Source organism: Tamandua tetradactyla, chromosome 10 (assembly GCF_023851605.1).
Source record: "Tamandua tetradactyla isolate mTamTet1 chromosome 10, mTamTet1.pri, whole genome shotgun sequence".
Lineage (NCBI taxonomy): Eukaryota > Metazoa > Chordata > Mammalia > Pilosa > Myrmecophagidae > Tamandua > Tamandua tetradactyla.
The window spans coordinates 52203499-52256528 of record NC_135336.1 but is presented as its reverse complement, the minus strand read 5'-3'; the positions used below and the strand labels follow the sequence as shown (position 1 = coordinate 52256528).

Here is a 53030-nt window from a genome sequence, read left to right as displayed (position 1 = left end):
TTATTTGATTTTGCATATTGTAGGGGAAAAAGAAACATTTTGTAATTATTCTGTCATAATTCAGAGCGTCTGAAAATTAAAATTTGTTTAATCCTGAAAGATGTCTATTACATGTTCAAGCTGTCAGTTTTTCTCAAAACACTATTTTGAAGGTGTTTGAGCCTCCATATGAATTAAAAAAAAAAACAGGTTCTACTCATTTAGTAAAACAGTTCTTTTGCTTTGCTGTCATATGAAAAAGATCAGTACATTCTCTTATTTAAACAATATGGTTGTTTTGTTCATTGTGCCCTTCCCTAACCTATAGGAAGGATCTGGTCCTTTAGGTTGTGCTTGGTGCTTAGAGAGGTGTTAACTCAATGTGTTGGCATTGAATGATGCAATTTTCTTTTGGATTTGATGTGAAATTAGACTGTGAATAATGGACTAAGATTTGCTCTCCACTTTTCCGCTGTTCTAGCATGGCCATAAAATATAAAGATGTATGTGTACATATAAATATGTATTTGATTAAACACTTTAGATATTTAAATGGCCATGTCAAATTTTAAATGGTAGATGACATATACAGTTGCAGTGTATTCAAGATAATAGTTACAAAAATATTTGTAGCACAAATCCTAAGCTTATTAATATGAAAGAGCACATTATATAAAAATACCTAGATAACGTGTGTCTAGGTTGAGACATTGAATCCCTCAGTTATATTTGACTAATGAAAAACTGCACTGCAGCTGAAAATATTTTTCCTTTCTATAAGTGTATGATAAAAAATGTACCTCTGTATAATTTGCCATGAAGCCGTTTATATTAATTATGGATTTTAGCACTGTACTCTTGCAAGAGGGGAAAAGATCTCAATTTGGGAGAATAAGGAAGTGCAGATCTATGTATTTTTTCTCTATGGCATTATATCACCATTTAGAACTTCAATATATGTCTTTCACTCAGGATCCTTACACAGCCTTTGTTCTCTTTTCTGGTTATAATCACAAAAAGGTAGAGAAACACAGTGTAAGAGTGTTCACCACTGAACTGCAATCTACCTATCACCTACTTTACTATAGCAGTGAAGTAGTCCAGATTTAGTTGAAGGTGGTATTATTCTCATCTTATAAAAATTTACAATAATATTATGATGTTCCATGTAAATTTTCATGTGCTGGCATGCTTACAAGTTAATAGTGTTATAGAATGCTCAGCTCTCAACATGAAGGATTGCTTATGGTGAATTGCATTACATATGTCATCTATTTGCAGAATATGGTGTTTAGCAAAACTACCTGCTGAGCAACATAATAAAATTTTTGTACAAAGTACAAATTACTAATTATTGTTATTTTATTTTTCTATGATTTCATAAGAAGCATTATCAGGGTCTTACAGCTGAAGTAAACATGTTTATTAAAATATCTATTAGCAAATAAAAGTTACAGTTCTGGTGGATGAATTTGTGATTTTTTTATAATGCTCTATTGATATGTATTTAATGTAATTTATTTTTTAGTCTATTAAATTGAGATGCTCTTTAGACACTAGTAATTCTGGATATAAACTCACAGTTGTTATTTTTCATAATAATGTCATTAAGGTCAAGAGTTTTGCATTTTATTCTTGGGCATACTATGGAATTTTAAATGCACTGCTTATGACACATCCACATTGTGACCAACAATCCATATAAATCACTATAAATAACTGATACAACATTTTTTTTAGGGATTTTATATTGGCAAAATATTTTATGATATTTAAGTGAATTAAATTGTTCACTGCAGAGGTTATAATACAGTACACAAAATGCAGATGATCAAAAAAAGATGAATAGCATCCAGATATTCAGACACAGCTTTAAACTATCAATGTCATTCAAAAATATTCCAATAAATTGTAAATCCTGGGTTTTCTATATTCTTATAAAAGTTAATGGATGACCATAAGAGACTACAGAAAAAAGCATCTTGGATTAATCAGAAGAGCACTATGTTCATTGTATCTCATTCATCTCTTTCATAATTCTTCCACCACAGCTCCAAAAGCCTGTATGAATTAAAACTCGTAATAAGGTACCTGAAACTCTCTTCTCTTCCTCGGGTATTTTAAGTAGCTTTTGTAAAACTTATTATTCTCCTAATAAAATGAACAGAACCTAACTAACTTCTTAAATCAGGTGGAACAATTTTTATGCAGAGCCTCTGAGTGTACTTTTGAGGGAAGTTTCAGTGGACAAAACACCAAACCAGAAGATTTGACCATATGAAATATTTAAGATTTTTAAGGTATGCTTTAAAAGCTGCCATTTTCTAGAAAACTAGAAATAAATTGCGTTTCATGACCACTATCTCATCTCTAATAATAATGTTAAAAGTCATCACACCAATTATATGTATCTAAGACTAAAATTTGTTCAGCTAATTTTTTTTAAACCCTATGTTATCGGCTTACGTTAACTGAAGAGTTGGATGCCTAATCTACCCCATCATAATATTTCCAGTTTTCACTAGTAAGCAAAACAATTCACCAATGGGCAAAAAATATCAACTCTCAAAAGAAATAAATTAACTCTGTCCCCAAAAGTTTTCTGGAACATAGGATATCTGCTTATGTTATAAGCAGGGGGAAAATGTCATATTCTGACTGTAAGCAAATTTGTTTACAACTCTTAACAAAATGAGTTTTAAGGCCCACAGACATTGTACAGAAAAATGATTAACACCTCCTGTAAATGTCTTTTGGGGTCAGAAGTCAAAGAAACACATTTAAGGATTAGGTCAAATTTAGAGGTTCCATGTAATAAAAATTTCAAGACAAAGGAAGATGAGAAATTATTTTATTGCACACCTACTATGTGTCAAAGATTTATACCCCTATGGTCCACTTAATCTTCAAAACAAGCAGATGAGATCTATATCATCTTTTTTGACGGTGAAGAAGCCAAACAAAAAGAAGGGTTAAATTGGCCCAAGGCCTCAGGAAGAATATATTTCCATACTCCATTTTTTACAAGAACATTTGTAAGCCAGTACTTTTGCAAATACAACTACAAATTCGTTTAGTTTTGACTTTTTAAATTTTTTGTGTTTGAACGATTTCTATCTTGCAACCACTTCTTTAATTGTAAAAATATCATAACCACATTTGAAAAATTTGAAAAAGTAACAAAAAGCACTTCACAATCATACATGTTCAACCTTCACCCACCTCATCATTATTTTGGTGCAATTCCTAATATCCTTTTCATCCTCCTAATCCAGTTAATAAGTCATATTCATAGGCCAAAGAGCAGATAGGTATTAAACAGCACTAGCTAATAAGAAGGGGAAAAATGACCGCATCCATGGCAAACAAGGGGAATAAGAGATGAAAATTCTTCTTAAGGGAAATTTAAGTCATGAAAGCCATTTACTAAAGATGAAGCTAGTGAGGCAGGGCAGATTGAACAACTGAAAAACAGAGATTTAAAAATCACTGTATCTGTGGTCTGTCTGCTGGAAAGTATATTTTTTAAAGCGTTTTTAAAAGTCTGACAATATTTTATATTTACTTTGAAGATCATTTATTATAAAATCCCAGTACAATTGAAGAAGGTGGCTAATTTTAAGCATTCAGATTAATTCCTTTCCTAACCACCTGCCGATTTAATTCTGGGGCCTGTAACCTAATTAAAGATTACACCTCGAGGAAATCTCTTTCGGAGACCAGAAAGTTACGAAACAGGGGTAAAGGCTTACTTCCACTGTACCAACAATGCCTTTGACCTTTTACACCAGTTTATCTCCTATCTGTACCTATATTCACAGCTTTACTTCTGAAGACTCCTGACTCGGAGGCCTGGCACAGTCAGGACTCCTCCATGCAACCCATCAAGTGGCAGCTGGAGGGTCTGTGCAACGTACAGGGCAATCCCAGCGCACATCTTGCCCAATGGACACAGCCGTGTTGTTCCCGGGAATGACGCACAGACTCCTCCGCGATCCCAGGGCACACCCCGCCCCTGCCCCACCTCCGAGCGCCCAGCTCTGGGGGCTGACATCGCCTAGAGGCTCCAGGACACCAGAACCGAGACACACAAGCGAAGCGGCGAACCAGAAGCCAGGCGTCAGCGGCAGGATCGCATCCCAGCAGGCTGTGCGCGCGCCTACGACTCCCATCATCCTCCCCCGGGGATTACACGCCCGCCCACTCAAGGGTCTGTGACAGTTCATCCAACCATCTGTGCTCAGACCTTCTTTAATAGAATTCATAGGCCTGCTTTTAGCCTCCTTCGGGAGCTCTTCAGTCCGAGAACCCAAAGCAAAGCGGAGATCGCCTAACACACCCGAGGAGGCGGAGCTTCGGGACCGGAAGAAGCCGCTGTTGCCAAGGGAACGCCCAGCGCGTAGGCGCCGGCCCTAGCCCTGATGCTCCAGTTGAGGCCGAGGCCGAGGTTGAGGCTGAGATTAAGACTACGGCTAGGAGTACCGTTTCACCCAGCTCCTAGAGGCGGCTTCGTTTTGGATCAGACGTCCTTTCTGTGGGGACTTAGAGAGGAAGGCTGAGAGAACCCTGGGCCGAATTCCCACCAGAGACCGATACAGGTGAGTGCGCCTACCCCTGTTCCTCACCTGCTCCTGGGCTCTCAGGCTTAACCTAAGAGACCCGGTATCTCTCCCCCTCCTCAGTTCTTCCCAACCTGCGCTGCCCCACCCCAGGCCGTTTTAGAATTGCCCTTTCCCACGGCAATGGGCTTATTAGTTGTTTCTTTTGTGTGAGAGGTGGAAAAGAAGTGGGCTTTTGAAGCGAATACTCGGGACCCTAGAAAATTTATTGGGCTGATTTGGGGAATTTTGTATGGTTGGTTTTAATACTGTCCAACTTGTGCTTTATTTTGGTGTGTGGAAGGTGTAATTAAAACGTTATTATAAAAAACTGAAAGCCGAATAAAGATGTGTATTCGGTGTAATAAGGATGCGCAATAATGCACTAAACAAATGTTTTAAAAGTGTCACTTTGTAAAGTTTTCTCTACGGGACCACTATCTCTCTGCATCTCTTACCTTCCATCCCATTAACTGTGGATAACATTCTAATTCTTCTGGACTTTTTTGGTACATACAATCTTAAGAAACAGTTCCTCACGGTACTACCAAGAGAATTTTACAGGCTAGTCTGTAGAGAGAGGGGAATGTAAGATATAAATTGGAAAAGTAGATTGGAGCCAGATTGTGAACAACCTTGAAAGCTGTGCATGGAAGTTGGGATTTTTTTTTTTTCCTGAAAACCAGTCCTTCTCAACAGTGACTGCACTTCAGATGCTTTTTAAAATTCAGATGCCATGGTCCAATACTTGGAGATTCTGATTCAGCAGATGGTTGCAATATGCACCTAGGGTTGAATATCATGGCTACAAGAGTAGGTAGCCACAGAAGACTCTGTTGTATCCTCTATTGTGCACTAAGACATTATAAATACGTGTTGAGTGGCTTGACTTATCTTTTATTTCCATTTTTCATGCATCAGAACTAAACTTATTCAAGGAAAATTATAACTACTAAAAAATAGAAACATTTATAGGGCTGTGTACTTGTGTATAAAGCAACTTCAATAAAGGTAATTTTATTTTAGAACACTTGATTTCTTTTTTAAATGGTTTGTCCAAAACGTTTCAATAGCAAGAATCAGGTGTTTGACAATCCATGGAGAGGGGAAAGAAAGGCACAATAAAAGATGCTATAAAAAACCTCAGGTTTTTGACAAAATATACTTTATAGTAGATGCAAGGGGGAAGGGAGAAATGTAAGAAATTGTAATATTTTAAAAATCTATTCAGAAGTTTGTGGAAAGTGGAAGACAGGATATAAGCATGCATATCAAAATGTCTTACAATAATGAAGTGAGCAATAACAAAGTTATTTTGAGTTAAGATAGTCTGAGTGAATTGTTTCATATCAGAAGTCTGTTTAAACAGATTCTACAAATGACAAAGCTTAAAATGAGAAATAAAGAAATGGATTAATTTTTTAATCCCCAGCATAAGGAGATAAATTTTTTTAAATGACAAAATTGGAAGTACTTGAGATCATACTCATCCCTTGGGTAAACCAACTGGAGCTGCTCTCCTAGGCCCCACACTTGAGTGGAGCACTGCTCTTTCTGTTTTCTGAGTGTGATTGAAATTAATTTTTGAAATTTTTATCCATAGTGATCTCCCAGTGGGCCTTAGCAAAATGTTGATTGTGCAGCCTCCTTTCAGATGCAGTTATCTTGCAAGTGTCTTACTGGTTAAGTTGCTGCAGTTTCACATCCTGCAAGAGTGCTTGCCTGGGATGGTGTAGAATAAAAATATTGCAGGAGTTGTAAGATGATGGGCGTACTGGACCTTAACTGAAGATAAAAATAAATCAACTGGTGGTATTAATTTTTAGTTAACTTTGAAAATGATCATTTGAAAAGTAACTAGAAATATTTGGAACACAGGTGTACTGCGATTATTCTGTAGCATTCCCTGAAATAGTTGAAATCTGGCAAAGAGATATCTCTCTTGTCGCACCAGATAGTGAGGTTTTTGGGTGATAGGCCCAACAAGAGCTCCTTTGAAATTTCTTTAGAAACCTGAAGTCTAGGTTAACAGTTCCTTAGAAGTATATGAACAAACACAAAGTTACTATAAAGAGCAAGCAGTATGTCAGCAACAGATTTATTTAACTTCAGAATACATCTGTCTTTGGGTTGCTGATGGAATTTTTTGAAGTATGCATTGTCAGGATTTTTTTTTTCTAAAGAATTGGTACACATACAAATGAATACTTCAGGGACAAGTTAACAAAGAAACTTCAAAGTACTTGAGAGATGTAATATGATAAGTAATCAAAGTTCTTTTAAAATAATACTTAATAGGGTGTTTCAGATAAATTATAGTTAAGAAAACATTTAGTAAACACTAATAAAATTATGTGTATATGTGTATTTATCCATAAATTGTTTTCCAAATGGATTTGTAGTGACTTACAAAGACTATATGTTAAAGGAAAATAAGGATAAATATGTCAGTTAGGTTTCTTTGTCTTTATTTATAGAAAACCCAACTCAAACTGGATATAAGTAAGCAAACAAAAAAAACGTAAATCTGTTACTTCATATTATTGCAAAATGTAACAGTAGGGCTAGATTTAGGGAAAGATTTAGTCAGTGGCTCAAATGATATAGCCAAAATCCAAGTTTCCCAGGTTTTCTGGTCTATCTTCTGCTCTCTAGGCGTCATCATGAAGCTCTCCTTGAACGCCATTGCCCATACATCACTGCAGATTTTCCAAAAAGGTTGCAGTCTAACTCATAGATATTTTTAGTGTCACAAGTTGCAGACTCCCCATGATATTGATCACAATTTCTTCTAAAATATTTAAAAAATTACAATGCGAAATGTACAGTTGTTCCACAAGGGCATTAACTGTATTTCGGAAAGTTAAAAGCTGCTAATCTTCATTTTAGTTAAGGCTCCTTTCCAGTAATCAGCTTATACTTTGTTTACTAAGTGCATATCTACATTAACATGGTTTTCCCCATCATTTTATGTGCCCTTAAATTATTAAATTTTTAATACTCATGCTCATTTTTTCCATACGTAAGGTACCTTTAGGTAATATCGTGGTGGTGGTTGTTGTTGTTTTTACAGCTGATTTGTGAATATTTAAATCACGTTATGGGATTACTAGACAAACTTTCAGGTTTGCTTGGCCTGAAGAAGAAGGAGGTTCATGTATTGTGCCTTGGACTGGATAATAGTGGCAAAACAACGATCATTAACAAACTTAAACCTACAAATGTAAGTATCTTTATTAGACGTTTTCTGTATCTTCTGCTGCTCGAGAAAGTTAATATGCAGAATTATTTTAATTACACTTATAACTTTATATAATCATGTTTACAATCCTGTTAACCTTGTAGTAACTTAAAGTAATAAGTATCAGTGAGCTGTAATATACAGTTTCATACAAAGCTATTGGTAAATCTTGATTATTTCAAATGCCTTTTCTCTCAGAAGAGCTTAACAATTTTGCCAAGTTTATTTTGAGATTGCAATGCCTTCTTTTTGATTCCCTCATCACAAAAGGAGCAGAACTAGAAGGAAAAGTCGGTCATCTTTGTAGATTCTATGGATAATATATCTCTTAGATAATTTTTCCTGAAAGTGTGGTGTTCTTGCAAGATGATTTTAAATGACATGTGCAAACATATTAGTTTCATACCTATTTTTTTAAATATTTATTAGAATAATATGTAAAGCTAGCACATTCAACACATATGAGGTTTCAGTGGATGCATACATTAGAATTAGGTTTTGGGTCATAGCAGTGGCCTAAATAAGATAGAGGCTTTTCTGCCATCTAAATTCAGAGCAAGCATTGCAGGTCTGATAGGATGCTGTATGGTCATGAGAAATCCAAACAACTTCCATTTTTCTGATTGTTCCTGGTCTGCAGCCTCAGGATCTCCACACTTTTCATCATATCCATAGTCCAAGTCACAGCAAGGAGAAAAGAGTAGGGCAAAAGAATAGGCCTTCCTGCTTAATATTGGGTAACATTAACACAGAGAACATGGCTAACATTCTGCCATGGTTGATAAATATATTTATTTAGGTACAAACCATTAGAAAATTAATGGAAAATGTTGAGTTAAAAAATAATAATATAGATGCTGTATAGATAGAGCAAAGATTGAGAAGACAGTATTCTCAATGACTGAATGGCTGAAGATTGGGAAAATTGCTCCTTAATGTGCTCCAAAAAACTTCAATGTCTCTAAACACTGGGAAGTATGAGAAAGCTTAGTGCTCCAGTTCATTTTATGGCAACTTCAGTTTTACTTCTTTTCAAGTGGAGAGTACTTTGGAATTACAAAAATGCCATTCTTTCTTTTCTTCCTGTAATCATTCCCGTCTTCTACACTGACAAAGGTTTACCATGCAAAAAATGCCTAACTGCTAGTGTATTTTCAGAGTGGAAGTTAATTTGAGACAGCCAGGATAAGATGCTGAAAATGCATTTGGAAGGAATTTGGATGTTTTAGGATACTCCTTAGGTCAGTTGGGAATCAGCTGGGATATGCAAACTGAAATCAGAAGGGTAAAAAAAAAAATTAACTTTATTGTTGAAAAAGCTAATATTGGAGGGTATGGTTTAGGTCTAGCCAGAGGACTTGCTAATACTCTCTTGAATTGAACTTAACCTCCCACACTTTCAAAGTGTCCTCCTCAGGGAAAGATCCACTCTCCTAAGCTTACTGCATTGCTAAGAGCAGGCAAGAAGACATGCTGTCAAAAGAAGAAGGGAGAGAAGGGCTGAGTCAAGTGTGCTCAGAAATCTCACAAACAGCAGTGAGGAAAGTCATTTTTTTCTCATGGAAAGGAATAAATTGCAGGAGAGGAGAGCAATAGAAAACTTGGGAGTGTCATTTTAATGGTTTTCCCTCTATGTGGGAATGGGAAAAGAGGTTCCTCCCCATTAAGTAAAAGAACAGATTAAAAAGCACACATCTATTTTCTGACCTACATGATTACAAAAAGATTTGTCTTATTCCTTAAGAGGAAAATGTTGCATCCTACCCAATAAGATAGGGTCCAGAATTGAATTTAGATAGCAGTTGGTGCATGGTGAAGGTATATGTAACTGTTCCTGGGTCCATAATCAGTATTCTGGATCAGCAATCAACAAATCAACCTGGGATGTTGCTTAAGACCTTAATAACTGCAGTTAGATATTTAGCAATGAGTGAGCAAGATTAGAGCTTACTCTATGGAAAGTATTTTCAGTTTATTCCACATTAAGAATTACTCTCAAGAGAATTTTTTGTACATGGTAAAAGTTGGCCCAAATACAAGCAAAATGATTAAAGATGGAGCCGTAATTAAAGGCCCTCAAATGGACCAGCCCCAAAATGCCTACTATCCTCCACATAGTAAACAGAAATGTTCAAAAAGTAAAATAGGAGTTATAATCTCTTCTTTTCTTACCTTATTCTCGACAAGGTAGGGATGCTCTGTCCAAAGACATAGTCATTATCATAGGAATAATTTTCTTTGATGTGGATAAGAATGGCTTTGTTCGCTATCCAATCTCCGACCCAACTTTGTTCTATTAAGGACAGCCACTCTTATTTTCTAACACAGTGGTGGATTTTTTTTTCTTAATCTCTTCTGTCATTTCTAGGAATTTGGGTTTGGGCATAAGAAGATACAGCATATACTCAGTCTGTTATCTTTGAAATAGTCGAATATTCTCATTTCAGACTTGTCTTTTGAAAGACCTGTTGACCCTGCCTACACATGACATTAGTCAGGAAAAAACCCAGGAAGACCTGGGTACACAGGCAATAAGTAGAACTTTTTAATTAATCTTCTCTCTTCCAACATTCCTGTCTTACTTTTACCTCTATAAGTTATGACACCAGCCTATACTAGCTCCAGGGCTATTTCAAGGGGATCACCTGATTTCTGATACCATCTCCTGACCTTTAATCTTTAGGGAACCATCCTGTCTTCTTAGGGAAATTGACATCCGGGTCCTAAGAGCAGATTAAGTTTCTTTGCCTTTTTTTTTAAGCTTGAGGATAATAATCAGAAGGCCACCTGTATTAAAGACTCAAAATTCTGAGATAACCCTCTATAATTTAAACAGTCCCTTGTGAGTGTGCATCTTCTATTAAAATGTTATTTCTAATAATGTAAGTGAATTAATTATAGAAATCTACAATAATCTGATTGTCAGTAAATGACAAAAGAAATTGCAGGTCTCATTTTATAGCAAAGTTACGTCTTAATTTTTTCTGTGGATAAAATCAATTTCTAGATAACTAGAGACTTCCTGTACCCAAACTAGTTTTTTATATTTCTATCCTAATATTTATTTATTGTTAATCTATTGAAGTTGCTGTTGTCTTCTAAACTGATGATTTTTTTTTATTTTCTACATATTTTTGATTTAAGAAAACAAACAATATGCTTAGAACCACCAACAATGGATATCTGTTAGCTTAACCATAGGCATATTTAAATAAAGTACCCATATGATCGTTGTAAAGCCTGTGTTTGCACAGTAAGTTTCATAAACCAATTTAAAATTAAGGCAGCAAGGAAAAAATCTACATATTCAGATATCAAAGTTCTTAAATTCTAAATATTAAAAACTAACTTAGGGTTGGCCACAGTGGCTCAGCAGGCAGAGTTCTCACCTGCCATGCCAGAGGCCCAGGTTCGTATCCTGGTGACTGCCCATGCTAAAAAAAAAAAACTAACTTAGATACCATTTGATCAGCTGTCCTAACCATGAATGTCCTCAGAATATCAAGTATAAAGTTCTTACAAATATTTGCATTGCTATAGTAATGACCTATGTTACTAAATATTTTTCCTTATTTCAGTAAAATACGAAGATACAAATATTTTTACAATTAACATATGGAAATCTTAACCACCTAAAATGGATATCTTTTGGCTTATCCATAGGCATAGTTAAAAAAAAAATCTAAACAATCATTATAAAGCCTGTTGTGCAATATGTTTCATAAACCAATTTAAAATTAATGCAAGGAAGGAAAAAAATCTATTAAATACAGGTATCAGAGTTACTTGAATTCTAAATATTAGGCAGTATCTTAAATACCATTTGATTAACTGTCAAAACTGTGCATTCTCAAAATATCAAGTACAAAGTACAAATATCAACTTTGCTATGTTACTAAATATTTTCAGAATTTTGAAATGAATGATTTTATAGTGTGATTGGTATATGAAAGCCCTTAAAATCAAAACAGTGAGGCTTTGGGAACAACAAAAGTTAGAAAACTCTTTATTCCATAGCTTGTAATGCAATGAAATGACCCCAGTGTATTGTGCAGGGATTTTAGTAGCAGGAAACAAATTCATTCTTTCAACAAAAACAAAAAGATTTTTTGAAAGACTGTTAACATAGCTCGTCCATTAAAAGGAAAAGTTTTAATTGAGGTGGTATAATCTAGGAACGCCTAGAGTGTACAATGATAGTGACTAAATGTACAAATTAAAAAATGTTTTTGTATGAGAAAAAAAAGGAAAAGCTTTAGAAAGACTGAACGAAGACAGCTCAGGTTGGGGAGATTTTCACTAGCACATTACTGTTAAGGTAACCAATCTCCAGTGGCTTTTCAGCTTATATCTTTCCATTTGAGTTTAAATTTTTTTAATTTAATCTTGTCATGCCCTTAGTGGAAGATTTTAGAAAGGACAATTTTTTTCTTAAACTTTTTATTTTGAAATTATTTCAAACTTTATAGTATAAATTAATAAAAATTAATTTGCAAAAATAATATAAACCCAGGCAGAGAACTCTGATATATGCCCCCCATATGAAGATCCACCAATTTTAACACTTTGCCACATTTGTTGTATCATTCTGTCTTATCTGTCCATCAATGTAACTATCAATCCCTGTATCAGTTTTCTAAACATTTGAGAGTAAGTTAAATACATCATGCTCCTTGAATACTTACTTCCATGTCCATTTCCTAAAAACAAGTATATTAATTTATGTAACCTCCTTAAGTACAGTTATCATGTCCAAGAACTTTAAAATTGATAGGAAGCTTCAGTCCAGATTCCAATTTTTTCATATATCCCAATGGTGTCCTTTTGGACCAGCATCGTGTATTGCCTTTGTCATTATCTCTTTAACTGCTTTTTTTTAATCGTGGAAACAAGTACATACCATAAACTTTCCCGTCTCAAACACTCCCAAACATACCATCAGTGAGGTTAATCACATTCCCAATATTGTGCTACCCTCACTACCATACATTACCAGAAATTTCCCATCACACTAAACAGAAATGCTGTACATTAACTCTCCATTTTCTGTCTCTTCTGCCCCTGGTAACCTGTACTCTTCTTTCTATCTCTATACATTTTTGTGTTCTAGCTATTTAGTGCAAGTGGAATCATACAATTCTGTCACTTTGTTTCTGACTTATTTCACTTAAACATGATGCCTTCAAGGCCCATGGTATAGTGGCACGTTTCACTACTTCATTCCTTTTTATGTCCATTGTATGTCTATGCCACATTTTGTTTATACATTCATCTGCTAGTGGGCATTTAGGTTGCTACTGTATTTTGGCTGTTGTGAATAATTCTGCTATTAATATTGGTGTACACATATCTGTCCAAATCCCTGCTTTCAGTTCTTTGGGGTATGTATCTTGAAATGGGACTGTCAGATCATGCGATAATTCTATACTTAACTTTCTTCAGAATCACCAAACTGTTTTTCATGGTGACTGCACCATTTTACTTTCCCACTAGAAATGTCTGAGGGTTCTTAGGAAATGAGAGATTTGGTTGCCTTTTTTTTTTTTTTTTAACCTGAGGAAAAATTCATCTTTAGTAATGTAAATTTCTAAACTTCATTTTTTCTTTTAAAGGCTCAATCTCAAGATATAGTTCCAACGATAGGATTCAGCATAGAAAAATTCAAATCATCCAGGTAATCCACTTTATTTATACTTATAATTAAGAGGCTACGCAGGGGGAGGTGAGTACGGGTGGTTCAGTGGTAGACTGCTGGCCTTCCATGTGGGAGTCCCTGGTTCAATTCCTGGACCATGCACCAAAAAAAAAAAAAGAAGAAGAAGCTATAGGGAAAAAATGCCTATAGTAGATACAACTGGTCATTCCTTCTATTAGAAAAAGTAATTCATTGTTTCAGAAGCATGTGGGCATTAACATATTTATACCGCCACCTCTGGATTATTTTCAGAATTTAGGGTTTATGCACACTCTGGAACCTCACTAGCCAAAAGAACATTTTAAGGATATCTTATGCATTGCAAAAATCATATTTATATTCAATAAATTAATTTTTATGGGACTTTTACTTCAAAGTTGGCAGAAGTTGAAATACTGTATATCAAGAGTAATTTCTTTGATTGGAAACTATTGAAGATGTTAAGTCAGAGTTATACTTAAAATTAATAGCTTATAATTTATTTATGCTTGTTTTTTGCTCTTGGTAGTTTGTCATTTACAGTGTTTGACATGTCAGGTCAAGGAAGATACAGAAATCTCTGGGAGCACTATTATAAGTAAGTATATTTGTGAATGTCAGATGGTTGCATTTTGACAGTAATGATTAGAAATGCAAATTATTTCATGGTTGATTACATAGGCTAGATTGTGATGTTGATGTTTCATGTAATTTAAGTACATTTCTTCGTTGAAAAAAATGAAAGCACAATCATGGTTCACATCATTTCTCAAATACTTCAGGTAGGTCCTTTATGATTTGGAGCCTTCGCATGTACTGTTCTCTCTGTTTTTAATGTCCTCTTCTACCTTCTTTCTCTCTAATTTAAGATTGATATAATCAGCCTTTAAGAACAAACTCAAAAGTCAAGTCCCCTGTTAAGTTTCACTGCTTCACCCAGTTATTCTGTCCCTAGTGTCACACAGTGCTTTGCCCAGTCACATACTTAACCGTCTTAAAGGCAGTATACCACAGCTGCCTCCCTAATGCAATTGTGACCTACTAAAAGCAGAGATTATTTCTTATTCAAATTATTTCTTAAAAGCTTAGTATGATGCTTGGTATATAGCTCAATAAATATTTATTGAAAAAATTTAGTTAAAATAACAGTACTAGCTGTCCAAAAGTTGATCCATTTGTTCTCTGAACAATTCTAAACAAGATTTTTCTAGCATATGTAAAATCAAATGCCCACTTATCACTGCAGATTCTAGGAAAGAGATTAACCACTGACAAGTTAATAGGATCCAAATATGTTATTCCCTCTCGATTTGCATATGATGTTAAATTGGAGTCAGTAACTTTTAATATTGCTAGGACTCCTTAATTTAAGAGCACTGTAACTTGTTTTTGGAGTCTGAAACTTTAAAACGGTATTTCTTTGCTAAACTTCCTTCTGTCATTATGAACTTCTGCCTTGAAATGGCACATCACTTCCAGAATAGATTTAAACTTAGATTGATTCTTTCCTGCTAATAGATGTGGTAACAAACATTGTATTCCTCTGAAATGATCATAGGAGATTTATTACAAATATTCTTCTCAATAAGAACTTTAATTAAGGCCTATTTAAATTATATATATCCAAAAACCCTCAGATGTCAGAGGAAAAAGGGAGTGCTACAGATTTGAGAGTCAGATCAGAAAAGTAAAGGTGTCATGTTTATGATATTCTGTACTAAAATCCCTTATGAAATGTGGAATTTTAAAGTAAATGTGAGATTTTAAATACAGGATTTTTTATTCCTCCTTCAATTAATTGGTATGCAATTACTTGTTTAAAAGAATGTATTTACCTTAGCTACTTTTTTAAAAATGCATTTGTTTTAATTACGTTACAGAGGAAAAAAAAGTGCATAGAAAAAAGAAACTTTTTTCTGATTTCAGCTCTTTTTTCTTCATATTTTTTTGGAAGAAATTAATGAGTTCAGGAATATTATAGTTAAATTGTGAATATGGTTGCCATTGAGAAATTTACAGTAATATTAAATTTCCTCCATATCCATATTTTTCTAATTATGAGAGAATAAGCACATTTTTATCTATTAGACTGACAAGGATTAAAAAAATTAATAAAGTCTACTGTTGGCAAAATGAACCACTCATAAGTGGAGATGTAATATCTTTTTGAGGGTAGTTTATTAATACTCTCTTAAAGTGAAAAATGGTCATACCCCTTCAGCCAGTATTTTTCTTGTAGAAATGGATCCTATGACTAGAACTGGTGAGCTGAGACTGTGCATACGAGCATTATATTTATAATGACAATTTTTCATACCTCAAGCATATAAAGGGAAATGTTCTTAATATAAATATATGTTTAGCATTTAAAGAGAAGGAAATAATTAGAGGACTATGCACCAAACCATTAATAGTATTTGTTTTTGGAATAATAGGGCTGTAAGGGAAGTTCACTTTATAAGTTATGTGTTTCTATGATGTTAAATATTGTATAATTTTTGCATATTACCATCAATAAAACAACAGTAAAGTGCAAAATATAAAGAGAGCATATTTTTTAAAGTTTGGAAAACAGCAAAAATTACAGAAAAACTGTTTCTCATAAATCACACTGCTCGTAAATTCACCATCTTTTTGGTATGTCTTTTGTGAAAAATTATAATATATGCTTTATAAAATTAAGGCAGAAGGAACCACCTAAATTATTTAGCATATAAAATTTTGAACCCTACTTTTGTCAGTTAGCATCCTATGACATGGACAAATCATTTCATATATATTTGATTACTAATGATACTTAAAAATCTTAATTTATGACTAGAATAAGTGATTCACCAAAAAAAGTGACAGATGTCCAATAAATACATGAAAAGATACTGAACCTCTAAAGCATTTAGTGAAATGCAGATTAAAATAATCTGCTGTTAAAGTGTCAAAGACTGAAAAGAATGATAATAGCTGTGCAGGAAAGGGGACAGAAAAACTGGTGCTGGTGATACTGCAAATTGATACATTCTGGAGAGCACTTCGGCAATATTTGTTTAATAGTTTATGTTTTCTAAGAAATTTTACTTGTAAAAATAAATCATAAAGCATCAAAAAGAAATCTTAATATGTAGGAGAATGTTTTTCCAAGGCTATTCATAATAACAAAAATTGGAAGTAATCTAGAAGTTGAACAATAAAGATCTAAAACAATATTTGATGCCATATCCATACAGTGTATTACTTACAGAGCAATCAGTGATTTTCAAAGAGTTGGTGTGAGGCATTACCAAACTTTAAATCAACTCAGGCTAGCTATCATATTTTTAAAAAATTAAATAGAATACAATAAAAATTACTGTTAGTAAGTTTTGTTTCAGGAGACTTTTATTTCAAATATATGCCTTTATATAATTATGTTTCTGTTGCATCTCAAAATTAAAATGTATTTCTCACTAAGAGTTATGGTAAAAAATATTTGAGCAATACTACTGTAGAGCTGTAGTGTTTCATATAAAAGTAGTCCAAACTATATTGCTGAAAAAATCAAAGACATACACATATCTGTCAGAAAGGCACATTAAAAATGACAGAATTCCATTTTAAGTGCCCTGGTTGATATTCATATATGTATGTATACACAAAAACATCAGAAATGATATATATATCAAAATATTAATAATTGCATCTGTATAATAGTTATGATTTTTTACTTCTTTTTCTTATATTCTAATGTTTAACAAAAAAGTAAATTACCTATAATTAAAAAATTGATATGCAAGTCATTAAATTTTTCATATTATCCACGTAAAAGATGATTTTGCATGAAATATGGCTAATGGTTAATATACTAATCATTCAAATTAATAAGAATGAGCATCAAAACCTCTAATGATTAATGGACATAGGCATTGAAGAAATAGTACACCATTTAAGAGATGCAAATAGATAGTAAAGATGGAAAAATTTATATATGTAGCTTTGATTTTTCTCTGTCTTTGTATTGCACAGAGAAGGGCAAGCCATTATTTTTGTCATTGATAGTAGTGATAGATTAAGAATGGTTGTGGCCAAAGAAGAACTTGATACTCTTCTGAATCATCCAGGTATGTGTATGTGTCTTTCAATCTGTGTGTTTCTGTGCTTTTTTGTCTATATTTTGGTGTGATGTTTTGTTCTTTGGTGTTGGTGAAAAGTGTTACTCATGCTAATTATCTCATATTTAAATTTTTAAATTTTAAAACATCCATTTTGCAGAGTTCATAAAATCTTTACCTGCATGATCATATTTTTAAAAATGTAAAAGCTTTTCCAAATGTTTTCTGATTTTTCCCCAAAAATAAAAATGCCCTTTTTTTCTGATTACATAAATAATATGTGCCAATAGCAGAAAATACGGACAGAAAAGGAATAAGGAGGAAAGTGGAAAATTTCTATATTTCAACACCCATTAAATTTTTGGTTGGCATCCTTTCATGTATTTCAATATGAGTATATGTGTGTGTATGTGTGTGTGTGTGTATTCCCCAAATTTCTTACATATTTCTACTGTAGAGATTCTTTTCAAACAGATGCTTTCTATTTTTCATCTCTTAGTTGCTTGAAGGTTTGTTTTCTCCCGGGGTTGGTAGCTTTCAGGTGCTGTCTTGCTGTAGTCCTTGGGGCTCCTTGGCTTGAATCCCTGCCTCATGTCACATGGTGATGTCATTTGCTTTCTACCATCTATAATTTCCCAGTTATCTTTATGAAGCCTCCAATAATTCAGATTAAGACCCTCCCTCATTCAGCAGGGCCACATCTTTACTAAAAATAACGTCTCCGAGAGGGCCCTATTTACAGTTGGTTTGAATCCACAGAAATGCTAATTAAGATTAAGAACATGTCTATTTTGGGGTTTGTTTTAGTTTGCTAATGATGCCAGAATGCAATATACCAGAAGTGAGTTGGCTTTTCTAAAGGGAATTTATTAAGTTACAAGTTGACAGTTCTAAGGCCATAGAAATGTCTAAAGTAAGGCATCCAGAGAAAGATACCTTGACTCAGGAAAGGCCAGAGGCATAGAACCTCTTTCAGCTGGGAAGGGCCATGGCTGGTGTCAGCTGGCACTTTGGCTGCTGGTTGCAAACAGCTTTCCTGGGGATGTTTTCTTTCTGCTTCTCCAAAAACATCTCTGTGTCAGCTCTGAGCTTTATCCAAAATGGTTCCCTCTTAAAAAACTCCCGTAAGAGGATTAAGACTCTTGAATGGGCATATCTCCATAGAAACCACCCATCGAAAGGTCCCACCCTAAACAGTAAGTTGGCCTCCACAAGATTGGATTAGATTTGATTGGGTTAAGATAAAGAACATGGCTTTTCTGGGGTACATGGCAGTTTCAAACGAGCACAGGGTACATAATTGTATCTACTGTATTTCCAAACTGCCAGGGCCCACACCACTTCCCAAGATACTGATATTTTTTAAAAAATAAATACTTACCAGTATTTTTTTCTGTCATACCTTTCATATATTCCGTACTATTTATGGAATATATACATGCCTACATTTATAGACAGATACCAAAGATATATATAAAGGATTAGTCCTATCGGGAGTGCCATTATTTACCAAAATGGGATCTTATTTTATATACCCTTCAGCATCCGCTGTTCTCAAATAATACTACATGATAGGAATCTTCCACATTAATTATTATGAATGTATTTTTTCTTTTTAATGGTGGCTAATAAGCTGCACTATGAGTGTTCCACAGTTTATTTAACCATTCACCTATTGACTGATATTCTTTTTTCCTCCCTATAAAAAAATGCTCCTGTAAGTATTTTGGAATTTTGTATTCCTACACTTATTCACGTTAAAATGATGTTAAGTAAGCTTGGTGCTAAGGCTTTCAGGAAAGGCTGTAGGCTTAAAAGATGTGTGAACTGCTAGATATGGAATGAAAGTAGTGTGGGGCTAATAATTCTTGCTGCTTAGCCATAGAATCCTTGATATTTTTTATCAGGCAACCGTCTTGAGTAAGAATACCCATATATTTTGGGAAAAAATTATCCTGTCTGTACCTCTTGTGTGATTTTTTCACTTTAAATACTTATCTACTGTTTCTCTAAGTTGTGAATACATTTGTTATTATGTATTCCTTCTGTGTTAATCTTTTCATGTTATCGCCAAAAAAAGTGAATAAAATGAAACAGTTCCTACTAAAGCTGCTTAAAACACACCCAGAATACACACCCTATTAACACCTTATACTAGTATTATACATTTGTTATAATTCATGAGAGATTTTCTTATACTTGTACTATTAACCAGTCTTTCATCCACATTCACTGTTATACATTCCCATGTTTTATCTCCTAACTTTACTTCTAATAATATACATAACCCAAAACTTCCCCTTTCAACCACATTCATATACATAATTCATCACTGTTAATTACACTCACAATAATGTGCTACCATCACCATCATCCATTTCCAAACCTTTATAATCAACCTAAATATAAATTCTGTACAAATTAAACATCAGTTCCCCATTCTATAACCCATTCTATCCCCTGCTAACCTATATTCTAGAGTCTAACTCTATGAGTTTGCTTATTATGGTTAGTTCATATGAGTGAGATCATATAATATTTGTCCTTTTGTGCCTGGCTTATTTCCCTCAGTATAATATCTTCAGGGTTCATGCATGTTGTCACATGCATCTGGACTTCATTGATTTTTACAGTATATTCAATCATTTGTGTATACCACATTTTATTTATCCATTCATCATTTGATGGAGCCATAGGTTGCTTCTATCTTTTGGCAATTGCGAATAATGCCACTAAGAACATCAGTCTGCAAGTATCTGTTCGAGTCTCTGCTTTCAGTTCTGGGTATATACCTAGCAGCAGGATTGCCATATCATAAGGTAATTCTATGTTAAGCTTCCTGAGAGACTGCCAAACTGTCTTCCACAGTGACTGCACCATTTTACATTCCCACCAGTGATGAATGACTTTATATTTTTCCACATCCTCTCCAATACTTGTAATATTCTGTATTTTTTTAACAGTGGCCATTCTAGTGGGTGTGAAATATCTCGTGTTTTTGATTGGCATTTCCTCCCTAATATCTACTGATTTTGAGTATCTTTTCATGGGCTTTTGAGCCATTTATATATCCTCTTTGGAGAAATGTCTAGTCAAGTCTTTAATCATTTTAAAATTGGATTGTTTATCTTTTGAGGATTTCTTTGATATCCTGGATATTAAACTTTTATTGGATATTGCTTTCCAAGTATTTTCTCCCATTGAGTAGGTTATCTTTACAATTTAGTGAGAAAATCCTTTGATGCCCAAAAGTTTTTAAATTTATGAAGCTTTAGTTCTGATGTTCTTTGCTTGCTTGTGCTTTGGCTGTAAAGTCTAAGAAACCATTGCCTAACCGTCTTGAAGATGCTTCCCTACATTTTCTTCTAGGAGTTTTATAGTCTTGGCACTTGAGTTTAGATCCATTTTGAATTAATTTTTGTGTGTGGTGTTAGACAGGGATCCTCTTTATTTCTTTGGTATGTGGATATCCAGTTCTCCCAGCACCATTTGTTGAGTAGTCTATTCTTTCCCAATTGAGTAGACTTAGTAGCTTTGTAAAATATCAGTTGGCCATAGCTGTGAGGGTCTATTTCTGAACTCTCAAATCAATTCCATTGGTCAATGTATCTGTCCTTGAACCAGGACCATGCTATTTTGACCACTGTAGCTTTGTAGTATGCTTTAAAGTCAGGAAGTGTGAGTCCTCTAAATTTGTTCTTTTTTAAGATGTTGTTAGCAATTTGGTGACCCCCACCTTTTCGAATAAATTTGACAATTGCCTTTCCATTTTTACAAAGTATGCAGTTTGCGTTTTGATTGGGATTGTGTTGGATATGTAAATAATTTGGGGTAGAATTGACATCTTAATAAAATTCATTCTTCCAATGCATGAACACAGAATGCCCTTCCATTTATTTAGGTCATCTTTGATTTCTTTTACCCATGGTTTGTAGTTTTCTGCATACAAGTCCTTTATGTCTTTGATTAAATTTTTTCCTAGATAGTTGATTCTTTTAGTTGCTATTGTAAATGTAATTTTTTTCTGATTTCCTCCTCAACTTGCTCATTACTGCTGTCTAGAAACGACTCTTTTTTTGCCTGCTAATCTTGCATGCCACCAGTTTGCTGAACTCATTTATTAGTTCTAGTAGCTTTGTTGTAGATTTTCATGATTTTTTGTATATAGGATTATGTCATCTGTAAGTAGTGAGAAATTTATTTCTTCCTTTCCAATTTGGATGCCTTTTATTTCTTTATCTTGCCTAATTGCTCTAGGTGGAACTCATAGCAGTGTTAAATAAAAGTGGTGGCAGTGGGCATCCCTGTCTTGTTCTTGATCTTAGAGGGAAAGCTTTCAGTCTTTCACCATTGAGTAGGATGATGGATGTGGGTTTTCCATATATGCCCTTTATATCATGTGGAGGACGTTTTCTTCTATTTCTGTTTTTCTATATATTTTTATCAAGAAATTATGCTCAGTTTGCCAAGTGACTTTTTTGCATCAATTGAGATGATCATGTGTTTTTTTGTCCCTTCATTTCATTGGTGTGGTATATTACGTTAATTGATTTTCTTGTGTTGAATTACTCTTGCATACCTAGGCTAAAACCCCTTTGTTCATGGTATATAGTTCTTTTGAAATGCTGTGAGATTCAATTTGCAAATATTTTGTTGAAGATTTTTGCATCTATGTTCATAAGAGAAGTTGGTGTCTAATTTTATTTTCTTGTAGTATCTTTATCTGAATTCAGTATTAGGGTGAAGCTGGACTCAGAATGAGTTAGATAGTATTCCCTACTCTTCAGTTTTTTGGAAGAGTTTGAGCAGGATTGGTATTCTCCTTGGAATGACTGGTAGAATCCACCTACAAAATCATGTGTTCCTGGGATTTTCTATGTTGGGAGGTTTTTGATGACTGATTAAATCTCTTTGCTTGAAATTGTTCTGTTGAGGTCTTCTATTTCTTATAGAGTCAATGTGGTTTGTTTGTGTGTTTCTAGGAATTTGTTCATTTCATCTAGGTTGTCTAATTTGGTGGCATACAGTTGTTCATACTATCCTTTTATGATCCTTTTTATTTTTATGGGGCAGTAGGAATGTCCCACCTCTCATTTCTGATTTTATTTATTTACATCTTCTGTCTCTTTTTTTCTTTGTCAGTCTGGCTGAGATTTTGTCCATTTTATTGTTCTTTTCAAAAAAAAAACTTTTGGTCTTATTAATTCTATTTTTTTCTTCAAGTTCATTTATTTCTGCTATAATCTTTTCTATTTCTTTCCTTCTGCTTGCTTAGCGATTAGTTTGCTATTCTTTCTCTAGTTTCTCCAGGTGTTCAGTTAGGTCTTTGATTTTAACTCTTCCTTCTTTTTTAATATAAGCGTTTAAGGCTATAAATGTCCCTCTCAGCTCTGCCTTCACTGTGACCCATAAGTTTTGATATTACTGTGGTCTCGTTTTTGTCACGTCTCGATATTTACTGATTTCCCTTTCAGTTTCTTCTTTGGCTCACTGATTGTTTAAGAAGGTTTTATTTAACTTCCATATATTTTTGGATTTTCCAGTTCTTTGCCATTATTGATTTCCAGCTTCATTCCATTATAGTCAGAGAGGATGCTTTGTATGGTTTCAATCTCTAAATGTCTTGAGACTTATTTTGTGACCCAACATGTGGTCTATCCTGAAGAATGATCCTTGTGCACCTGAGATGAATGTATGTCCTATTCAACCATTTAGGGGTGCAATATTCTGTATATGTCTTTTAGGGCTAGTTTCATTTATCAGATTATTCAAGTTCTTTCTTTCCTTATTGAACTTCATCTACATGTTCCATCTATTATTTAGAGTAGTGTATTGAAGCCTCCAACTATTATTATAGAGACATCTATTTCTCCCTTCACTTTTGTCAGTGTTTGCTTCCTGTATTTGGGGTCACTGTGATTAGGTACATAAATATTTATGATTTTTGTCCCTTTTGTTAATATATAGTATCCTTTGTTTCTTATAATAGCTTTTGACTTTGCCTATTTTGTCAAATATTAGTTACCCCAGCTCTTTTTTGGTTAATATTTGCATGGTTTATCTTTTTCCCACTTATCATTTTCATCCTATCTGCGTTCTTGGGTCAAAGGCAAGTCTCTTGTAGACAACATATAGTTGAATCATGCTTTTTATCTATTATGTCAATCTCTGTCTTTTGATTGGGGAGTTTAATCCATTAACATTCAGTGTTATTACTGTAAAGGCAGTACTTACTTCAGCCATTTTGTCCTTTCTTTTTTTTTCCCTCTGTTTTCCTTTACTGCAACCTATTTAATGATGAATCTGACTGATCCCTTTCTCATATCTGTTTCTGTATATTTTAAAAATATTTTTTGATGTTACCCTGGGGTTTATATTACACAACCTACATCTATATCCTACTAATTTGAAAAGATATCAACTTCACAGATTCTCTGATCCTGCTTCTGTTTCCCCTCTTTATGTTATTTGTGTCCCACTTTTGTTACTTTATATTTTGCATCTCCATTATCAGGAAATATGCCTTTTTCTTGTTCAATTGTATTCTGACCCTTAATATGAATTAAAGAGTAGAGATGTGTATTGAGGATATAGTACTTTCGTATTTTGTATTTAGCCTTTTGGTTACCCTTACTGGTGATCTTCCTGTCAGCACACTACTCCATGCTACTGTCTCCTGTCTTTTCATTTCAACTTACAAAACTCCCTTTAGTAATTCTTGTAAAGCAGGTCTCTTGTTGAGCAATCTCTTAGTTTCTGTTAATCTGTGAATATTTTAAACTTTTCCACATTTTTGAAGGACATTTGCCAGGTAAACAATTTTTGACTGGCAGTTTTTCTCTTTCAGTAACTTAAATATATCATACCACTGCCTTCTCACCTCTATAGCTTCTGATGAGAAATCAGCGCTTAGTCTTACTGAGGATCCCTTGTATGATAACGAATCACTTTTCTTTTGTTGCTTTCAGAATTCTCTGTTTATCTTTGGTATTTGATATATTTTGATTAGTATTTGTCTAGGAGTAGGTCTTAGGATTCATTTTTTTTTGGAATATGCTTCTTGGACATATTTGTTTGTGTCATTGATAAGAGTTAGGAAGTTTGGGGCCATTATTCCTTTAAATATTCTTTCTGCTTCTTTTCCCTTCTCTTCTCCTTCTAAGATACCTATGACACATGTGTTTGTGCACTTCATGCTGTTACTCAAATCCCTCAGACCCTGTTCTTCTGAACGTGAATTTAATTGTCCTGTATTCTGGTTTGCTGATTCTTTCTTCTACCAGTTCAAATATGCTGCTGTTTGCCTCTAATGTCTTTTACTCTCTATTATTTTTTCTTTTATCATAATTTTTGTTTCTTTTCATACTTGCAAATTTTCCTTAATGCTCACACATTGTCTACTTTAATGTCCTTTATTTTCCTGTATGTCCTTGAATTAACTTGGGAGATTTGTTTGAAAATCTCTGATTAATTGTTCCCACTTCTGAGTCTCTTCTGAAGTTTTAATTTTTTCCCTTGACTGAGCCATATCTTTTTATTTCTTAGCATGGCTTCAATTTTTTGCTGTTGACTAGGCATCCAATTACCTTGATAAGTTAACTCTGAATGTCCATTTCTCTCTCCTATCTAGGGTTTTATTGTTGATTGGATTTGTTAAAGTTCTTTAATGTTTGATGTAACTTATTCTAGATCTTTAGATTTTGCCTATGTTTAACTGTGCGTGTTTTCTCAGCTTTTCATCTTCTTCTTTGTCCTGATAATGCAGTGCAATTTTTAAGATTGCACTTTTATGCATTTGTGTCACCTCCGAGAGAGAGCTTTTATTCCTCTGTCCCTTCTTTGGGAATCTTGATGTATTCTGTTTCTGTGCAGATTTTTCTCCCTAGCTTCTGTGTTTTTTTAAATTTGTCCCTTACTCGGTGTCCTGTTTTCCTTATACTTTTCAGTTCTGGTGCCTAACCTATCTTAAAGCATAACAGTTTGAACCCCTCCCCCGTTGTTTTTCTGTGTGCTTTTGCTGCCTCCAGTTTCTTCCCCATTAGGGTATTGCACAACTGGGAGCCAGTTGGGGTCAGTCCAGAAAGGTGAACCACATCACAAAAAGTCCATTATTTTGCCTTTAGGTGGTCTAACCAACTGAAGCAGTAGTTCTTGCCAACATTTCTATTGCTACCTCTCCCCCCAACCCAGTTGCCCTTTTGAATGCAGCACTCCTCAGCAGCTTGTATTCCACCCTGGGTCTCTGCTGACTTAGATCCCTGTGCCTGTATATGTGTGGAGTTGTAACTCACTGCTGTGAGTTGCTCTACAGTCTCTGTCCATGGTGGGAGGGAGCCAGGCTGTGCTGCTTCTGTAAGACTACCCATATGTACAGGATTGAGTTAGGGGAAGGGGAGCGGGAACAGACCAGCAATCAGATGGAATTTTCTTACCTGTTATTTTTCCATTTCTTTAGTTCAGCGTTTGGAGAGTCCTTCTCCAGTCTCTGACATCCTCCGTAGTTCTAATCAAGTGACATTTGTCCTTTTCTTCACCAAATCTCTGGGGAGACTTTTCTAGGGGTTATCTTTCATTACCATCTTAATGACATCACTATTATTCCTATTCTTAACATTCAGTTTCTAACCATTAAGTATGATGTTAGCTGTAGGATTTTCCTACACATCTTTATCAGGTCAAGAAAATTTCCTTCTCTTTCTAATTTTCTCAAATTTTTCATCACAAATGGGTATTGCATTTTCTCAAATGCTCTTTCTGCATCAAAGTGATCTTATGATCATTTACATTATCAATTACATTGTTGATTTTCGTATATTTAGCCAGCCCTACATTTCTCTGTTAAACTTGTGGTAGTTAGATTCAGTTGTCAACTTGGCCAGATGAAGGCACCTAGCTCTGTTGCTATGGACATGAGCCAATGGAACATGAACCTCATTTGTTGCTGATTACATCTGCAGTCGGTTAGAAGGTGTGCCTGTTGCAGTGAATGACGTTTGACTTAATTCGCTGGTGCTTAAATGAGAGAGCGCAATGTAGCATAGCCCAGCAGCTCGGCAAACTTCATCTCAGCACTTGCAGCTCAGCCCAGACCTTTGGAGATGCAGAAAGAAATCACCCCGGGGAAAGTTGTCGGAACCCAGAGGTCTGGAGAGAAGGCCAGCAGAGATTACCCTGAGCCTTCCCACGTAAGAAAGAACCTCAGATGAAAGTTAGCTGCCTTTCCTCTGAAGAACTAACAAATTAAATCCCCTTTTATTAAAAGCCAATCCATCTCGGATGTGTTGCATTTCAGCAGCTAGCAAACTAGAAGAAAACCCCACTTGACCATGTATGGTACACCATTTATATATTGTTGGATTGGCTTTACTTATGTTCTGTTTAAGATTTTTACTTTTGTGCTTGCAAGGGTTAGTGGCCTGTAGTTTTCTTTCTTATAGTGTCCTCATCTGATTTTGGATCAGGATTATAATAGACTAATGAAATGGGTTGGTAAGTTTTATTCCTCTTCTGTTTCTTGAATTTGTGTAGTATGGGTATTATTTCTTCCATAAGTGTTTGATAGAATATATCAGTGCACCCATCTGGGTGTGGGTTGTGTATTGGACAGAAATGAGAGGGGGAGGAGTGTTAGTTATAAATTCTGTTTCATTAAACAATATAAGGCTATTAAAGTTCTCTGTTTCTTCTTGGGCCAGTATTGGTAATTTGTGCCTTTCAAGGAATTTGCCCATTTTATCTAAGTTGTCATATTTATTGATGTGAAGTTAATGATGATGTTTTCTCACTTTTAATGACTGAAAGATCTGTAGTGATGTCTCTTTCATCCTTGATAATTTATGTTTTTGCCTTTTTTTTGCTTGCTCAGTCTTATAAAATATTTATTGGTTTGATTAATTTTCCAAGAACTACTTTCTGACTTTGTTGAGCTTCTCTATTGAATGTCTTTTTTTTATTTCATTAATTTCCACCCTTTTTTTTATGATGAACTTTCTGTAGTTACATTATATTTAATTTTTTTATCTTCTTCCTGTGGAAGCAGAGAGATTTATTTTACACCTTTCTTCTTTTCTGTCTTTAAAGCTGTGCTTATCCTTTAAAGATTGCATCTCACAGATTTTGTTGTTTGTTCACTTATGATTTGGTTCAAAATATTTTCTAACTTCTTTTATGATTTCTTTTTTGGCCCTTAATTATATATTTGTGTGTTGTTTAATTTCCCAAATATTTGGAAATTTTCTAAGTGATTTTTTTGTTATTTATGTCTCTTTAAATTACATTTGGTTAGAGAACATACCCTGTATTATTTAAATCTTTGGGCATATATAGCCCAGCATATGATTTAGCTTGCTGAATATTCCATATGCAATTGAGGAGAATGTGTATTTTGCTGTTGTTAGGTAAAGAGTTCTATAAATGTCATTTGATAGTGTCATTCATATCACCCATATCCTTAATACTTTGTCATTTACTTGTTCTATCAGTTTTCTAAGTGGGCATTAACATCTCCACCTCTGATGGTAGATTTATCTGGATTTCCCTTTAGTTCTGTCAAATTCTGTTTTATATATTTGCAATCTTCCTTACTAGATAATATACACCTTTAGGATCATTTTATCTTGATTCAATAATCATAATTTTGAAATCCCTTTCTGTTTCTCTGATAGTACTCTTCATCTTGAAATCAACTTTGTCTGATAACAGTATAGCTAAACTGAGTTTCTTACACTTAGTACTTCCCTGGTATGTGTTTTCCATCCTTTTAGTTTCAAGCTTGTTTGTTTTCTTTTATTGAAAATGTATTTCTTGTAGACAGAATACAGTTGTGTCTTGCTTTTTTTTTTTTTTTTTAACTTTTTTTTTATTAATAAAAAAAATAATTAACAAAACAATTAGAAATCATTTCAATGTACATGTACAATCAGTAATTCTTAATAACATCACATAGTTGCATATTCATCATTTCTTAGTACATTTGCATCGATTTAGAAAAAGAAATAAAAAGACAACAGAATAAGAATTAAAACAATAATAGAAAGAAAAAAAAAACAAAAAAAACAAAAACAAAAAACCTATACCTCACATGCAGCTTCATTCAGTGTTTTAACATAATTGCATTACAATTGGGTAGTATTGTGCTGTCCATTTCTGAGTTTTTATATCCAGTCCCGTTGTACAGTCTGTATCCCTTCATCTCCAATTATCCCTTCTCTTTTTTTTTTTTAATTAACAGAAAAAAAGAAATTAACCCAACATTTAGAGATCATACCATTCTACACATGCAATCATTAATTCTTAACATCATCACATAGCTGCATGATCATCATTTCTTAGTACATTTGCATTGGTTTAGAAGAACTAGCAACATAACCGAAAAAGATATAGAATGTTAATATAGAGAAAAAAATAAAAGTAATAATAGTAAAATCAAAACAAAACAACACAAAACAAAACAAAAACCTATAGCTCAGATGCAGCTTCATTCAGTGTTTTAACATGATTACTTTACAATTAGGTATTATTGTGCTGTCCATTTTTGAGTTTTTGTATCTAGTCCTGTTGCACAGTCTGTATCCCTTCAGCTTCAATTACCCATTGTCTTACCCTGTTTCTAACTCCTGCTGAACTCTGTTACCAATGACATATTTCAAGTTTATTCTCGAATGTCCGTTCACATCAGTGGGACCATACAGTATTTGTCCTTTAGTTTTTGGCTGGATTCACTCAGCATAATATTCTCTAGGTCCATCCATGTTATTACATGGTTCATAAGTTTATCTTGTCTTAAAGCTGCATAATATTCCATCGTATGTATATACCACAGTTTGTTTAGCCACTCTTCTGTTGATGGAGATTTTGGCTGTTTCCATCTCTTTGCAATTGTAAATAATGCTGCTATAAACATTGGTGTGCAAATGTCCGTTTGTGTCTTTGCCCTTAAGTCCTTTGAGTAGATACCTAGCAATGGTATTGCTGGGTCGTATGGCAATTCTATATTCAGCTTTTTGAGGAACCGCCAAACTGCCTTCCACAGTGGTTGCACCCTTTGACATTCCCACCAACAGTGGATAAGTGTGCCTCTTTCTCCGCATCCTCTCCAGCACTTGTCATTTTCTGTTTTGTTGATAATGGCCATTCTGGTGGGTGTGAGATGATATCTCATTGTGGTTTTGATTTGCATTTCTCTAATGGCCTGGGACATTGAGCATCTCTTCATGTGCCTCTTGGCCATCCGTATTTCCTCTTCTGAGAGGTGTCTGTTCAAGTCTTTTTCCCATTTTGTAATTGGGTTGGCTGTCTTTTTGTTGTTGAGATGAACAATCTCTTTATAAATTCTGGATACTAGACCTTTATCTGATATATCATTTCCAAATATTGTCTCCCATTGTGAAGGCTGTCTTTCTACTTTCTTGATGAAGTTCTTTGATGCACAAAAGTGTTTAATTTTGAGGAGTTCCCATTTATTTATTTCCTTCTTCAGTGCTCTTGCTTTAGGTTTAAGGTCCATAAAACCGCCTCCAGTTGTAAGATCCATAAGATATCTCCCTACATTTTCCTCTAACTGTTTTATGGTCTTAGACCTAATGTTTAGATCTTTGATCCATTTTGAGTTAACTTTTGTATAGGGTGTGAGAGATGGGTCTTCTTTCATTCTTTTGCATATGGATATCCAGTTCTCTAGGCACCATTTATTGAAGAGACTGTTCTGTCCCAGGTGAGTTGGCTTGACTGCCTTATCAAAGATCAAATGTCCATAGATGAGAGGGTCTATATCTGAGCACTCTATTCGATTCCATTGGTCGATATATCTATCTTTATGCCAATACCATGCTGTTTTGACCACTGTGGCTTCATAATATGCCTTAAAGTCAGGCAGCGCGAGACCTCCAGCTTCGTTTTTTTTCCTCAAGATGTTTTTAGCAATTCGGGGCACCCTGCCCTTCCAGATAAATTTGCTTATTGGTTTTTCTATTTCTGAAAAATAAGTTGTTGGGATTTTGATTGGTATTGCATTGAATCTGTAAATCAATTTAGGTAGGATTGACATCTTAACTATATTTAGTCTTCCAATCCATGAACACGGTATGCCCTTCCATCTATTTAGGTCTTCTGTGATTTCTTTTAGCAGTTTTTTGTAGTTTTCTTTATATAGGTTTTTTGTCTCTTTAGTTAAATTTATTCCTAGGTATTTTATTCTTTTAGTTGCAATTGTGAATGGGATTCGTTTCTTGATTTCCCCCTCAGCTTGTTCCTTACTAGTGTATAGAAATGCTACAGATTTTTGAATGTTGATCTTGTAACCTGCTACTTTGCTGTACTCATTTATTAGCTCTAGTAGTTTTGTTGTGGATTTTTCCGGGTTTTCGACGTATAGTATCATATCGTCTGCAAACAGTGATAGTTTTACTTCTTCCTTTCCAATTTTGATGCCTTGTATTTCTTTTTCTTGTCTAATTGCTCTGGCTAGAACCTCCAACACAATGTTGAATAATAGTGGTGATAGTGGACATCCTTGTCTTGTTCCTGATCTTAGGGGGAAAGTTTTCAATTTTTCCCCATTGAGGATGATATTAGCTGTGGGTTTTTCATATATTCCCTCTATCATTTTAAGGAAGTTCCCTTGTATTCCTATCTTTTGAAGTGTTTTCAACAGGAAAGGATGTTGAATCTTGTCAAATGCCTTCTCTGCATCAATTGAGATGATCATGTGATTTTTCTGCTTTGATTTGTTGATATGGTGTATTACATTAATTGATTTTCTTATGTTGAACCATCCTTGCATACCTGGGATGAATCCTACTTGGTCATGATGTATAATTCTTTTAATGTGTTGTTGGATACGATTTGCTAGAATTTTATTGAGGATTTTTGCATCTGTATTCATTAGAGAGATTGGTCTGTAGTTTTCTTTTTTTGTAATATCTTTGCCTGGTTTTGGTATGAGGGTGATGTTGGCTTCATAGAATGAATTAGGTAGTTTTCCCTCCACTTCGATTTTTTTGAAGAGTTTGAAGAGAACTGGTACTAATTCTTTCTGGAACGTTTGGTAGAATTCACATGTGAAGCCGTCTGGTCCTGGAGTTTTCTTTTTAGGAAGCTTTTGAATGACTGATTCAATTTCTTTACTTGTGATTGGTTTGTTGAGGTCATCTATGTCTTCTTGAGTCAAAGTTGGTTGTTCATGTCTTTCCAGGAACCCGTCCATTTCCTCTAAATTGTTGTATTTATTAGCGTAAAGTTGTTCATAGTATCCTGTTATTACCTCCTTTATTTCTGTGAGGTCAGTAGTTATGTCTCCTCTTCCATTTCTGATCTTATTTATTTGCATCCTCTCTCTTCTTCTTTTTGTCAATCTTGCTAAGGGCCCATCAATCTTATTGATTTTCTCATAGAACCAACTTCTGGCCTTATTGATTTTCTCTATTGTTTTCATGTTTTCAATTTCATTTATTTGTGCTCTAATCTTTGTTATTTCTTTCCTTTTGCTTGCTTTGGGGTTAGCTTGCTGTTCTTTCTCCAGTTCTTCCAAATGGATAGTTAATTCCTGAATTTTTGCCTTTTCTTCTTTTCTGATATAGGCATTTAGAGCAATAAATTTCCCTCTTAGCACTGCCTTTGCTGCGTCCCATAAGTTTTGATATGTTGTGTTTTCATTTTCATTCGCCTCGAGGTATTTGCTAATTTCTCTTGCAATTTCCTCTTTGACCCAGTCGTTGTTTAGGAGTGTGTTGTTGAGCCTCCACGTATTTGTGAATTTTCTGGCACTCTGCCTATTATTGATTTCCAACATCATTCCTTTATGGTCCGAGAAAGTGTTGTGTAAGATTTCAATCTTTTTAAATTTGTTAAGACTTGCTTTGTGACCCAGCATATGGTCTATCTTTGAGAATGATCCATGAGCACTTGAGAAAAAGGTGTATCCTGCTGTTGTGGGATGTAATGTCCTATAAATGTCTATTAAGTCTAGTTCATTTATAGTAATATTCAGATTCTCTATTTCTTTGTTGATCCTCTGTCTAGATGTTCTGTCCCTTGATGAGAGTGGTGAGTTGAAGTCTCCAACTATTATGGTATATGAGTCTATTTCCCTTTTCAGTGTTTGCAGTATATTCCTCACGTATTTTGGGGCATTCTGATTCGGTGCGTAAATATTTATGATTGTTATGTCTTCTTGTTTAATTGTTCCTTTTATTAGTATATAGTGTCCTTCTTTGTCTCTTTTAACTGTTTTACATTTGAAGTCTAATTTGTTGGATATTAGTATAGCCACTCCTGCTCTTTTCTGGTTGTTATTTGCATGAAATATCTTTTCCCAACCTTTCACTTTCAACCTATGTTTATCTTTGGGTCTAAGATGTGTTTCCTGTAGACAGCATATAGAAGGATCCTGTTTTTTAATCCATTCTGCCAATCTATGTCTTTTGATTGGGGAATTCAGTCCATTGACATTTAGTGTTATTACTGTTTGGATAATATTTTCCTCTAACATTTTGCCTTTTGTATTATATATATCATATCTTATTTTCCTTCTTTCTACACTCTTTTCCATATCTCTCTCTTCTGTCTTTTTGTATCTGACTCTAGTGCTCCCTTTAGTATTTCTTGCAGAGCTGGTCTCTTGGTCACAAATTCTTTCAGTGACTTTTTGTCTGAGAATGTTTTAATTTCTCCCTCATTTTTGAAGGATAATTTTGCTGGATATAGGAGTCTTGGTTGGCAGTTTTTCTCTTTTAGTATTTTAAATATATCATCCCACTGTCTTCTAGCTTCCATGGTTTCTGCTGAGAAATCTACACAAAGTCTTATTGGGTTTCCCTTGTATGTAATGGATTGTTTTTCTCTTGCTGCTTTCAAGATCTTCTCTTTCTCTTTGACCTCTGACATTCTAACTAGTAAGTGTCTTGGAGAACGCCTATTTGGGTCTAATCTCTTTGGGGTGCGCTGCACTTCTTGGATCTGTAATTTTAGGTCTTTCATAAGAGTTGGGAAATTTTCAGTGAAAATTTCTTCCATTAGTTTTTCTCCTCCTTTTCCCTTCTCTTCTCCTTCTGGGACACCCACAACACGTATATTTGTGCGGTTCATATTGTCCTTGAGTTCCCTGATACCCTGTTCAAATTTTTCCATTCTTTTCCCGATAGTTTCTGTTTCTTTTTGGGATTCAGATGTTCCATCCTCCAAATCACTAATTCTATCTTCTGTCTCTTTAAATCTATCATTGTAGCTATCCATTATTTTTTCTATGTTTGCTACTTTATCCTTCACTTCCATAAGTTCTGCGATTTGTTTTTTCAGTTTTTCTATTTCTTCTTTATGTTCAGCCCATGTCCTCTTCATGTCCTCCCTCAATTTATCAATTTCATTTTTGAAGAGGTTTTCCATTTCTGTTCGTATATTCAGGATTAGTTGTCTCAGCTCTTGTGTCTCATTTGAGCTATTGGTTTGTTCCTTTGACTGGGCCATATTCTCAATCTTTTGAGCGTGGACAGTTATCTTCTGCTGCTGGCGTCTGGGCATTTATTCAGATTTCTCTTGGTTTTGGACCCAGCAAGGTTGTAATATTTTTCTGTGAAATCTCTGGGTTCTGTTTTTCTTATCCTGCCCAGTAGGTGGCGCTCGTGGCACACGTTTGTCTGCGGGTCCCACCAGTAAAAGGTGCTGTGGAACCTTAAACTTTGGAAAACTCTCGCCGTCCGGGGGTTCGCTAGCCGAAACGGCTTGAGCTGGCCCGGGGTCCGAACGCAGGGAGGGTTGCTGGTCGCCGCAGCCAGGGAAAGAGCCCGTCCGAATTTCCTAGTCGGCCCTGGGCAACAAGCGTGGCGGGAGGGCGCCAGCGGCAGCGGCCCGCCCGAGAGAGTGCACGTTCCCCGGGAGTCACGGGTTTGGAAGGGGCCTCCCCCACCCCGTCACCGTTCTCCGCGGCCTGGGGGTTTCCGATCCAATTCTCTCAGTTGGTCCGGGGGCTGCGCGTGGTGTGGGCGCCAGCCGTCTTTGTTTCAGGGGACCGCCTCTCCAATTCTCCCAGCCGGCCCGGGAAGGGGGAAGGGAGTAACTCCGGCCGCTTGCCACCCCGCCCGGTAAGGCCCGCGCGCCTCGGCGATCTCACCCGAGCTGCTTCTCTCAGCCAGCCAGCCATTCCAGGATGGGGTACGCTGTCTTTTTTATCTCTGTTGTGGCTTTGGGCGCTTTCTGTATCGTTTCTACTCCCCTAGTAGGTGTCCTGGAGAAGAAACTAAGATCCGCGCGTCTTACTAAGCCGCCATCTTCCTGTGTCTTGCTTTTTAAAAATCCTTCCTAAATCTCTACTTTATTAGTCTATTAACACGTCATTTTTTTTATGTTGGGATTTTAATCTGCTATCTTGCAATTTAATTTCTTTTTGACCTATCTGCTCTTTTTCCTTTGTTCTTTCTTTCCTGACTCTCCTAGTGTGAATCAAATATTTCTAGAAATCTATTTTATTTTAGTTATGCCTCTTACATTGTTTTTTTTTTTTTTTTTTTTTTTTTGGTGCACCATTCCTGGAAGCACTGCAATACCAGGTCGATGCGTGGAGTGGACGGAGCAAGCTCCCATTCCATCTCCCTGTTCCAAAAATCCATTTAATATATTGTCCTCGGATAGAGGACGCATCAGATACCAAACTGATAAGAACAGAAACTACACTTGATCCCAGCCAAAAGGCCGAGAAGCGATTACATTGTTTTTTAATGATTGCTCTAGAGGTTACAATATTCATCTTTAATTTATCACACAGGGACACAAAAATAGACAAAACTCCAGAAATAGACTGAAATATATTTTGTTTTAGAATGTGTAAGACAGGCGTTTCAAATTAGCAGGGGAAAGATATATTAGTTAATAAGTTATATTCAGAGAATGTGGATAACTGTTTTATGAAGTTGATGTTACTTCAGGATAAATTCCAGCTGGATTAAATATTTGAATGTAAAAAAACAGCACAGCAGTAGAAGAAACTATGGGGGAATTTTAAAAATAATTCTGGGGTAAGAGGAGGCCTTTCTAACTAAAGCAGAAAACCCAGGATGCTAAAAGAAAATGCTGGTGAATATGACAACATAAAATGTTTTTGAACAGCAGATGACGAGCAAGGGAAAATTTTGCAATTCATGTCACACTTATAGGTCTTAGTTCCTGTTCTAGTTTGCTAGCTGCCAGAATGCAACATACCAGAAACAGAATGGCTTTTAAAAAGGGGGAATTTAATGAGTTGCTAGTTTACAGTTCTAAGGCCGAGAAAATGTCCCAACTAGAACAAGTCTATAGAAATGTCCAATCAGAGGCATCCAGGGAAAGATAACCTTGGTTCAAGAAGGCCGATGAAGTTCAGGGTTTCTTTCTCAAGTGAGAAGGCACATGGTGAACACAGGGCTTCTCTCTCGGCTGGAAGGGCACATGGTGAATACAATGTCATCTAGCTTTCTTTCCTGGCTTCCAGTTTCATGAAGCTCCCCGGGAGGCATTTTCCTTCTTCATTTCCAAAGGTCACTGGCCAGTGGACTCTCTGCTTTGTGGTGCTGCAGCATTCTCTGCTCTCTCTGAATCTCTCATTCTCCAAAATGTTTCCTCTTTTATAGGACTTCAGAAACTAATCAAGACCCACTCAAATGGGTGGAGACATGTCATCCCCTAATCCAGTTTAACAACCATTCTTGACTAAATTACATCATCCAGAGAGATGATCTCATTACAGTTTCAAACATACAGTATTGAATAGAGATTATTCTACCTTTATGAAATGGGATTTATATTAAAACATGGCTTTTCTTAGGGGGCATGCTTCCTTTCAAACCAGCACAGTTCCTTATCACCCAATGGTTCCTACAAATCTATAATACTAAAGCTAATAGAAAAATGGGGAAAGGATCTAACATGATAGTTCCCACAAAAAGGAAATATAAGCATATTTAAATATATGGAGAGAGACTTGGCCTTTCTCAAAATAAATCAAGTACACATAATAGTATTTTTTACTTATCATATCAAAAAGATTGAAAAAGTTTGATAATCTTTTGGCAAGGTTAGTGAAAACAATCATTCTGATGCATTGTTGTTGAAGTATAAATTGATCCAATTTTAAGGTAGTGCAGTTTGATAATCACTATCTTTGAAAATAACAATTTATGTTTCCTTTGACCCATCAATTCCCCTTCTTGAATATATCCTATAGGCAAACTGACTCATGTGCAAAATTTCCTGTGTACAAGGTTATTCATTATAGCATTGTTTGTCATTGTAAATACTGGAAACAATTTAAATATATTTCATTTGGGTACTTGTTAAATTATTATACACAGTACTGAAAGATGAAATACTTTGCAACTATTAAAATAATAAAGAAGCTGCTTTATATACACTGATGTGGGAAACTCCCGAATATATAAAGTGAAAAAAGATATTAGTGAGTATAGTATGTTTGTATAAAAAATAACATAATACTTATTTTGAAAATATATAAGTATTTCTGAAAGATAAAAAAAAAAGTGATGATATGGGTTGTCTCTTTAGGGAGGACAATTGGGTAACTAGGACAAGGGTAGGAAGATTTTTTACTATATACCATTTTTTGTCATCAGAATTTTGAACTATTTGTACATATCTATTCAAAGCAGTGAAAAAATGTTTACAAACTTTTAATGAGTTAAAATTTCTTGTTAGTATGTCTTGCTTTTGATTTCTAAGACTGACCAAAATCTAAAATCAGAATCCAATGTATCTCCCTTCTACTCTATTTGAAATTTACTTTCTTTATATTGGCAGTAAAAGTGAAACAATCAGAAAAGGTTTTGACCCTTTTGTGTTACTCTGTAACTGCTTAATGGACCTTCCCACGCCTACTTTGGCATATATGTGTTTCGAAGCTGCTAACCAGAGAGCAGATAGTCTTAGTAGGAAGTAGTGTTTTTAAAATTCTTTTATCACTCAACTATATGCCTAACAATTAATGCTTTAAATGTTTATTTCTGTAATATACAAAGAAGTGATTGGAAAACAATTTTAGTGGATTTCAATTTTAAGGATTTGGAAAAGATGACACAGAAAGCTGTAAGAGCAATAATAATCTTGTTTTCTCTTTTAGATATTAAACACCGCCGAATACCAATCTTATTCTTTGCAAACAAAATGGATCTTAGAGATGCAGTGACATCTGTAAAAGTGTCTCAATTGCTATGTTTAGAGAACATCAAAGATAAACCCTGGCATATTTGGTAAAGTTTTATATTTACTTTTCCTTTTATCTTAAAAATCTCCCAACTTCAATCTTAAGTGACTTGATCACTTAAGCTAAGTATTTTGTTTTATAGAATTATGGCATGCATGTATTCAGGGACATATTGCTGTTAAAAAACTCTCAAATCTTTTTGGGTATTAAAAAAATATAAACAGCTCTTACAATGGGATTGCTTAAATAGCTTACTTACTTGACTCCATCCTTCTACACATTAAGTCAGCCAAACACATTTCCGCCTCTGGGCATTTGGTCTTGTTACTCCCTTTGTCTGAGTCATGAGTCACTTTCCTAGAATGAGAGGAGAAGATATCTCCTTATCACACTCTAAAATATCACCATATCCTACTTCATGTTACTTGTGCTTCCCTTACTTTGCTTTATTTTCTATTATGATTTGAGGTCTTTTTTTTTTTGGTTTATAGTCTGTGTCCCTGTTTTAGTGTGTGTTCTAGTTTGCTAGCTGCCGGAATGCAACACACCAGAGACGGATTAGCTTTTAATAGAAGGGGATTTATTTTGTTAGTTCTTCAGAAGAAAGGCAGCTAACTTTCAACTGAGGTTCTTTCATACGTGGGAAGGCACAGTGTGATCTCTGCTGGCCTTCTCTCCAGGTACTAGTTCTGTGAGTGCTGGTGTCTCTTTTGTTCTCTTTGTAAACCCTAGATTAGTGACAGTGCCAGGTAGTTAACAGGTTTACAATAAATATTGGTTAAAATGAGGAAATACCAATGTGCCTTTCTTCCAAGATAGTCCAACAAGAATAATCAGAGACTATATAGCAGAGAGTATTTTTTGTGCATACCACTACTTGTCACTAAGCTTCCTTCTACCCACCTACTCCTTTCTGCTGTAAGATGGCCTTCTCTTGCCAGAGTTTTTCCTTTTTTATAACAAAGTACTGATAGGGGAAAGAGTGAACACAAGCAGAGATATCCAGTGCTTTCAGAAGGGGAACTAGAATATAAAGAAAGTAATTCTGACAACTATTTAGATACTTTAAGGGCTAGCCTTGGTTCAGAAGGAACAATACGTGGAGTAGAACTTGAGAAAGATCTTAGAAGTCCTCAATACTCAAGGTTTCTAGCGCCTTTACCCAAGAGTGAAACACTGTATATGTCAAAGAACTTTGGGATCAGAGGCAAAGTTAGTCTTTACTGAATGATTCTTGAAGTTGAAATTTTACTGTGGTACCTGGTTGGTAAACACAGGAGGGATATTAAGTAGGGAGACATCTTGACATAGAACTTTTGTGTTTCCCTAAATTATACCCAAATTTATTATGCTTAGAGTAGAATCATTTTTACTTTTTTTCATTATATTAAGGATTATGTCCTCTTGATCAAAAGTATAGCATTTTAAAATGTGGTCTTCAAAATTTAAATCCTTATTTCTCCAAACCTTCACTTTAATTATTCTCTAACTTCAATTAGGTCTTGAGAGGTAGTACCTCATTATTCTTTCTCTTACTATCCTGCTTTATTTTACTTCATCCTCCTAGCTGCCATTTTATAAGTGCGTATCTTAAAATTCAATAGCTAATTGTTTTACGTGGAAAAGCATTTTTTTCGTTTGCAAAATTAATTTCTATTTTGAAATTAAAAATAGGACTGAGTTGGAGAAATAGCTTTCTAGATAGAGAACCAGCAAGTGAAAAGCCTCTGGGTGATGATGGTGTGTATGTTGCATTTCAGTAACAATAAGAAGTCCAGACTGGCTGGTGCAGAGCATCTAGAGGGGGATTGTAGAGAAGAAGCCACTGAGAAATAAGCAAGGCTCAGATCATGTGGGGTCTTGTAAGCCAAGATGAGGTCTTTGACTTTTGTTCTAGCTGTAGGTCTTATGAATAATTTGAGAGGAAAGATAGAATTCAGACACTTTGGACTTGAGAAATCATGTAGTGTTTGCATTTTATTATTTTAGTTTGTGTAACTTATGATTATATATAAAATAACATCACATAAGATTTAAATTTACTCTTTTAAGAATTGAAAGACAATAGAAAGATCCTGTTTCAGTTGTTTTATATACATTATCTCAAATATTTAAATCTCATAATAACCATATGAGGTCAGTATTAATATTAATGTCCCTCTTTTAACAGATGACAAAACTGAAGACAGAAGACTTAAGTAACCTAGCCAGTGTTCATGTGGCTAATAAACATAAAACTGTGATTGAAATCATTTATATATTTTTTATTTTTCCAGTTTACCAAAGCTATAATTATGGGATTATACTCTATAGATAGCAGATTCTACTTCAAATAATGATACCTGTCTTATCGTAAAATTACAACCTAGGTCAAGCATTTCTAACAAATAAATGCTATCCAGTTGCTGGGGCCTGGCAAAGTACAACAGCAAACTGTATAAAACCTCTCTTTCAAAAAAACGAAAAATGAGCAAACACAAAAACCTTTCTCCCACTAGAAGAGTAACCAAAGTACATGTTTTGTTAACATCAATTTAAATCATATTCCTAGAATTTTTTTATTGACCTACTTTACAAAATATCTATGTAAATTATGAATCATTTTCTCATATTTTGGTCCTGACACTCAGACTTTTATTTCCTACTTATATTCAAGTTCAGTGTTTAATTTGCCATGCTGAAAAATTATAATTCTTTATTCTTAGAGTTCTGTGATGTAATGAAATGGATATGTTTCTTATGGATTTTATTTCAGTGCTAGTGATGCCTTAAAAGGAGAAGGATTACAAGAAGGTGTAGACTGGCTTCAAGGTATGTCCCAAAGTACTATGCATCTCCAGCCCTTGTTTCCTTTCATTCACACTTTAAATTCCTTTTCACGTTTTAGTTGTATTATATCATCTCTTCTTTTTCTTCTTGTTTCCATTCATTTCTGCTGTCAGAACAAACAATACAGTGAGTATCCAATACCTTGCTCCATTTGCCTCTATTACATTTTTCTCTATTACATATTACATTTCAATATACATGAAAACACTAGAAAATAATTTTAATTTTTGTCAACAAATTTCTATCAGACCTGGTAATAGAAGCATATTTGAAGTTTGAGCAAATATTAGGCCTTACAGTCAATAACAACAAAAAACTAACTAGGCATGTACTTTTAAAAATCATGCTGTACTCCATATATAGTTTCATTTATACATAGCATGTTTGTACAACTCATATTTATATTAAAAACTTTGATATTCTATTGATGTTTTATATATTTATGTTTCTGTTTGTTATTCATTGATATAGTTATGATAGGTTATTACAGGCTTATATATAAGGGAACAAACTAAGATACATCATTTTCCTTAAGGTTACATTTTATTAGTCAGGAGCAGCTTAAGTGCAGTGACCCATATAGAGCAATAGATGAGACAGAAACCAAGTTCCATAGATCCTACTTATTACCACATACTGAAGGTCAGACAAAAAAATGAGTCAGAAACTCCATTTCCGTTTGTGAGAATCATTCCTATTATGATTCTCCTTATCCTGAACAAGGGTAAATAACAAGATTTATAAATTCTAATTGTAGTCTTGTAGTTACAATTTATTGTACACTAATCTTTTAATGACAGATATGTGTAATGTTTTTCTCTCTCCTGCATGTTGAAATCATAAAGTATAGTGTATATTATGTTGGCTCTAAGCATAACTTGCCTGTCCATAAGTGTAAAGGCATAATAATTCTTTAGTTCAGATTACTAAATGTCATTTGATAAATATTTCTATGTATCATTAGTATTATATGGTGCATTATACAATAAACTGCCTCTATTGTTTCTCTGTTTTATTTTTGAAGTCATCTTGACATTTTTCAGACCCATCAAAGAACATTCTAGTCATATTTTATAAATGAAATGAGAACCCCTAGTGTTTCACAAAAGAACTAGTGGGGTTTTTCTGTGTACCCTATAACTCAGTTTCTTAGATTGCGGTAAAGAATGATAAAGTTGTGGGATTCATACCCATGCAGAACAGATCAGATACAGAGGAACACTTCTCAGAAGAAACTAGAAGGTATTTTTCCAGCCCTTCTTATTTTTACAAGTGCTACTTACCCTGGCTCACAGTGAAGACATAGCAGAAATGGAAACCCTGCTCTTGCTTATAATAAATTAATTCAAATAACAGAACTTGGGAAAAATAGCCTGATTGTTAGTCTTCTGTATGTGAAATTGTAGCTCCCATTCCAGCCCTTCCTCCCACTGCGCCTTTTTCCTGTGGGTTTTTTGTTTGCTTTGTTTGGTCTGTAACAATCAGGCCACTAGATGTCAGTAATGATCCAACATCACAGTGCAACTTGCCAATTCTGGTCTTGCTGCTTAGGTCTAGTTTATTTCAATTTTCTGATCCATTGTATCTGTGTCTTACTTCCTTTGTCTTTGTAAGGAGGGCACATAATTGTAAATACTTTTTTGCCCCTTGTGTTGACATATCCAGGCATTCCCTATACAAAATATGGGAACCTAAGCAAACAAAACAAAAGCAGGTTAGAGGAACTAGAGCTTATGTAAGTAGAACATTTCAAAAAACTATTATTAGTATCCTCAAAGAGATAAAAACAAAAGCAGGTTAGAGGAACTAGAGCTTATGTAAGTAGAACATTTCAAAAAACTATTATTAGTATCCTCAAAGAGATAACAACAGCTATCCGTAAGAGTCATGGATAAGACTGGGATATTAGTTGAACAGGAACCATCAAAGAGCCAAAAACTAAGTTATTGAAAATAACAGAGAAGTATAAATGGAAAATTCAGAAAAATTTTTAGAATGTAAAATAGGAGTAGTCTCCTAGAAGAATAAAAAGACAAAGAGTAGAAAATTGGAAAGAAAAATGAGGGTTCATGTTCAAGAGACCCAATATCCAAATAGTGAAAATTTTAGAAAGAAAGATAAAACAGAGGCAAGCAAATCATCAAATAAATTATCAAACAGTATTTTTCAGAATTACAGGATGAGTTTTCAAATTGAAAAGTTTCTCACGAGCCCAGTTCAGTGGATGAAAATGTTCCCATACCAAGGCACATAATTATGAAATGTTAACACTAAGCACAATGTAAGATTCTTCAAGATTCCTGAGGAAAAAAAAAATAGAAGCTTTGTGTAAAGGATAAGAAAACAGGATGTCATCAGACTTCTTAACAGTGGCACTTGGAAGCTGGAAGATAATTGGGCGATGCATAGGAAAATCCAAGGAAAAAAATAATGAAACTGTATTCTCAAGCAATATTAGTGTAGCTTGATAATAGAATGTTTTAGTTTGTTAAAGCTGCCAGAATGCAGCACACCAGAGGTGGATCAGCTTTTAATAAATGGATTTATTTAGTTAAAAATTTATAGTTCTTCAGAGGAAAGGCAGCAAGCTTTCATCTGAATTTCTCTGTCACATGGGAGGGCACACAGCAATCTCTGCTGGCCTTCTCTCCTGGCCTCTGAGTTCCAACAGCTTTCCTAGGGTGATTCCTTTCTGCATCTCTAATTGTCTGGGCTGAACTGTGAGTGCTCAGATAACATACACTAAACTTCTGAGCTCTCTTCTGACCCCTTTCTTTTAAGCCTTAAGCTAATAAAATTAAACCTCACTTGTTGTGGAAAGCACTCCCCTTAGCCAACCACAAATGTAATCAGCCATAGATGAATTTCACATACTGATGATTTAAGTCCTCAGAAGCAAAACAATGCAGCATCATTACCTGAACCTACACATAAAGCAAATTTTCAGCCATGTTAAGCATCAGAATTTTGCATTGAATGCTGTTTGCTCAGAGAGATATTTCATAGAAACGAGGAACTAAACCAAGAAGAGGAAAATAAGAGATCATGAAACAGGAAAGCCAGCACAAGAGAGTGGTGGAAGGAATCCCCAGGATGATAATAGAGAGTTTAGAATGATAGTGATAGAAGAAATGATCATAAGGACAGGTGTGTGGAAAGTATATAGAACTAATCCAGGTTGGAAGGTTTTGTAAAACTCTAAGGATGAATTCTTTAAGAAGATGAAATTGTGCCTGCCATCAGCAAGAAATATAGGAAAACTAGCAGAAAATGTCAGTCAACTTTTCCAGAATTCTGGAAAGCAGTCACAGTTAAACAACAACCAAGCAAATGCTGAATCAAGATATCTAAAAATTGTGGGAAAGCTTCAGGCACTTTTACTCTCCCCTGACTCCATCCCCTCCTCCAGCTCAGACCCGTTAGTGGGATACCAATCTGAATTCCCCTTGCAGATTCTTGTATGTGGTTATGGAGGAAACAAATAAAACCTAAATGTGGAAATTTAGTTTGTTTGTATGTCTGTTTCATCCCATTTGGTGGCTCCCTGAAAGACTGAGTCAGGACATTCACCTGGAATTCCTTTTGGGGAAGAAAAGTGGCAAGGAATTGACACTGTAGCCACCTGGGTGAAAGATTACAGTTGAGACATATATTACAGCTCCTAGGGTCTGGGAGGAGAAGAAGAAGAAGCTTGAGAGAATCTTTCTAGGGGTGGTTGGAGAGGAGGAGATTGAGACTCCTGGTAGCATTAGTGCTTACTGGGGAATTTATTGTTCATGCCCAGGGAAAAATGCATGTTCAGAAAGACCTGAGAGAATCCTCAACTTTCACCTAAGGCCAACCTATAGGCTCAGTATTTGGTGGGCTAAGTATTGAAAGAGCACCTCAACCCAGAACGTATTTAGACTACAGTTTTTAACAAAAATAAAAAACCCAAGAAAGCAGAAGAATCTGATTTCCAAAATTAACACATCAAAATATTCAATTGCCCAGATTTCAACAACAAAAAAGTATCAAGGCATACAAAGAGGAAGATGGTTCATTCAAAAGAACAAAATAAAATGACAGAAACTATCCCTGAGGATTCCAACATTGGAGTTGCTAATCAAAGATATTAAGTCCCCAAATAAGTTCAATGACCTAAAGGAAAATATGGACAAAGAACTAAAGGAAATCAGGAAAGCAATACATGAACAAAAAGGAATTTATTAAAGAGAGAAATTTTTTAGTAAAACCAATCAAATTCTGTAGCTGAAAGGTACAATAACAAATTAAAAATTATCTTAACAGGTTCAAGAGCAAATTTGCAAGCAGAAAAGAATTAGTGAACCTGAAGTAGAACAACTTAAATTATTCAGTCTGAGGAACCAAAAAAAAAATAGAATGAACAAAGCCTGAGGAACCCATGGGACATTATGCAGCATAAAAACATTTACAGTATGGAAAAAGGCAAAGAAAATGGGGAGGAAAAAATTATTTGAAGATGTAATAGGTGGAAACTTCCCAAATTTGTTGAAAGATATGAATATATGCATCCAAGAGGCTCAGTGAACTGCAAATTGGACAAACTTAAAGAAAATCACACCAAGAGATACTATATTCAAACTGTCAAAGGCCAAAGAAAAAGAATCCTATAAGGAGCAAGAGAGAAGCAACTTGTCAATGGATCCTCAATAATATTAAATACTGATTTCTCATCTGAAACATGAAGGCAAGAAAGCAGTGGGATAACATTTAAAGTGCTTGGGGAAAAAACTGTCAAACAATCATTCTGCATCTGGCAAACCAGTCCTTCAACAATAAGGAAGATATCTTTCCAAGATAAACAAATACTGTGGGAGTTTATTACCACTAGATATCCCCTACAAGAAATGCTAAATGAAATCCTTCAGAATGAAAAGAAAGAACACTAGACAGTAACTTGAAGCTATATGAATAAGTAGATATCTATGACAAAGTTAAACTACATGGGTAAATAAAAGTTCACATGTTTGTTTGCTAATACTGTGGAATACAGTATACCAGAAATGGAATGGCTTTTGTAGAGAGAATTTATTTAAGTTGTAAGTTTAAAGTTCTAAGGATGTAAAAAGGTCTAAACTAAGGGGTCCAGGTAAAGATACCTTGACTCAAGAAAGGTTGATAGTTCCAGAACACCTCTGTCAGCTGGGAAGACTCATGGCTGGCATTTACTGGGGTCCTTAGCTCTGGTTTCACACAGCTCCCCAGGGGCATTTACTCTCTGCATTTCCAGATGTCTGGGTCTTGGGTTGGCTCTGTGTTCTTTCCAAAATGTTTACTCTTTTAAAGGATTCCAGTAAACTAATCAAAACCCACTTTGAATAGGTGGGGTCACATCACCATCTAATCAAAGGCCACACCCACAATTGGTTGTGTCATGTCTCCACAGAAGTACTCTAATCAAAAGTTCCCCCTTAAACAATAGGTCTAGCCCCACAAGATTGGATCAGAATTAAAACATGGCTTTTCTTGGTACATAATAGTTCCAAACTGGTACACAGTGTATAATGTATTCTTGGTTTGTAACTATGTTTTTTTAAACATTATCTAAGATACAGGTGCATAAAGAATAAATATTAATCTATGTTACTGGACACAAAATGTATAAATATGTAATTTGTGATGAGAACAATATAAGGATGAGGGGATATGGCTAGAGGGATACAGGAGTGGAGGTTGTGTACGCTATTGAAATTAAGTTGCTATCAATTCGAACTAGATTGTTTTATAGATTTTAGATGTTAAATGTAAATCCCATGGTAACCACAAAGAAAACATCTAAAAAATACACAGAAAAGTAAGTGAGAAGAGAATCAAGTGTTTCAATATAAAAGGTCAACTAACAGAAAAGAAGGCAAAAATGGAGCAAATGAGAGATCAAAAAGGTTTAAGACTTATAAAACACAGCTGGTAAAATAGCTGGAATGAGTCCTACCTCATCAGTAATTACTATGAATATAAATGGATTAAACTTTCCAATCAAAAAACAAAGATTAGAAGAATGGATTTTAAAAAGCATGTTCCAACTATACTCTCTTTACAAGGCTTACCTGAGATTCCAAGACACAAATCGGTTGAAAGTAAAAGGATGGAAAAATATATTCTATGCAAATAGTAACCAAAAGAGAGCTGGGGTGACTATACTAATATCAGACAAAAGAGACAACATTATGAAACAAAGGACACAATATATTAATAAAACAGTCAATCTACTAAGAAGATAAAACAATTACACTTATACAGTCAGTCTATTAAGAAGATAAAACAATTACATTTATACGCATAACAACCCCATAATGCATGTAACAAATATTGACAGAATTGAAGAGAGAAATAATTCTACAGTAATAGTTGGGGATTTCACTATATCACTTTCGATAATGCCTAGCACATCTAGACAGATCAGTAAGGAAACGGAGGACTTGAACAATTCTGTAAACCAACTACAAATTGAGTAATACTATAAACCAACAGAACATTATACCTAACAATAACAGAATACACATTCTGCTCTGGTGCACATGTATCCAAGAGAGGCCATATGTTAGGGTGCAAAACAAGTCTCAGTACATTTTACAAGACTGAAATCATACACAACTTCTCTGACCGCAATGGAACGAAGCTAGAAATCAAGAACAAAAGGAAAACTGCAAAATCCACAAATATATGCAAAGTAAATAACACACCCTTAAACAACCTATCAAATCACAAGGGAAATCAGTTCTTAGAGACTAACAAAAACACAACATCCCAAAGCTTATGGGAAACAGCAGAGGCAGTGCTCAGAGGAAAATGTATAGCTGTAAATGCCTATATTTTAAAAAGAACAAGCCAGTCAATCAATACCGTAATTTCACATCTTGAGGAGCTAGAAAAAGAAGAGCAAACTAAACCTAAAATTAGCAGAAAGACAGAAATAATAAAAATTAGAGTATAGATAAATGTAATAGAGAATTTAAAAAAAACAGTTGAGAGGATCAGTTAAAAACAAGTTGGTTCTTTGAAAGGTTCAGAATAATTGACAAACCTTTGGTTAGACTGACAAAGAAAAAAAGATAACTAAAATCAGAACTGAATCTGGCAACATTATTGATCTTACAGAGACATAAAAAGAATTATAAGAAAATACCATGAACAGTTGCACCCCAACAATTTACTCAAGATGAAATGGACAAATTCCTAAAAACATACAAATTACCTGACTCAAAAAGAAATAGAAAATCTTAAATTGCCTATAACAAGTTAAGATATTTAATCAGTAACCAAAAATCTTTCAACATAGAAAATGATATACAGTAGAAGAAAGAGAAAGTATTCATAGTATACCACCTGTCTCAGCAGTGAATAGCTGAGACAGTAATAACATAATATTGTTGGGGTGATGGGGTTATTAAAAGCATTATGACTGGTTGCAGAGGAGCAGTATGGGAATATGACAGAGAGCTGTATCCTCAAATACACTGAAGGAACTTAAAACTCAAGAAGTAATAATAATATTTATTTAGATATTTGAAGGTAATTACCTAAAAGGGAGTTGGGAGTAGTTGCCTCTGAAAGGGGAAAGGGGTTACAAGGCAAGGGACTCTGTGCTATACAACTTTGATAAAAATAAAAACTATGTTATGAATTTTATTTTTTAAATCTAGGTACATGCCTAAGTTTTTACCATGTTCTTATAGATTCATTTTAGATTACTTTAGAGAATAGATTTTTCACTGTAGAGACATTTAATTTTTGTTTGTTTTTTGTTATCAGATCAGATCCAGGCTGTGAAGACATGAAAAAATAGTGTGCAGAGACTCTGGCAATTATCAATTCAAATGGAATTTATCTTATGGCAAACTGAATACTTTAAATTTTTAAAAAGATTTTTGTGCACCTAAGAATACTTTATACTCTTCTGCTAGCATTTAAGGACTCCAAGTGAGCTTTTTAAGAATATGAAACTTCAGTTATGCTAATCTGGCTATTAATTATATGAAAACTAATCTTCTCTCTGAAGAGGTCTATAGAATTACCAATCTCTTGGTAGAAGTCGAAGTTTTAAGCCATCACAATGTCCCATCATGATTATATCTTCAATGTATTATATTTTTAAAAATTGGTTTTTAGTTTACATTGTAATTTTATGTATAAATTGTGCTTGTAAAAAGAACTTTAGATATTTATAAGAGACCATGGGTAATTGTTATACCAAATCTTTGTTACATGTCGCTATCAATAAAACAGGAAATTAAAATGATGTGCTTTGTTTATGCTGAAAGAAAATGCTAATATATTTGTATTTGCTGTTGAGAACTTCCAAATTATCTGAGGCCAAATTTAGCCAGTTTTATTTATCCAATAAATATATTTTGAACATCTCTTACACCTATGAGTGGCATAGTCCTAGCCAATAAGATAAATAAGACATAATCCTTATCCTGCCGTAACTCAGTTTAATAAGGGATAATTTGAAATCCTTTTCCTACATAGCATAGTAGATTGAGATATGAACCCCAGGAAAAACAAAACAGAACAAAAAAACGTGTTCTTCATCTGCATTCCTGTAGGTAAAACCCATTATAAAAAGAACCTCTGGCAGATGTTCTTTTTCATTAAGGTGTGGCCCAACTGAATGAGGGTGGATCTTAATCCAAATTGCAGGGGTCCTTATTAAGAGAAGGCCACAGAGAAAACCTAGGAGTCAGTGGACACCTGTAGAGAAAGAAGAGGAGATCATGATGTGATGGGAAAACTAAAGAACCCAAGGATCACCTGCAGCCAGCACCAGAATGCTACAGTCTTTGTGGAGAAAGCAAGCCTAACCATAGTGTAGCATTTCTGAGAGCAACTCTGGTAAACTAAAACACATAGTATCTTCTGATTTTATTTCATTGACTGAAAGAAAATATTACATCTTCAGATTGAGGTATAAAGTTGAGTTAATATTTGACTCTTCATATTTATTACAATAAACTCTTGTTTCTTCCTTTAAAATGTTCTCATTTATTATAATACTTTGTTAAAGTAGATTGTTACTCACTGAATTGTGTTTTGCTGAGTATGAATTGCTATTGTAAATGGTCTCAGAATTTTAGATCTATCGCAGGTGTTTAATGTATGTGAACTGTATACTTCACAAGTTAACTGGAGATTACTTACAATTGTGACCTCCATATAGTAGGTTTCATTTTTAATTACTTTAAAGCAGCTTATATAGCAATGGTGTAAATCCTGAAGTAAAATTGCATATACAAAAAAAAAACAATGTACAGTGTATAAAATGATAAAAATGAAAGTTGTGAGTATCTTTATAGTAACTACAATAATGGTATATGTTTTACAGAGATTTGAATAAAATCATTTAATAACTGTGGTAGAATTTCTGTGATCCAGTTTTTCAGAGTCCAGAAACCTCAGTGATTTGGAAATTTGGAAATTAAAAGTTACGCAGTGGTCCATCATCTTAGTTTTCCAACCCCTCATGAAATTGTTTTGATGAGGATACAAAGTGAGAATATCATTAATCTCAAATTGCCTCAAAGATAGAAAGGACATGAAAGCAGTGACACCGTTGTTTATCACAGAAAAGCTATTTGGATCACAGTTGTGATCCAAACTTGTGGGTGCAGCCATGTTCGATAATCCTGACTCAGTATTGTAGGGTGAACCTTTTGATAAGGTTCTTTTCGTGGAGATATGACACACCCAATTCTGGGTGTGACCTTTTGATGAGATGTTTACTAATTTGATTAGATGTTTACTAATGTTTACTTTTGATTAGATTAGTTTACTGGAGTCCTTTAGAGGGGAAAACATTTTCAAGAAAGCTCAGAAGTGACATAGATGCAGACGTTTGGAATTGGAAACAGAAAATAGCCTGGGTGCTAAGCAAGGACTCATGGAAATAGTCAGAACCTAAAGAGAAGAAACCTCCAGCCCCAGGAGATGCTAAGCTAAGAGATGAAACCCCGAGTTTTGCCTAGAGCAGCGGAGTTTGGACCCACAGACTTAGGAAGCCACTGGAATCAGAAACAAGAATCAACAGATGCTAGCCACATGCCTTCCCATGTGACAGATATTCGCCTTTCCTCAGAGTCAAGGTATAATTTTTTTTGGATGCCTCAGTTTGGACATTATTATGGCCTTAGAATTGTAAACTTATAACTTGATAAATCCCCTTTATAAAAGCCAATATAATGCTGGTATATTGCATTCTAGCAGCTTTAGCAAACTAAAACAGTAATTTAACAAAAATTAATATTTAGAAGAAAGATAAGTACTGACTCTTTCTGTTGTGGTGTCCATGAAATCCATTCCTATTCTACATTTTCATCTGGGTATTATGTAGAAGCAAAGTGGGTAAACTATAGTCTGTCATAGGATGCCATGTAAATATGAGCTGAGGTTATTGCATTGTTCTTAGCATATTATGCAATTAAAGTATATTGCATTAAAGTGCAAGCCACTGTTTTCTCATGTTTAGACATCAGTGTTCGAAAGAGTTTGACTAAACTCTACTGTTGAATATAAGACTGTGTAAAATGTTCACAACGTATTTTACTTGTGTTTTGTGTTTTAATATATATGGCCCTATACACGGTGCTTTGAGGATCAACAAAGGGCTGAATTGTATGTGTTTACTCTTCATTTATAGCTTATCTCCTAAAAATTCTGAATTGTCTCCTGATTACTTAAGGTATTTATTTCCTTTGGAAGTTCTGGCACACCACATTGTGATTTCCACAGGCACATACAGTTAGATTGAGAATACTTAAAACAAGTTTTGCCTGCTTATACCTCTGGTACAATGAAAATACTATGCCATTTTGACTCAGGGTCAACTTTCAGGAAAGATGCAGAAAGGGAACTGCATTGCACCTTCATCCTCCAAAAAACAGCTAGTGGACAGGCAGAAACTGCTGGGGAAAAAAAACTATTCTGGGCTCCAGAGACCAGGGAATCATTGTACAGCATCCAGGAAAGCGTAGGACAAAGAGACTGAGTCAGCAGAAAGAACTAAGTAAATTGTTCCCTATCACACACACTTGGGGCTTACCACCTTGCATCTGGTTCCTGGCTGACAGCTGTGAACAGAGAAGGATATGGAAGCCTGCTTCCCCAAGAACAAGGGGTGGAGGTGCATGGTCATGTACTGATCATGGTTATTTGAGGGGGAAATTTGAGTCAGTAGAACCTGGCTTTGAACCATGGTTTCAGACTATCCTGGGCAGGGACCACTTTGGCCATTGTTTCAACCCCGCACCTGTCAAGGGCAAAGGTGGTGGAATTTCAAAGTAGGGCCACCTCAGGGTAGTGGAGAAAAGTTTGCTCAAGAGTACCACCTGCTGGGAAGGTCAAGAAAGCTCATTTGGGCATCTTTTCAATGCTCTCCACAGAACACTGGAACAGGTCTGAACACCCTTCATGCGTCCTTGGCCATGTTTTGGCTGGGAAATACTGACTTGGGGAGGTTCTCTCTGGGGAAACCCTCTTACCAAAATTTATCCATCAGGTAAAAGCAGATAGAGGCAATGACGGGAGAGTTAAAAACAAACAAACAAAAGAACACTGTAGAAGTATAACAAAAACAGAACCGAGGATTCCCAGAGAAGGAATAGAGGAAATTAAACTTTCCCCTGGGGTGCAACAATTGCACAAACAGTGCAATCTTAAAGATTGTACTACATATTCAGGGCAAGAAGCAGAAGCAAATGTTGAAGAAAATCTGATCAAACATGGACAATTTCTAAAAATGAAGCCAGTCAAAAATAAAACCCTAGGAGAAAGAAACTGACCTTCAAGGTAAACTCATGAAGAAAATCAGATGCCTAGACATCAGCAAAAACTACAAGCCATGCTAAGAAAAAGAGAGATATGACCCAGAAAAAGATAGAAATTAAAACTTCAGAGGAGACACAGAATTTGTCACAACTAATCAAAGAATTCAAACAAATCTAAGTCAATTTTAGGAGATGAAGGGAAAGAAGGCTAAAGAGATGGAGGATATTAAGAAAACACTAGATGAGCATAAAGAAGAATTTGAAAGTATGAAAAGAAACATAACAGAACTTATGGGAATAAGAGACACAATAGAAGAGATTAAAAATGCACTGGAGGCATACAACAGCAGATTGGAAAAGGCTGAAGAAAGAATCAGTGAATTAGAAGATAGAACAGTTGAAATCTCACAGACAAAAGAACATGTAGAGAAAAGAATGGGGGGAAAATGGAAGAGTTTCAGGGTATCGAATGGCAGCATGAAGTGTACAAACATACAAGTCATGGGTGTACCAGAAGAAGACAAGAAGGGGAAAGGATCAAAAAAGAATATTTGAGGAAATAGTGACTAAAAACTTCCCAACTCTTATGAAATGCATATACATATACATGCATATGTCCAAAAAGCACAATGTACTCTAAACAGAATAAAACCTAAAAC

At 34.9% G+C, this 53030-nt stretch overlaps 1 protein-coding gene and 1 non-coding gene across 3 annotated transcripts; one reads left to right on the top strand and one right to left on the bottom strand.

Annotated features, from left to right (window-relative positions):
- Window positions 1-4048: 4048 nt before the first annotated feature.
- ARL6 (ARF like GTPase 6) lies at window positions 4049-49964 on the top strand. Of its 2 annotated transcripts, XM_077118648.1 has the most exons (8): window positions 4050-4577; window positions 7651-7800; window positions 13431-13492; window positions 14022-14090; window positions 17489-17583; window positions 37673-37802; window positions 40512-40567; window positions 48362-49964. In XM_077118648.1, exons 2-8 carry the CDS (start codon window positions 7678-7680, stop codon window positions 48385-48387), a joined length of 561 nt encoding a protein of 186 aa, XP_076974763.1. In that variant the 5' UTR covers window positions 4050-4577; window positions 7651-7677; the 3' UTR covers window positions 48388-49964. The 2 variants fall into 2 exon arrangements, with proteins under 2 accessions (XP_076974764.1, XP_076974763.1); XM_077118649.1 differs by lacking the exons at window positions 40512-40567; window positions 48362-49964 and adding an exon at window positions 39927-40497 and having other exon boundaries at window positions 4049-4577.
- On the bottom strand, window positions 35078-35268 carry LOC143649012 (U2 spliceosomal RNA). Its single transcript, XR_013158894.1, has one exon. It is a non-coding gene; the product is annotated as a U2 spliceosomal RNA (small nuclear RNA).
- Window positions 49965-53030: the final 3066 nt, after the last annotated feature.

Bases quoted from the DNA above. Each gene is read 5' to 3' on its own strand.
- ARL6 (XM_077118648.1), top strand. From the start codon at position 7,678: ATGGGATTACTAGACAAACTTTCAGGTTTGCTTGGCCTGAAGAAGAAG. The intron at 13,493-14,021 runs GTAATCCACTTT...TGCTCTTGGTAG, and splicing joins GAAAAATTCAAATCATCCAG to TTTGTCATTTACAGTGTTTG. The intron at 14,091-17,488 runs GTAAGTATATTT...TGTATTGCACAG, and splicing joins CTCTGGGAGCACTATTATAA to AGAAGGGCAAGCCATTATTT.